This window comes from Chenopodium quinoa, unplaced genomic scaffold, assembly GCF_001683475.1.
Source record: "Chenopodium quinoa cultivar QQ74 unplaced genomic scaffold, ASM168347v1, whole genome shotgun sequence".
In the NCBI taxonomy this organism is placed as follows: Eukaryota; Viridiplantae; Streptophyta; class Magnoliopsida; order Caryophyllales; family Amaranthaceae; genus Chenopodium; species Chenopodium quinoa.
In genome coordinates, this window is record NW_018742244.1 from 1938449 (window position 1) to 2009199 (window position 70751).

Genomic DNA, 70751 nt, shown 5'->3' on the forward strand with positions numbered 1-70751 from the left:
ATGTTCGTGGTAGGCTTGAATTAATGAAATTGGTGCAAGTTGTAAACCGGTAAATTGGTCGTTTAAAGGCAAATTGGATGGTTCCGCCCACCCAATTAGACTACCGGAGGGTATTAGGGATCATGGTAAACATTTCAGCGATTTTTATTTCCCGGCGAAAAAAAATCAAAAAATTTCAAAATTGAAGGCTAATAATATCCATGCTTTTTGAGAAATTTTGTAAGTTTCGGGGCCCGGTGTAGAAAAGTATTAATATTTTAGGGGATACATCTCAGAGTCATATAATGCCGTTTGAGACCATATATGATCATAATATGTTGTCATAAATATTCGTAGTAGGCTTGAAGTAATGAAATCGGTGCAATTTGTAAACCTGTAAATCGGCTGTTTAAAGGCAAATTGGATGGTTCCACCCACCCAATTGGAATCCCGGAGGGTATTAGGGGCCATGGTATACATTTCGGTAATTTTTATTTTCGGGCGAAAAAGAGTAAAAAAAATTCCAATATTGAAGACTAATATCCACGTTTTTTGAGTAATTTTGGAGGTTTCGGGGCCTGGTGTCGAAAAGTATTGAAATTTTAGGGGATACATCTCCGGGTCATATAATGTTGTTTGGAACTATATATGATCATTATTTGTTGTAATAAATATTCGTGGTCAGATTGAGTTAATGAAATCAGTGCAAGTTGTAAACCGGTAAATTGGTCATTTAAAGGCAAACTGGATGGTTTCACCCACCCAATGGGACTCCCGGACGGTATTAGGGAAATGGTAAATATTTCGGCAATTTTTATTTTCTGGCGTAAAAAAAGTCAAAAATTTCAAAATTGTAGGCTAATAACCACACTTTTTGAGAAATTTTTTAGGATTCAAGGCCTGGTGTCGAAAAGTCTTGAAATTTAATGCCGTTTGGAACCATATATGATCATTATTTGTTGTCTTAAATGTTCGTGGTAGAGTTGAGTTAATGAAATCGGTGCAAGTTATAAACCGGTAAATAGGTAATTTAAAGGCAAATTGGATGGTTCCACTCAACCATTTGGACTCCCGGAGAGTATTAGGGACCATGGTAAACATTTTGGCAATTTTTATTTCCGAGCGAAAAAAGTCCGAAAATTCCAGAATTGAAGATTAATATCCACGTTTTTTGAGAAATTTTGGAGGTTTCTGGGCCCATTGTCGAAAAGACTTAACATTTCAGGGGATACATCTCGGGGTCATATTATGTCGTTTGGAACCGTATATCATCATTATATTCTTTCATAAATATTCGTGGTAGACTTGACTTAATGAAATCGGTGCAAGTTGTAAATCAGTAAATTGGTCGTTTAAAGGTAAATTGGATGGTCCCACCTACCCAATTGGACTCCGGGAGGGCATTATGGATCATGGTAAATATTTGGGCAATTTTAATTTATGGGCAAAAAAAAGTCCAAAAGTTAAAAAAATAGAAGGCTAATATCACCGCTTTTTTAGAAATTTAGAGTCTTCGGGGCTTAGTGTCTAAAAGTCTTGGAAGTTTAGGGAATACATCTCGGGGTCATTTATTGTCGTTTGGAACCATATATGATCATTATTTGTTGTCATAAATGTTCGTGGTAGGCTTGAGTTAATGAAATCGGTGCAAGTTTTAAACCGGTAAATTAGTCGCTTAAAGGCAAATTGGATGGTTCCACCCACCCAATTGGACTCCCGAGGGTATTAGGGACCATGGTAAACGTTTCGACAAATTTTATTTCCGTGTGAAAAAAGTCAAAAAATTCCAAAATTAAATACTAATATCCATGCTTTTTTAGAAATTTCGAAGGTTTCGGGACCCGGTGTCGAAAAAGAAATGATATTTAAGGGGATACATCTCGGGGTCATATAATACCGTTTGGAACCATAAATGATCATTATATGTTGTCATAAATGCTCGTGGTAGGCTTGAGTTAATGAAATTGGTGCAAGTTGTAAACCTATAAATTGATCGTTTAAAGGCAAATTAGATGGTTCCACTCAACCAATTTGACTCTCGTAGGGTATTAGGGACCATGGTAAACATTTCGGCATTTTTTTTCCCGGGCGAAAAAAAGTCAAAAATTCTAAAATTGAATCCACGCTTTTTGAGAAATTTTGGTGGTTTCGGCGCCAGGTGTCAAAAAGGATTGAGATTGTAGGAGATACATCTCGGTATCATAAATGTCGTTTGGAACCATACATGATCATTATATGTTCCCATAGATGTTCGTGGTAGGCTTGAATTAATGAAATCGGTTAAGTTGAAAATCGTTAAATTGGCCGTTTAAAGGTAAATTGGATGGTTCCACCAACCCAATTGGACTTCCAGAGGGTGTTAGGGACCATGGTAAAAATTTCGGCAATTTTTATTTCCGGGCTAAAAAAAAGTAAAAAAATTCCAAAATTAAAGGCTAATATCTATGCTTTTTGAGAAATTTTTGAGGTTTCAAGACCCGGTGTCGAAAAGTCTTGAGATTATAGGGGATAAATCTCGGAGTCATATAATTTCGTTTGAACCATATGTGATCATTATATGTGGTCATAAATGTTCGTGGTAGACTTGAATTAATGAAATCGGTGCAAGTTATAAATCGGTAAATTGGTTGTTTAAAGGAAATTTGGATGGTTCCACACTTCCTTCCACCCAACCAATTGGACTCCCAGAAGATATTAAGGACCATGACAAACATTTCGGCAATTTTTATTCCGAACAAAAAAAAGTAAAAAAAAATTCCAAAATTGAGGCTAATATCCACTCCTTTTGAGAAATTTTGGATGTTTCGGGACTCGGTTTCGAAAAGCCTTTAGATTTTAGGGGATAAATATCAGGGTCATATAATGCTGTTTAGAACCATAGATGATCATTATATTTTGTCATAAATGTTTGTGATAGGCTTGAGTTAATGAAATCGGTGTAAGTTGTAAACCGGTAAATTGGTAGTTAAATGCAAATTGGATGGTTTCACCCACCAAATTGGACTTCCGGAGGGTTTTAGAAACCATGGTAAACATTTTGGCAACTTTTATTTACGGGCGAAAAAAAGTCCAAAAATTCTAAAATTGAAGGCTATATCCACGCTTTTTGAGAATTTTTGGAGTCTTCGAGGCCTGTCGTCGAAAAGTCTTGAAATTTTAGTGAATACATCTCGGGGTCATATAATGTCTTTTGGAACCATATATGATCATTCTTTGTCGTCATAAATGTATGTGGTAACCTTGAATTTATGAAATCGGTGTAACTTGTAAACCGGTAAATTGGTCGTTTAAAGGCAAATTGGATGGTTCCACCCACCCAATTTCACTCCGATAGGGTATTTTGTACCGTGGTAAACATTTTGACAATTTTTATTTACGGCCGAAAAAAAGTTAAAAAAAAAATCAAAAATTGAAAGCGAATATCCACATTTTTTGAGTAATTTGGAGTCTTCGTAGGCTCGGTGTCTAAAAGTCTTGAAAGTTTAGGGAATACATATCGGGGTAATATATTATCGTTTGGAACCATATATGATCATTATCTGTTGTCATAAACAATGTTTGTGGTAGGCTTGAGTTAATGAAATCCGTGCAATTTGTAAACCGGTAAATTGGTCGTTTAAAGGCAAAATTTGATGGTTCCACATATCCAATTAGACTCCCGAAGGGTATTAGGGACCATGCATGGTAAACATTTCGGCTATTTTTATTTCCGTGCGGAAAAAAGTCAAAAAATTCCAAAATTAAAGGCTAATTTCCATACTTTTTTTTTGAAATTTCGAAGGTTTCGGGGCCCGGTGTCGAAAAGAAATGAGATTTTAGGGGATATATCTCGAGGTCATATAACGCCGTTTGGAACCGTAAATGATCATTATATGTTGTCATAAATGTTCGTGGTAGGGTTGAGTTAATTAAATCGGTGCAAGTTATAAATCGGTAAATTGGTCGTTTAAAGGAAAATTGGATGGTTCCACCCACCCAATTGGACTCTCGGAGGGTATCAGGGACCATGGTAAACATTTCGGAAATTTTTATTTCCGGGCCAAAAAAAGTCGAAAAATTTCAAAATTGAAGGCTAATATCCACGCTTTTTGAGAATTTTTGGTGGTTTAGGGGTCAGGTGTTGAAAAGGCTTGAGATTTTAGGAGATACATATCGGGGTCATATAATGCCGTTTGGAACCATATATGATCATTGTATGTTTCCATAAATATTCGTGGTAGGCTTGAATTAATGAAATCGGCACAAGTTGTAAATTGGTAAATTGGCCGTTTAAAGGCAAATTGGATGGTTCCACCCACCTAATTGGACTCCCAGAGGGTATTAGGGACCATGGTAAAAATTTCATCAATTTTTATCTCTGGGCCAAAAAAATTAAAAAAATTCCAAAATTGTAAGTTTAATATCCACGCTTTTTGAGAAATTTTGGAGGTTTCGGGACCCGGTGTCGAAAAGGCTTGAGATCTTAGGGGATGCATCTCGGAGTCATATAATGCCGTTTGGAACCATATATGATCATTATGTTGTCGTAAATGTTCGTGGTAGGCTTAAATTAATGAAATCGGTGCATTGTTGAGACGGTATTTTGTAAATACTTAATTATCTCGGTAAATTGGCCGTTTAAAGGCAAATTGTATGATTCCACCCAACCAATAGGACTCCAAGAGGATATTAGGGACCATGGTAAACATTTCGGCAATTTTTATTCCGTGCAAAATAAATTCAAAAAATTCCAAAATTGAAGGCTAATATCCACGTTTTTTGAGAAATTTTGGATGTTTCGGGGCCCGGTGTTGAAAAGCGTTTAAATTTTAGGGGAAAAATATCGAGGGTCATATAATGCCGTTTGAAACCATATATGATCATTATATGTTGTCATAAATGTTTGTGGTAGGCTTGAGTTTTATGAAATCGGCGTAAGTTGTAAACCGGTAAATTGGCCATTTCAAGGCAAATTGGATGGTTCCACCCACCCAATTGGACTCCCGGAAGGTATAAGAGGCCATGGTAAAAATTTCGGCAATGTTTACTTTCGGGCGAAAAAAAGTCCAAAAATTCTAAAATTGAAGGCTATATATCCATGCTTTTTGAGATTTTTTTGAGTCTTTGGGGCCCGATGTCAAAAAGTCTTGAAATTCTACGGAATGCATGTCGGGGTCATATAATGTCTTTTGGAACCATATATGATTGTTATTTGTTGTCCTAAATGTTCGTGGTAGACTTAAATTAATGAAATCGGTGTAAGTTGTAAACCGGTAAATTGGTCGTTTAAAAGCAAGTTGGATTGTTTCACCCACCGAATTGGACTCCTGGGGGGTTTTAGGAACCATGGTAAACATTTCGACAATTTTTATTTCTGTGCGAAAAAAAGTCAAAAAAATTCCAAAATTAAAGGCTAATATTCATGCTTTTTTAGAAATTTCGAAGGTTTCGGGATCCGGTGTCGAAAAGAAATGAGATTTTAGGGGATACATCTCGGGGTCATATAATGCCGTTTGGAACCATAAATGATCATTATATGTTGTCATAAATGCTCGTGGTAGGCTTGAGTTAATGAAATTGGCGCAAGTTGTAAACCGGTAAATTGGCCGTTGAAAGACAAATTTATGGTTCCACCCATCCAATTGGACTCTTAGAGGGTATTAGGGACCATGGTAAACATTTCGGCAATTTTTATTTTCGGGCCAAAAAAGTCAAAAAATTACAAAAATGAAGGATAATATTCACGCTTTTTGATTTGAGGTTTCGAGGCCTGGTGTAGGAAAGACTTGAAATTTTAGGAGATACATTTCGGGGTCATATAATGCCGTTTGGAACCATATATGATCATTATATATTGTCATAAATGTTCGTGGTAGGCTTGAATTAATGAAATCGGTACAAGTTGTAAACTGATAAATTGGTCGTTTAAAGGCAAATTGGATGGTTCCACCCACCCAATTGGACTCTCGGAGGGTATTAGGGACCATGGTAAAAATTTCGGCAATTTTTATTTTTGGGCGAAAAAAGTCCAAAAATTCCAAAATTGAAGGTTACGTTTTTTGAGAAATTTTGGAGGTTTCGGAATAACAACCAGCCTAATCTCCTTTATAATGATTCACCCTAGAAACACAAAATTTTCAATATTTCCCCAATTAAAGAGGGTGAAAGTATATGTGATATTAATTAAAAAATATGTTTCTTTCTTCCCTTTTTTCAAAAAAAATAAAATAAAATTAAGAAATATGTAATGTTTCTAAATTGATGTTTAATTCACTTGTTTTGGCTTCTTAATTGAGTGATTCACCATTTCGTGTTTAGACTTCGGAACAAAAAACAAAAGTGAACCCCACTCGCCGGATTTTGTTGCCGTAAAATCAAAATGGGTTGTGCTAGTCAAATTTTTAAAGTTAATGAGCAGTTTTTTTGATAAAAATTTTAAGCGAGTAGTTGTTGACAAAATAACTTATTAGGCAGGTAGTTTATGACAATTTTTCCTAAAACCAATTTATATATTGAGATGAATCTAAAATAATTTTTTATGATTATAATATATTTTTTTTCTATAAATACTGGTATGAATTATTTGGGCCAAAACAGATTCATATGGCAACGAACACAAAACTGTGTTACAAGTGTGCTTCCATGATAGTGATCTCCTCAAACCTCAACCATTGACTGTCTAGTGCAACTCGTAGACACCAGGCCAATAGCTCATTTATTTGATGGGCTATACACTATGGGCTCAGACCCAAAACTTAAGCTCATCATACAGGCCTAAGTTTTATCGGATTTTTCATATTGGGCCAGGACTCGATATAGAATCCGGATGGCCCGTGGATATGAACTGGCCCAACATTCACTCTTAAAGCTAAGTGTTCAAAATTCACAAATTAAATTGCACGATTATTTCTATAATGATTACTCCCTATCTTCAAATTATAAGAGTACTCAGAATTGTACCCTAATAAGTAATAATTTCAACACCCAAAACTGATATCCGAATTCAGATTAGCTTAAAGGGTGAAACGAATGAAACACCGAAAAAGTAATCTCACAAAAACTTGAACATATGGCATGTTTTTTCTCATAAACATTAACAATCTTTTGAACAAAGTCTGTATAACATGTCGTCATCACTAATTCACCAATGAAGAAAATTATTTAATTAGCAATAACCTTGTTAAGACAAATATGATTTATACTGGATTTAAAGTTGCACATCGATCTTTAGGTAATTTATACAATACTCACCAACATATTTTATTTCATTTTTATAAGGGAGATTGTTAAAACGTCACATTTGCTTACTTTACTAAAGGGAGCCGCCTTACTTGAGTTTGACCAACTTTTCCTTCCCATTGTATCTGTCCTTCCCCATTGTCAACTAACTACCACATGAATTACATGATTCAAACATAAAATAAATCATACATCAATATGTAACCTAACCCTTGTAATTAATGTTCTAAGCATGAAAGACTGTAACATTATACCCAACAATAGCATTATGAAGTGTATTATTATGAAAATAAGTTCGAGCAATAGCATATCCACGAGCCATCCTAAAAACCCCCGTCCCACCAACGACGGGGAGCTCCCTCACCGGATTCGCAATCGGGTTAGAGCCGAAAATGACTAGGGAACTCCCATTATAGATGCCATCAACAAATCCATACGTCAACCCGGTGACAAAATTTACGACTTGTTGTGATGCCGAACCATAGAAACCTTGTGCACGTCCTACCAACTTGGAGTTACGGTCTGGGGTTAGAGTGAGCGGATCATCTACCATATATAGGTTGCCGAAGCCCGAGGTAAAGTTGTTGCTGCCTTGTATGGGTTGCGCTATCAAGGAGGCGGTTGTGGGCTCAACGCTAACCGCGGTTCTGATGTCGTGGAAGTAGAATTGTAGGACCGTTTTGCGCTCGTACCCACGGCCGTATGACTTTGTTTCTGCCCATGTTGATGTTGTGGGATTTTGAGTCGTTGTAGCATAACTCAAATTTACCATACAAGATGTGAATACTAAAAATGTGAAAAAATAGATTGTTACCTTTGTCATGTTTCTCTAATTTGATATTAGATCGCTAATCCAGGTATATATACACGGATTTAGTTTGATATAAAGGATGAAATTAAAGGAGAAGGAGAACTTTATATAAAGGATTGGACTATTGATGTATACATAGTTGACTTTTATTAGAAGGGAAAAATTAATAAAAATATAATATCATTATTAGTCATGGTCATAGTTTAATTAGAACATTTTAACTTTTGAGAACCTTCTACAGCTATTCTTTCAAAAAAGTTAGATTGAAAGGTAAGGGAAATAAAGGCTATGGAGGGAAAGCCGGAAAGCATATGTTAACATGGTGCTATTCAAACGTAAGCCACAATGTGTCAATGTCACATGCATTATGAAGTGTATGGTCAATGTCTTGGGTGTAGCGATACTTAGATTATCCCCTGATAAAATATAAAATATGAGGAAAATTTGTCAGAAAAACCTATTAAGAAAATTCTTACGAAGTATAAAAATTTCTTGGCAATTTGAAACCTGATTGTAATTTTTTTTTTTTTTTAAGACAACCAAAGGTCATTTTTTGGCATTGACTTCTTTCTTTCCGGCATTGAAAAAAAATCCGTCTCTAAATTTAACAACGGAAAATAAATCCGTTGCTAGATTCAGCAACGGAAAAAAAATCTGCTGCTAATTTAGCAACGGAAAAAAATCCGTTTCTAATTTAGAGACGGATTTTCAATTCCGTTGCTAATTTAGCGACGGAATTTTTAATTTCGTCTCTAATTTAGAAACGGATTTTAAAATTCCGTCTCTAAATTAATTTAGAGACGGATTTTTTGATTCCGTCTCTAATTTAGAAACGGAAAAAATTTCGTCGCTAGAATTCCGTTCTATATGGACAATTTTTTTGTAGTGGGTGTTGGAGGAATTCTGATTTTCCTTTGTCTGCTAAGTTGTTCTCTTATTCTTGTAATTGAATTTTATTAATTTACTGAGTATTTGTTTGATTGAGGTTATTTGATTCATTCTTAGGTTTTTAATTGGTGATGTTTATGATTATATTATGCTTATATGCGTGCTTTTCTTGGTATTTGAGTGTTTGAGCTTTTTGAGAATGAGGAAATACCAATGAGAGAATGAGAAAATCCGGGTGCCTGATGTCCCGACTCGAATAATTCGGGTACCCGAAACCCGGGTACCCGAGATGGGTCGCGACATGGGACGCATCACCAACTACCCAAAACTCCGGGTACCTGTATTTTCGGGCACCCGAAACTCCGGGTACCCGGATTTGAACACCCCTAGCAGTGGTGGTGGTCTGATGTGGTTGGTGGTGGTGGTGATGTGGATTGGTTAGGGTTTTGAAGTGGGTTTGGTTGGGGTTGACAGGGGTTTTTTTGGGTAGTTGGAGGTGGTGATACACTGTGCCGGTGGTGGCACGGCGTATTTTTTTAATTTTTCCGAAAATATTTTTCGACGGAATTCCCGTCGGAAATTTCCAACGGAATTTTTGGAAATTTTCGACGGAATTCGCTGGTGCCGGAAATTAACTGTTTTATAAATTTTTTGACGGCTTTTAGCCGTCGCCTTCATATGCAATATGAAATATATAAGGATGGCAACGGGTTGCACTTAGATCGGATTATGCTAAATTCAACTCCGATCCGACTTTAATATTCGGCATCCGACACCAACTTTAATCTGATTCGACTCCAAGTTTTTTTTTCGGTTATTCAATATACTTTGTGTAATTGGATTATTTGAACCTTTAATTTGCAACCCACACTACAATACTACATACAATGATCATTAAAATAGAAAGACTAATTGACTTCACAATTAGAGTATATAATTACACATTATCCAAACAAAATTAAAAGAAAATTAAAAAATTATACTAGTATATAAGATGAAGTTGGAGCCAAATTATGGGTTATATTATCTCGGAGTCGGAGTTGGAGTCGGATTTTTTTCTCGAGTTTTTTGTAGGATTCGACTACAACTCTCCTCCGACTCGGAGTTGGATTATTTTCTCGGTCAAATTTATACTCTTGATACCTTTATATGCTTGTTTACTACATATTTTCCTTTGGTTTAGGTTGTGTCAGCTCTTGTTTGGTTAACCCTTAGCGCATAGCTGCTATTGTTTAGCAAACTTATAGGATGGAAAATTGTACTACTACATGCATAATATGTGACAGGTGGTAAATATTTTGAGGTGGAATATTCTACTTACAAGATGGTAAAAAGTACCACTACATGTAAAATAGTACGCAAAAAATACTATTAAGACAACTTATACTTTAATGGTACGTTATACATGCATAATGTTACATTTAATGTACCACTGTAGAGTTAGTTTTTTTTCAAAAGCTTGTCAAATTTAATTTTTACCCTCCTATATGTTTTGTAAATGTATAGCCGCTATGCGATGAGATGCGCTCATTTTCCTTCACTACTCTTACTTATTCCTTTTGGTCTTCTAATTCCTTTTTGGGATTGCTTTAGTGTTTATGAGTTTTATGTTTTCATAGGTTCCTCAAGCTTTTACTTAATACTTCCTCCATTTTTAAATATACTCCACTTTTCATTTTTAACTGTTTTTAAGTACTTGTTTTTACAATATTTAATTCATTTCTCTCAACTAGTGGACCCAACACAAATCATATTTGATTAATTTCATATTCTCTTTCCTCCAATTCTCTCAACTTCTTTTGCTTTTTATAATTTTTTTACTCTTCCACGTACCACACTACTTCCATTATTTATTACTTTCTCTAATTACTCCTAAAGCTCCACGCATGGAGAAATGAAGCAAGTATTTAAAAACAGAGGTAGTAGTAACTGTTGAGCTGGTGTGTTTGGTGGAGTTCCCTATTTACTTTGGTTGTTGGTTGTTCTTGTTTAGGTATTTCTGCTCTTAGGGCCTGTTCTCATATGATTATTTTCAGTTCAGCTCTAATAACTTCAGTTCCCAATTTCCTTCTCTTATAAAATATTCATTTCAGTTCACTTCAGTTTAGCTCTAATAAGTTCAGTTCAGTCAATGAGATCATGCCCTTAGTTTGTTTTTGGTCTTATTATGGAGTTCTTTCCTACCTTTCCAAGTGATTTTCATGATCAAAGTACTTTCTACCTTCTTTCCTTTATGGATAATCCCGGTAACGTTGCTCATTCCATAGAGTTCAAGGAGCATGAAGAACCATGAGGCTAACAGGTTTTGGTAATGTTGTTCATTCCATAGAGTTCAAGGAGCAAGCATGAAGACTCGTAAGGCTAAGAAGTTGTTTTTTTTTTTATTTTTTATTTTTTTTTAATATATATATATATATATATATATATATATATATATATATATATATATATATATATATATAAGTGTGAGCTGGCTAGTAAATTGTTGTGTGTTTACCATGTCGTATTCTTTGGAAGCTTTTTCTTTCTTTCACGCATTGGCATTTAGGGTCTGTTCTCTTACGTTGAAATTCAGTTCAGTTTAGTTCAGTTCAGCTCAATTCAGTTCAGTTCAACTCCTAATTTCCTTCTCTTAAACTATTCATTTCAGTTCAGCTCACCTGAGTTCAGTCAATGAGAACATACCCTTACTTTGCATCTTAATCTTGCGGCTTGTGCTCTGAACCTTCTTGATTATTCTGATAACGTTGTTAAGATTTGTTCTTTTATGTTACGACTCTTTATAGGAGGCCTTCTGCATTTCAATAAATGGGCAAGCTACGTTCTGCTAGATAGAAAGGATTTGGTTAAGCCTATTAAAGGTGATCATAATAATATAGAGGTGTTAAAAAATTGCATTGTGTTGAGGGTTTGTTACATGATGTGTCTTTGGTTGATAAAAAAACAGAAGGGTAAGATGGTCTAGTTTGTAACCCAAGTTATTATTTGACTTGCCAAGTTCCCAATGCTTGTGTAACTGGTTGTCAGGTCAAAAAAGGGTTGCTGTGGTGTAAAAGTGGTTGCTTCGACAGTTGATTTCATTGTAGTGTGTTAAGCTCAGTTGTTGTTTCGGAACTGGTATCGTTTGGTGGTGAAAAAGATGTAATTTCCAACCACCAATTTCAAAGAGTGTTGATATCAAATGTAATTTCCAATCGGATTCGAATAATAATGACAGGGATTCTAAGTCTTTACCACCTTTTCGTCAGGGAGCTGAAGTTCCTTGTATTCACAAGTCTCAAAATGGTTCGAGTTCATCGCTTCTGACTTTCTTTCTCAAATTTGTAGCAAGTTAAGCAAGGTGATATCATTTATTTCTACCATTCTAAGTCTATGTCGTCAATGTTAATTTGAGTTCATCTGAGTAAACTTATGTAGGTTACAGAACAATGTTGATGATTATTGTTAAGCGAATATAACTTATATTAATTATAAACTAACTTAGTAGATTAACTTGTAAGAAATATGTATCAAAAGCGTTTTTACCAAATAATTTATACAAAATTGGGAGGCACACGCACCCACGGCTAGTTAAAATTTATATTTAAGAGACAAAACAAAATTACAGTACAAACACTAAATAACCTAGAGCAACATCTGGGTCATAGACTAGTTTGCTTTAAAGCATCATTACAGGCCACAACACATTTCTGAACTAGTAGTCATCCATCATGAAACAGCAGTTGGGTATTAGCATGCATCGTTTGTCTAAGCTGCAACACACAATTCTTAGCATGTTTAGCAGCATCTGTTTTTCAATACAATGCATTATCAACTATTAGATCTTCTCCATGCCTTAAAGCACTATGAGCAATAATATCGATCTTCTGAAGAGAAACAGTGTTTTCAGAAAGATAGGAAAGAAACTCCATGGTGTTTTCATCACCCCGAAAACCAAACAATTTGACCTCCTTTAGGTTCTGGTGCGGAGACATAGAAGCCAATTCTAGTGCCGGGTATTCCTGCCATTTAGGAATGCATGGTGGGAGCTACAAGCAACAGAGAGGACATCAATCAGCATTACCCATTTAATCAATTATAATAAGGCAGTAATAAGCCAGTGGACAAAAAAAAAAATAAAAATAAAAAATTCAAGAGAAACTCAAGTCTGTAAGACCTTTGGAAGTAAACTTAATGAAGACAAACTAGCACATATTACCATGTAGCACCCGCATGTTGACTGTGAAACTCACATAAAGACACTAATGCAGACACATATACGTTCAACATCGAGCTCAATGATTTTTGGGGAACTACTAAACTCTGGTTTTCAAAATACAAGAACAGTAGATAAGTTATAGAGCTTAAACTACTAGGGTAATACAAGCTATATAAGGCCAAATTATGTGGATATCATGATTCCTTATCCAATAGAGCTGATATTACTAAGCTAGATTTAACACGATATAGTACAATATTCCCCAGCTAATGGTATTAACATATAGTACACTATTTTTACACTTTCCAGAACCTCACATGGATAATCAGGTCATTTAAATTCCAATGCTCTTATGAGATGGTAGCCTAACAATCATGTTAGAGGTCTATTATGTCCGACTGATTTAAAGTATTAGACAAGCTTGTTTGCAGATGGATCATGGATGGTCATATATTGAAAAGAGCAATCAGATAGTTCTCTATTTTATTCAAGCTAAATGCTTGATTGAATACCATGACAACATTCAAACGCGGCAAGGGAGTTAATCTGAGATTCTGAGTAGGTTATGTTTTACCTGGAGATCACATTTGCAAGCCTAAAAAGCATTGTGGGTTAGAGACTGCATCTTATGAAATGCAGCGGCTATAGGCAAGTATTTGGTAAATATGCCAAAAGGAGATGTCCTTTAGGTGAATTGGGTCCACAGTGTATATCAAAGATTAAAGCTGGTGGGAATGTAGATTGTAGACCACTATGGATGCAAGCTCGAGTTGGAAGGCTGGATTTGAGCAAAAGGGGTGGAAACTGGTAGAAAAAGGTATGCCATTGCCAATGGTTGTTCTTGGTTACAGGGTAATCAAAACAAACTGAACTGGCGACTGGAGCAGATCTAACATTCCTAAAAATAGTGTAGAAGTCAAATCTGAGCAGAATCAGATTGTCAGATGTGTAGTCGAGACAGGAAATCAGTTCAGCATATGGTCTTGTTAACTACTCCGTACTTCATCAGTGCTGGTGAAGATGATTATATTAGAAATTTGCATAAGGATTAATGTAGTAAAGCCTAGCAAGTGGAAAACTCTGACTGTATTTGGTAAGAACAAGACCATATGTTTTAGTAGCTTAGGGTGCCTACCCTTTGTTGCTTTGTTTATCTGTGGTTGTGTAATAAACTGAAATTACTCGATGTAATAACAGTACAACGAAAGAGAAAATTCAGAAATTTGATTAAACAAATTAATGGTTTTACAACGATAGTAGTAGGTTTAGCCTACAAAGCTCCAATAGTGACTTTAGGTCACAACTCTCCTAAGAAACCACTCCAAATTTCTGCCTGCCTATTTCCTTCTCTTCCCTCTCTATTTATACTAAGGAACCCTAATATACTAATAAAACTAGAATACCTATACTACCCCTCCAATACCTATACTACCCCTCCAAGTTAGTCTATTACAGGTTGTAAGCTATGCTTCCCCAAGTTCCCCCCAACCCCCCAAGTACAAAAAAGCATAGAAGTGTAAACAAATGATGTTGACCACCTATCCCATCTCTCTTATGATTTCATTACTCCACCCTAGGAAACATAGTCACTTAGATTCATACCCATGTCCAAGTAGCATAGGCTCTAGCCTTTAGTAAACAAATTACTGTCCCTTTTTTTTTAAAAAAATATGGTTAAGAAAATATTTCATGCAAGTGCTGGCCAGGAAATGGGAGTTCAGAAGTACTTACAACTATCTCAAGTTGCTCCAATAAAGGGGCTCCCCTGATTATGGAAGCAACCACTCTGTAGCACAGGCAGGTCGACCAAGTAAATTTAACATCAACCACCAGCTGTTTTAGATTACTAAAAACACAGAGTTGCGTAAGATCGCTTATGTCCTGCACAAGGCACAATACCAATGCATCAGTAAGTGGCCAAAACCAGAAAAAATAAATAAATTAATTGGCAACTCAATATGCTTCGCTTCAGTGCTAACCTCGAAGAGATGAGCTGAAACAACCAAAGATTTAAGGTTTGAAAAATGAGAGGAGAAGTGACTGAAAACGAAGTTTTTCGCTCCTAGCAAGATATAGTCTGGAGAAGATAGCCTCAAAGAAGCAAGTTGCTTAGCATCCTTAATAGAGAGAGTTGTTTGTTTTCCGTCATACTTGAACGATATAAGATTTGGGGCAAAAACTTGCAAATATTCTAGGTCATGACAGCGGTACAACTCGAGTAATTTCAGCTTTAAGTGAGGAGCTGTATTTTTTGCATTCACTAGCCCATAACTAAACTCCCAAAAGAAATCTTTCAAGAGAAAAACAGCTAGATAAAATCAAGTTAAAAACATCGTCTGTGAGGTTTACAGATCTTAGGCAGAGATCTGTTAGAGACTCAAAGTGTTTCCTAACATGGGAGAGGCAGTATGCAATGAACCAAAAACATGAGCAGGAAAATAATAATTTTTGGAATTACCAGGAGTAAAACCTAAGTTTAAATTTTGAGCATTATATTGTCGTAAAATATCATCAATGCATCGCACGTATGTTTGTTGGTCCATTTTTTATGGTTCCAAACATCCAAAGTTGAGATAAGGGCAGGAAGCCCATAAGTTTTTCCATCTCTTAGAAAGGATGCCAGTAGCTATTGCTTCCTTGAGTGTCAACCGTGTCAAAATATGACAGAGGATCTCATCTGGCATATCACTAATCCGGTCCTCCGTTCCAATTCTTTTACATCTCTGATTAATCAATTCTATTCTATTCCCACTGAGCTGATTAATTTTGAATAAAATACTTAACCTAACCTCACTTTCAACTAAACATAAAATTTAATTACAGAAACAATTCAAGCAAAGAACAAGTTATCAGTCAATTCAGAATACAAAAAATCATATCTTTATACTGGTAAATCTTCACAGCTAAAAATTCCACAAATATTATAAAATTCTACATCTTCGCATAATAAAATAACATAATATTAAGCAACAATATTCACTAAATCAAACAATAAAAAACAAAGACCCAGAAGAAATATAACAAAAAGTACACAAAATCTTAACTTTAAATTTCTATTAAGTATTTCAGCTACATATCCCGAAATTTACATCTCTGGTAATTCATAATACATTCAAATCCCAAGATATCATCCCAATTGTATGTCAAATCAAGAGGAGATCATAGAATCAAAAATTACAGAAAATTGTATGTGTATTGGGAATTTGAGCTAGACATCAACATCAGGTTTGTATATCATTTGGGGTTTCAAGAAATCAAAATTAAGACTATACGAAGTATATATCTCCAAAATAACTTAAGCTCTCAAATCTGAAAATTATTTCAACACTCAAATTAAAAAAAAAAAAAATGATATTTTGTTCAATATTTATTTTAATTGATATTTTGTAAACCCGCCCATCATCAACCCGCTATTGACCCTATAAAATGTGACCCTCTTTAACCCAACCTGCACCGACCCTGACTCGACCCGCCCAATAGCCAGGGTTACGTGCAATTATTTAACAGCCCACCTCGTCTAAAACTAAACTATTTTATAACCCTAGATTAATACTTTGTTTGGCAGTAGTTTTTGAGGTCGAAAAAAAAATTGAGTGTTTGGCAAAGTAGCAGTTCGAGTAACTGTTTAGTGGTAGAGTGAGGTAAGTCTTCTCAAACGTTAAAAAAATAGTAGGGTTTAAAAGTAACACGTAACGTTTGTCAAATTTAGTTACTTTTTATGTATATGAATTTTGACCTTTTTTTTTTTGTGTTTAGAGAGCCACAAGGGCGGGGAATGAGAATCGATCCCAAGATCTCTTGGAATCGGGAGGGGAGCTCTAACCACTTGAGATATCATTCACTCTCAATTTTGCATATTTTAGTAGTGCAACTGCCTTTTTTATCAAACACTCATACAATCAACAATTACTTTGACAGCTAGCCACAACTAGTTGACAGCTACTCACTACCCTAACAATTATCCGCTAAGCGATCGCTAAAAATTGCCCACTATTTCTAATTTTACCAAACAAGACCTAAAATAAAGGGTTTTTTGTTCGGATCCACATGGTACCACTTTAGTTTTAATTTATTTTCTAATGTATCATTCCATTTAGAATTTGTTACTACGTATATACACCCGATTGTAGTGTACACCCGGGGTTATGTGCTCATTTAATCAATCAATGTGTAAAAATTATTTGCTCATTTGTTGATTAAATGAGCAAATGACCCCGGGTGTATATAATAGGCTCTCCATTTTTAAATTGTTTTTGTATTTTTCGATTTGACTGTCATAAAAATTATTCGGAATCTTTAAAGGTCGAAATTAGCAAAAAATGACTGAATAATGTCTTAGTTTAGGTTAAACAAAAATCTCTCAATTTGCATATTTTCATTTGTTTTGCGAAAAAAAAAAATACTACCTCCGTTATAGGTTATGTGCAACGATTTGACATAAATGTAGAGAGAAAAAATGTCTAATCGTTGCACATAACCTGTAACGGAGGTAGTATATATATTCGGTTAAAGTTTTAGGTGTCATTATACCTAAGGATCAAATTTTGAAGTCCTAAGAAAAGAAAAACCTGTCACAAATGTCCTAACTAATGTTTAATTTTGACGTTTTTTAGTGTAATCAAACTATTGTTTTACTTTGAAGTCTCGAGTTACTTAAGCACGAAATTATTCACGAGGGTCACTACTATAGAAAATCAAAAATTCAATATATAATTTTTGTTCACTTAAGAATGTTACAAACTTACAAAACATGAGGTTGTTATACAAGTACCGAAGTACTCCGTATATATAGACAATTTCCTAAATTAACTACTGTATTGAATACTCTATATTGAATTATTGTAATGCAACACTAACCAAGTAATCAGCTTATTACTTTCTCCGTTTCTATTTAGCTGACGCATTCAATTTAAGCACACATACATACATATTAAGGAGAAAAGAGGAATGAGATATAATGATATGTGGGGTACAATAGTAAATACAAGGTTTACCCATTCAAAAAGGAAATATGTATGTCAACTAAAATAAATTTCTAAAAAAGAAATACGTATCAACTAAAAAAACGGAGATAAATATTAAATAATGATCAAACTAGGAGCTAAGTAACAAACATAATACTGAAATGTTACAACGAACATAAGTATACACAATCAGATCAAACCTTTTTATTTTTAGTCCACGACATGCATAAAAGATTAAAAGATAACCAAAGTCAAAGTTGAAAGTGTACAAAATATATGCATGATGAAATAATTCTTAAAGGTGAAAAATTGTAACATTATATCCAACAATTGCATTCAAAGAAGTAAGGTTAAAGAAGTAGGTTTGAGCCACAGCATAACCACGAGCCATACGAAAAACCCCAGTCCCACCAACAACCGGGAACTCCCTAACCGGATTCATGATTGAGTTCCGGCCAAAAATAACCACAGAGCTCCCATTATAGATACCATCAACAAAGCCATAATTCAACCCCATGATCAAGTTCACACCTTCTTGTGAGGCTGCACCATATAGACCTTGTGCGCGGCCAACAAGCTTGGAGGTCGGGTCAGGGCTTATGGTGAGTGGATCATCGGCCATAAACAAGCTGCCAAAGCCCAAGGCCGAGTTGTTGCCTCCTATAGGTTGCGCGATTAAGGCCACAGTTGGGGAGTCCCCGTTCATTATGTCGTGGAAGTAGAATTGTAGGACAGTCTTACGCTCGTGGCCATAAGGCTCAGTTTTTGCCCATGTCTTAGCAAAACTTGCATTTACAATATAGGATGATAATATCACAAATAATGTGATAATAGCGAGTTCTATTGATTTTGTCATGGTTTTTCCTATTTGAATTGGTTTATTTGTAATTGCAATTATATTATGTGGTTTATCCGTTATATAATGTAAAGCTTTAATTTGGTAGTGGCTTATTATATATTGTGAGTAGCAACTTATGAAAGACAAGTACTTCACAACTTCTCAGGGTTGAATTGCCTTAATTTTTATTATAATCATCAATCATAGGTAAATTATTTAATATGGTTTAATATTTTTTCCTTATCTTCTCTGTCGTCTCTCAACTAGCAACTGATCGATTGAATTTTTATTTCTAGGAGCTAGGACAGATTGTCTCTACGGTTATTTTTGAAAATTAAGTTTGAAAGTTGATTAATATGTGTATGGTGCCTTATCTTGCCTACGGAGTATTAAAGATAATTGGTTTTTTTTTTTTTTTAATAGAATTGAAATAGTTAGTTTTTTTTTTAAGTAATTAAACTTTATAATTAATAATTAAATTTTTTTTACTCCGTAGTTAAAAATTGAGTTAAGGTTACCTTTTTTTCCTTGACCTTATTTTAATCTCTGAAGAATGTGTAATTTTCAACTTATAAAAATAGGTTTCAAGATTTATAAGTTCATATCAGTTCAAATAAGTTTCAATAAGGTCCAATAGATTTGATAAGGTCTAATAAGTTAAATAAGGTCCAATAGATTTGATAAGGTCTAATAAGTTAAAAAAAAGTCAACCATTAATTTAATTTAATACTACTTGTAGTTGGTGTACACTCCATTTCTTGCTTTGTGTAGAAAAAGATTATACAACATACAACTCTACAAGTAACATTGTACATGTTGTGCATGTTTTTTTTTAATGAATGTGCAAAAATGAAAAATCCATCTTATTGGTGAACAACAGTAACATTATACCCTACAATAACAATCCCAGAAGTAACATTAAAATAGTATGTTTGGGCTATTGCATATCCACGGGCCATCCTAAAAAGCCCAGTACCACCAACAATCAGCATTTCTCTAACCGGGTTCAAGATCGAGTTCCGGCCCAAAATGTTGATGGAGCTCCCATTATAAATCCCATCAACAAAGCTATAACTTAAGCCCATAAGAGAGTTCACACCTTGTTGGGAGGCTGAGCCAGAGAAGCCCTGGGCCCGGCCTATTGACTTGGACTTTGGGTCTGGACCCACATTGAGTAGCTCGTCGACCATATACAAGTTACCGAAGGCGAACGAGTTGTTCGGGTCAACGGGTTGGGCTTGGGCGATCAATGCAACGGTGGAGGAGTTGCCAATTGCAATTTCATGGAAGTAGAATTGTAGGACAGTTTTGTGCTCATGGTGGCTATATGGTTCTGTTTTGGCCCATGTTGATGTTTCGGGCCAATCAGCCCTACCAAGGCCCAACTTTGCCACATAAGATGTGAATATCAAATATTTCAAAATAACGAATATTAACTTCATGTATTTCTAAATTTGGTTGCTTAAAGTTGTTGATAAATTTTCCCTAAAAAAATGAGTTGTTGATAAATTTGTTTGTTTGGAAAAGAGATAAAAGGGTATGTTTATATAGGGAATGTCTATCTACACAAGAATGGAGAAAGGGTTTCATTAATGCTACTATTTGTAAAAATGATGGATTCCAACTCTTCCAAGCAACAAACACACAAGACACAACTACTTAATTTGACTTAAAAGGTTGGCATTGACTTTTTTTATGAGCAAGGTTAACATTGACTTTTTTTTTAAATAATTAAATACAACCCTATGTAGTTATGTGTTACATAAGGTTATTATGAAGTATAATGATGGGATACTAGGATTGAGCCTTAAGAACAAGTCATTGATGTGTGTTGATGGCTTTGACAGGCAAGAAACATGCATGTCTTATCAACAAGTGATCTAATTTCACCATTTTCTCAATTCATTGACAAATATAAATAGAATGTAATCAACATTACTTATAATCAACCAAAGGGGATGTAGCTCAGATGGTAGAGCGCTCGCTTAGCATGCGAGAGGTACGGGGATCGATACCCCGCATCTCCACAAATACGACTCCATGGCCCAATGGATACGCCCCGGGGCAATCGTTCTTATATTAGCTATTATTGATATTTTGTTTCAAACGAACAACAGGACTCCGTGGCCCAATGGATAAGGCGCTGGTCTACGAAACCAGAGATTCTGGGTTCGATCCCCAGCGGAGTCGTTTTGTATATTTTTCAAGTTATTTTTTTCTCTTTCTGCTAAGAGTATGTTGGCATGAAGAAGTGTACTACCTCCGGAAAACAACTGGTTTAATCGCAGTTGACCATTGAGGAACAAAGATGAGTTTATCAAGTGTTAACTGAAAAGCCGGTGAGATTATAAGGTTTTGCACTTTGTTGAATATGGGATCTCATCAGCTGCAATACTTGCAAACATGCTAAAGATCAGACCAATAGCGCGTGCTTTAGCCAAGTAAAGCAACACCAAAATGAATGTTGACCATTGAGGATATGTACAAGACTAACTGAAAAGGGATAATATTACACATGTGGCAACGGACCTATAATTTCATTCCGATGTACAATAATGGTCTATTACAAATCATTTTTTTCGTTACCCTGAACTTCTACACTTTATGGTAATTTTAAATCACCATCAAATAAGAAGAAAAAGGTTAAAAGCCCTTCAATCATTGGGGCTTAGCAATCCAGACAGCAAATGTGAATCAAATCAGACAGCATGGCCTTTGGTACATAGGATGCTGATAAATTCTCTGTATCATGTGGAAGAATCTACTCACATCTGCATAGAAACACAACTTTTTGGAATCAGAAGCAATATTAGTAATAGTTGTCCAAGCAGTCATTCATATCCCCTCTGTCAATATAAAGCACAACCATATATAATGATTAGTTCGAAGAACTGTTATCTACCGACTTCTTTGTATCCTACGATAAGTTGTGGAACAAGTTGATGTCGTGAAAAACCAAGAGGTAACAAGTTAATATAATAAGTGAATCATCCCATAACATAATAGGTTCAAATGAACCATTTCATCCCATACTCGATCTATATGACCAAAGAAAAATCTAAGTCGTTTAAAAAAAAATCATGTGTATTGACAGTTGGCACTTTTAATCATAGACTATCAGCAGCCTATCGCCCATTCCTGATTGCCGCTGTCTGCCCGCTCCACATAATAATTTTAGGTTCAAGTTACATTGATATTGAGATAAAGCATTAAATGTTGTATTGATTCTACAAAATATGATGCGACGTTATATTGATGATATAATTTTGGGTTGTAATAAGAGTTGGCGTTTTGGAGCTTAATTTTGGGTGTTGTAATAATAAAGCTGAACTTTACTTAAATTTGGATTATATTTTTTTAAGACAAGAAAAGAAATCCAAGCTCATGACCCATGCTGCATTTTGGTATATCTGAGATTCTGAGATGACACGGCAGTACAGCACACATTAAATTGCAGATTTCACAACTTTTAATATGAAAATGCAAGAAAGCAGAAATACCTATTGTGTTTGACCTAGCAGCATAATCACGTTTCAGTTTGAGTGAACCAAATAGGGCACTGCAGAAAATCAGACAGAAAACATTTAGATCTTCAATTCAAAGGTAAAATAAGAATATTACACAGAAAATGAAGCAACAGCATATTTCAAGTTCAGACACACAGGATATTACTGAGGAAAAAAGTGATATGTTTCCATGTCCTTCAGCCAGATATGGAGGTTTATCATACATGCATTACTAACAACATAGGCCACATACCCATGCCATGGGTGATTAGCAACAATTTAACTTCACCAAATGAATTAAATTACTCTTGAAGCCAAAACCCTACCACATGTACTAGAAAACATTCTTGCCCAACAAATTTAATGCTCCCATTCCTCAATGCACATGAAGGTTCAACTTTTGAGTAAATCTTCATATGAAGACAATTTGACAAACATTGTACATAAAACCTTGTTCATACATCAATAAAAGCGGAAGGATAATGAAGGCTCAATGGTAGAATAAATCAACATCATCTACTAGCAAATTTGCATACTTGCATGCTTCGGATAATGAAGCTCAGTCAAAAAGGACCTATTGACATTTCTTGGCTTACAAGTGAAAGGGAGACATTTCTATTCAAAACTAAGTATTCAAATTAGTCAGCACTCAGAAATATAAATATATACGAGTAAGGCACTCAATTCCCTACATATCTTCCTAGCATCAAGCATCCTTCACTCTTCAGAGAAAATGCATTCTCATTCGTTTCGTAAAGTTAAAATGCTTTCCAGCTTTACTCGAGACGATAGTAAAACTTTCCAAAAGATGTATTTTTATTCAACTATAAGGTATAAACCACAAAATCATTATTTATTTTCAATGAAGCCAAAGATTTACTACGAAGTATTTTTTTTTTGGATTACAATGAACTGGACTCAGTGAAATTTCTGTGCTAAATTGTTGAGTTTCTGTAAAAGCAGTCAGTGATGAAAAATTGGATCAAAGGAAGAATCGACTCTTCACTATATATAAGGTTGGGTACAATCAAATCCCTCAATACTGTACAGGAGCTTATTCAGAAACATTTGGGTGATATAATAGTGTGACGTATAAACATACTATATATCTCATTATTCAAGAGAGGAACAAATGCATACAAGAAGGTAGATTATAAAATATACAGGTTTTAATGTCTGCAAACTTTGCAGTGGATTAATTTTTGACTTCTTAAGGAATGTACTTACCCAGCAGGAAAATTGATAGCATCAAAATGAGTATGAGTCGCATGGAAGAGCTCAACTGTAAGCGTCTTGAGCCTTGCATCCTATTATTTAAACCACCGGAGCATGTAAAAAGCTGCAAAAAGTAATTGTTAGTGGTAGTTTGTAGGTATCATGATCAATGAAAAATTAATCAAAATAAACAAGAGAAAAAGGGGTGATCCACAAGGATTTTATAATCTAACATAGTGCAATAACTTCAATCAACAAGAGGAGGGGACAGGGGTAGAGTGGTATCATGTAATTCAATGCTTTCCAGAACTTCAATAGTATTAATAAATCTACAATTTTGGCTTGGAGATTGTAAAAGCTTTTGAATGATCAAACAAAACAGAGCAGAAAGATGAATAAATCAAGGGGGAGGAAAGGCCATCAATTGGGAACTAAAAATTTATAGAATTCCTTTTCCAAGTGCAAGAGTTGATGGGGAAAATGGGTGATTTGTAATGACTGAAATATTTAAATCACAATTCTGCAGGAATTGGGCATTAATTTGTGGAGACAAGTTCAACTAACCTTATTAATGCAACTAATTCCTCTGAATTGAAGTAAATTTGACGTTTTGAAGCCCTTCACCTTTGGTGTGGCCTCGATGGTTGACATAGTACTCATATTATCATCTCCGTTAGGAATCACAATCTTTAAAGAACCAGAATTTGGTGATATATGAGTCCTTTTTGCACTGCGTGTTCTATCAGCGTCACAATTCATATCCCCCCGTGTCCCAAGTGCTTCCCTTGCACTTAGTTCTATGAGAGAAATAGGTTGCTCCATGTTAATCACAATATCATCTTTTAATGCAGGTGAACCTTTTCCCTGCATGTTGGATGCTGCACTGGTACTAGTGCTACAAGCAGCAAAGTCCAAATCTTTTTTCTTACATAAATTCTCTTCTGTTAGACTGTTGGAAGATTTCGCAATTTTATTTCTTGCACTCTTAGTGAACGTTTCAGAACCAGAGAGGAACATAGCCAGGTCATCTCGTTCATCTTCATCCAAATTCACCCATCGAAATGGTTGCTTTCCTTCCTCATTCAACGTATCCCTCAATGTATCTTCAACACGGGTTATCAAGCTTTCAATGGCAACAAGAAATTGCTGGTGCCTTGCCATTCTACTATGATCGCGGCAATTTCCATAACTTAACCTCACAGCCTTCTCAAACTCTTCCAACTAATACCAAAAAACAATTATTACTAAATAACTTAAACGAACATCAAAATCAGACAATACACTACAGTTTGTACATACAGTTAGAACAGCTAAACAGAAATAATATTGGCAAGTACCTGCCATTTCGCAGTGCCAAGAGCTGTTTGAACTTCACGACGAAGCTCATCTAAATCATTCGAAGATAACCCATCTTTCTTCTGTCTAATCCATAATCGATAAGCTGATTCCAAGCTGAAGGAAACACCATTGAATTAATTACAAAACACCCCTTATAAAATTTTAATTGTTACCTAAGATTCTGGACTCAAAGATTCATTTCCAACCATAGATACATTTCAATTTCACTCTTTACCTCAATAAAGATGCTCATAATTTCATCCTAAAACTAACATAGTTTGAAAATAATGTATATAAAACAATAGAATAATCCAAAAACACTAAATAAAGAATACAGGAAAACATCTACAGACAAAATCCATTCACACTGACTAAAATTTGTACAGCATCATGATCATACCCCAAAAAAAATTATACGAACAGCAATAATTATGCAATATTATAAACTTTATTAATATAATTAAACTAAAAACTAAAACCCATAAAATACTGGCAACAATAAACCCTCTTTTACCAACCACCCAAAAAAATATAAAATTGAAAAAAAAAAAAAACCAAAAATCCATGAAAAAAATAAAGGAAACCCAGATCGGAAAAAACCTAGAATAAGTAAACATACATGTCGGCAGATTCTTGAACTTCTTCAGCAGCAGAGAAAAACGCATCCCTTTGCCATAAATCAAAAGAATTAGAGACCAACATTCTTAAAATTCAAAAAAATAGTTCAAATCAATTATAAATTGTTGAAATAGTCGAAATTAATCCGCCCAAAGTAAGAAATTAGGGGGAAAAATAAGTTTAAGGGGTAAAGATTCTGGAGAAATTATTATTGTTGTTGTTGGGGTAGGATGGATAAGGGTTTTGGGGATTTTGCTTTCTTCTTCTTTATTCCTCTTTTGATTGAAGAGAAAGAAGAAGAAACTGAAAGCAAAATAAAGAAAGAGGAGAGAGAAAGAAGGGTGGTTTTGCAGGCAATAAATCCAAGGAGGAGGAGGATGGTGGGAATCCTTTTTTGCTTTCTTTTTTATTATTGTGTTGTGTTTTTGGTAGAATTATTAAATAATTTTCCATGTTTTTTGTTAAGTAGGACAAGATGATGAAGGGAAAAGGTAAACTAATTCTATTAGGATTTTTTAATGAGAATTGAGAAATCTAATTTGTGGAAGAGAGCTAATGTTGGTATGTGGTTATTGGTCTTTCTTTTCTTTTTAATACAAATTATAATCTTACAATAAAGGTTAATTATGTCATCTCAAATCATATACTTGTACTAGACTCCGTATATAAAATAAAATAAAATTTTTAAAAAAAAATTGTATAGTTTATGTTATTGAAATAGAATATAAATTCATATATTGTCATATACTCCATATATATGTGTACACTGTACAGGTAAATGTAAATTGTGTCCTAAAAAAAAGGTGTATGTGTATTACATTAAATATCACATGCGGAATTAATCATATTAATAGCTTATTAATTAATGGTGAGTCGTTCGAACATTGAAAGTCAATTAGATGTGTCATTTATGATGACAAGATTGAGGAAAGAATACAATACTCACAATTTTCTTAAGAGAAATTAACATCAATGATCAACGATAGTATCAGATCGAGTAATACATAAAAGAGCTTGAAAGATAATCTATAGGGAATCACTGAGAAAGAATGACCTTGATGCACCTTATAGGCCTTGTTTGGCGATAAACTATTAGTTTTAAGGGGGTAGTTGTTAATTATGGAATAATTATATACTAGCTATAAAACACTAGTTGGTTGTATTTGCAAGTTAGACCAACCAATAGTATTAATCTTTGTTTGTGTATAAAATACTTGATAGATAATTGTCAATTCTTGTAATACATACAAACTATTTATTATATTTATATAAGTTAAATGATAGCAATTCAATATATAATTTTGCTTGGTGGAGTTGCCGGAAACTTACCTCGTGATTTTGAGGTCACAAGAGTATCGACCTGCAATTCAATATATAAGAACGTATGTTGTATATGATTAAAACTCATCAAATAAATTGAGAGCTAATTGTACATGGTTGTATATTTTCCTCGATTATTTACAAGAATCACTTTACCCAAAATCAGAAAATCCACCACTTTTTATTGACCTTAGGAAAAAAAATGACCATTAAAAAAAAACATAAGATTCATGAATAATAAATAAGAAAGTATGAAACAATAATTATAATCTATACTTAGTATTTAAAAATTATAACCAAGAAAGACACATGTCACTCATCCATTCTATTATACTTCTCTAACCACAGTACCACATGTCATCTTACACTATTAATTTTTTATTACACCATTTTTTTTTAATTCTTTCATTAAACTTATACTTTATCTTTCATACACACTTCATCTCTTCATCTATCCCCTTTAATTAAACCTCTTTCTATTCTCTCTTTAATTTTAGCCCTTCCACCTTCTATTAAGCCTCTTTTTCGATTAAAGTTCCAAAATTTAAATTTCTTTAATCATGTTTCCGATTACATATTATACCCTTGGCTTATTGATATTTCCTCACTTGTCTCTCAATACAATTTTATATGAATAATCCGTGCATTGCACGGGCCGAAACTCCGAAAGGCTAGTTTGAATAATTTATCGTCCTCTAGCCTATATGTTGACAATTGTATAAACGGAAAAAACAGAATTCGTTTGAAGCATAAGTGACTAGTCTTTGGAGACTTAATAGTGTTTACTTATTCCTCAGTACTCACAAATTACAGATCATAAGTTGTTATAGTATACTTCTTTATAAGTTTATTAGTTGTCTCTTCTAACGTTCCCCAATTGCAAGCTGGGATTATTATTATTTTTTCTTCAAAAATAATTATTAAAAGCACTTGTGACTTTATTTTTTTAACAATATGTTTCGCCGACATTTGTAAGCAATTTGGTCAACAACAATACATGCAAATTAAAGAAAATAACTAATTATATAAAGTTATAATTAAGGAGAAAAGTGGGGAAAATACTACTCTATATCACCAAGTTGTTATTCTCTTTATTTGAAATCAATAATCACTTGTTTCAAAAAAAAAAAAAAAAAGAAAAAACAATAATCATGTTGATAATGTAATGTAGACAATAAGTACTCCGTGAGTCCAAGAATATTTTAATTGATAACGTAATTAAGGTAAAATAAGGAAGGAAGGAAGGGAGAAAGAAAAAAAATAAAAGAAGGAAGCAGGGGTGGTTGGTTCATATTGTCGTTGGCCCGCCAACTAATACTGATTTTATCAAAGCTGGCAAATCCTGCACCGTAATATACTACGAACACGGAGTATTACTATTCCCCTCTCCTTTTCCTTTTTTTAGGGAGACTAAGCATATACCAAGTACGGAGAATTTCTCTAGGTACGTTAGTACATAGTATCTTTATACTAATGGGGGATATTATGAATACTAATCTAGAGTTTTTTCAGTGCCACAGAGGTTACTTGTATTCTGGGCTATATAATCAATGAAATATATAATTATTGCACGTACTCTATATATGAAGTATTAATTTTGACACTGCTGGCTTCTCCTTGCAAGTTGCAACTTACTTGCAAGTGTTTTTCATACAAGACTATTTTCACATAACATAAGACCATTTTCCACGTTGAAAATTATGTTAACATCATTTTTAAAGAGGAAAAGAAAATTCATTTTGATTATTATATGTTAGGACTTTAAAAGTTACAATAAGTTTAATTTAGTCTAAAACGTACAAATTAAAGTAATCGACAGAAACATTATAAATACCATAAAACAAGGCACTATACTATACAATTATTGGTAGCAACATACTTTGATTTTTCCTAAATTATACTTGTATAAAATTTTAACTAGATTTATAGATTCGTATGGTAGTGACTGGAGACAGTTTGGCATAATAATGACGTCCAAGTTGTATGAACATCATCAAATGGATACCTAACAAGTGTTGCCTGGCATAGTGCCTTGTCAACCTCATTCAAACAACCGTCGCAATACTTGGAACTTGATTATGGAGCTACCGTAACCGTTTTGATGTATTCTTATTACTTATATGTTTTTATATTGAATCATTTACTTAATTAGCCTTAAAATAATCTTACTGAATAGTTAGTTTTGTATTGATATTATTATATACCCGTTGTTATTATACTTCTATCATTAAGTACGATTAAATGAAGCTTGACTAACTTAGTAAGACTTTATATTTCAATTCGATCAAGAGGTCATCTAGGTTTCAAATATTGCCAGCTGAGGGTGTTTGGGGCCTTGGAGGTGAGGATTTCTTTATTACTCTTTTTCCGTACTTTTAAGTGTCTATATATCCTGTAAATATTACACTAAAAACGTTATATAGGTTAAAATCTAGTTGGGGCCTTTACTACCCCGGCCCCCAACTATCAAAATGTTTATCCCGCTAACCCAAACAGGATTGTGTGAGAAATTTTGAACTAATTTGTAGATAAGTCAAGAATTGATAAAAGGTTATAAATTTCTCCGGCCTCCAAAGATTTAGTAACCTCTGTCGGTAGTGACAAAATCAGTTGATTGATAACAACATTCTAACAGGCACAGTATTTATGTGCAAAAAGCAGACTATTAAGAGAACAGCAATAAATAAACATTTCCTTTCACCAAATTATAAATGTCTTAAATTTTCAACTCAAAGTGCATGATTGACCCCTTTGTGAATTGTGGCTGCGCTTCATAATAATAATAAGTCACTCAAAACAAATGAAAAAACTTCAAGTCAAATTTGACATCCACCATGCCACCTCACGTTTTATTGCATGTTTGCACGCCCTTTAGTTGATTAATACTCCGATTATGAGGGGATAAATTTTTTCTTTTACACGGTTGTACAATTGGTTTTAAGAAGGATCACTTTAGGTTTTTTTAGTCGGCTGTGTGTTTCTCTCTCCTATCTTAACTAGGATATTTTCTATATATGTAGTATAACTAATACGAACTACGTAGTATTTTCATATTTTCACAAAGTGACATGACTTTAATTTTGGGTATGAAGGTATGACTCCGATCGAAGTGTATATACAAAACCAAAAAATATTTTATATGATTGATGTTTATTAATGTGTTAAGAGTCCGTGTTCAGTGCCACAGTGATAAAATCTATATAAGTGATCACAGAGAACAAACGCAATGCATGCTTACCTATGTATGTTTGTTACTTTAACTAGCAGCCACCTATATTGTTTATCTTTTAATGATATGGTTTTCTTCTTTAGAAAGCACTACTGATGGTATTTAGATAGAGAGAGTCAGCAAGCATGATATAATATAATATTAATATAATTAGGTCCTATATTCCCTTCAACTCCTTTGGTGGGAAAATGTTCCATCAGCGATTAGTTGGAACGAACTTGGAATGGAAATCAGCAACTTTTATTTATTTTGGATATTTCTCACCTTACAATTAAATTATACACCTTTTTGCCACCAGAATAGGATCTTCATTGAGGCTCACAAGGACCAAACTCCTACTTCGTACTCAATCCGTCCCATAATATACTTCTTTATGGAGTATAAGGTATGTGCAAAATTCAAGATATAACTTAAGATATACAATGAATAAAGTTAAAAAAAAAGGTGAGAGTAAAATAATCTTTACATACTATCCAAAAATAGAAACGAGAACAATATTTTGGATCTCTAAAATAGGAAAACGGAAAATATATTATGGGATGGAAGGAGTATAATTTTATTTGAATTTTATAGAAATTTTATTGCTTTGAAAATATACATAATAAGTTGATAAATCAATAAATCATACAGAAAGAACATATAAGTAGTACTCCGCTATTATTTGAAGATTTTAACCAATAAGGTTGTATCTTGTCTAAAACATAGGAATGTGAATCTTTAGATATGATATTTAATACCTTTTGTTCTAAATCATCTTGGTTATGTACATTGTAGTGACTTTATTTGGTACATTACATGAGATCTTCATAGTAGGAGTTTGTCAGCCCATTGCTTAGTTGGTAGGCCGCAGACCTGTGTGTTATATTATACGGGCCTTCAGCCCTTCACCTGTTAAAATAAAAGTTTGGGCTTATTTGTACATTAAAATCATTGATGTTGGACCATTTTTGTAATTCTACGTGATTGAAATATGACTATATGGGCCTTGGTGATTTTCTACAGTCAGAAATTCACAATGACTACTAAAATTGTACTTGTAGTTTTAGGTATGGTAAATAAAAACAGAGGAAGTATAACTATATATGACTCACGTGAAGTTCGAGTGCTCAAGGATCAAGCCATTACAATACAAATAACGCCATACATACGATAGATAATATACCACGGAGTAATATTATGGAATGCTCTTTATTATATAGCCCAATGTATAGAAATTAAAAGAGCAATTATCATAGTGTGGCTTTGTTACTACTCCATAGTCCATAGTACTTACAGCCTGATTACAACATATTTCAGCGCAAATATAGGCTTCCACCCAAAGCCTATCGGATCTCCCCTTCCTTATATTCACTCTCAATGGTGAATTTTATCCAAACCCTTATCCTACTTCTCTCTATCTCTCTTTCTCTCTCCTTTGACCTTGAATTGACATACATGGCAAATAACGGTCAAGATTTCCCAATCGAAGAAGCTACAATCACAGCCATCCATCAAGCCTTCTCACAAAACAAACTAACCTGTAGACAACTCGTTGACTATTACCTTAATCGCATCGAAACATTAAACCCTATCCTACGCGCAGTTGTTGAGGTTAACCCGGACGCGCAGGCTCTCGCTGACGTTGCCGATCAGGAGAGAGCAAATGGGCGTCAGTTGGGCGCGTTGCACGGTATACCGGTGTTAGTGAAGGATACAATTGGGACTAAAGATAAAATGGGGACCACAGCCGGGTCGTACGCGCTGGTGGGGTCGGTGGTGGCGCGTGAGTCGACGGCTGTAGAAAGATTGAGAAAAGGCGGAGCAGTGATATTGGGGAAGGCTAGTTTGTCTGAGTGGTATAAACTTCGGTCTATTGATCATCTCCCCAATGGCTGGTCTGCTAGAGCTGGCCAAGGAGTGGTTAGTTCTCTTACTTTTGAATTTGAACATTTTTGTATTATAGTACCAGTATTAAAAGTTACTTTACGACTTGTTTGATATATTGTACTAAATGATGGTCAGTTTGTTAGAGTGCTAAACATGTCATTTCTTGGTCTAATCCAACAAATTTATGTAGTACTCCTTATGAAGAAAGCTTGTACGTATCTTGATCTTGATTAGTGACATGTTGGTTTTTCTAGGGCCGAACTTTGAATTTCTTTATTGACCATAGAATTTACTCATACAAATCATGTTTTAATTTTCTCATACAAACGATGTTTCTAGATTTGTAGTTAAAAGTAATTTTTGAATTTATACTCCGTATTATAATGGATTTGATTAAGCATTGATATACGAAAAACTAATGTTGTATATATTAGGAATGTAGGATATACTAGATCCATGCTCAATTTCAGTTGTTCATGAAAATTATTTGGACATTTGTGTAAAAAACACTAATTCAAGGCGTAAATTAATGAAAGCTTGCATTAGAAATTGGATCTTAGTTGTTTACAGATCAATGAGACCCTTATTTACGTCTCCAATGGGGTACTGTTCAGTTGTTCAGGAGAGAAACTTGTATTGTACTTGAAGCTTAAGTTCTATGACTACCAATTTAGTGCATTTAGCTACTTAGCTTTGTTTATAAGATTTTGATTCACCAACCTTAACTTATTGATCTTGATCAAACCATGTAGAACCCATATGTAAAATCTGCTGATCCATGTGGCTCAAGCAGTGGTTCAGCTATATCTGTAGCGGCGAATCTGGTGGCTGTATCACTTGGTACTGATACTCACAGCTCCATCATCTGCCCTTCTGATCATAACTCTGCTGTGGGTCTTAGGCCTACCGTAGGACTTGTAAGCCGGGCCGTTGTAATTCCAATTTCATCCCGCCAAGACACCGTTGGGTAAGCAAGAGATAATCTAAACTAATCCATGTATCTTGTTATAACATCACTACATCAGAGTATACAGAGTATCAATTAAATCTTTGGTAACAATGTGATCAACTTGCAGGCCTATATGTAGGACTGTTTCTGATTGTGTGTATGTTCTAGACGAGATTGCTGGTTTCGACCCTAGGGATGAGGAAGCCACGAAAAGATCATCGAAATTTATACCTCAAGGAGGATACAAGCAATTCCTTAAGGAGGATGGACTTAAAGGAAAGCGGTTAGGCATTGTCAGACACCCCTTTGTTAGCTCCCTACATGAATCTACTGTGGCTCAAGCTTTCGAACGCCATCTCAAAACATTAAGGTATAGCTAAGCTAAATACCTACAGTTGGTTTCCATAAATGAATTTGATTATTCAAGTTAGTGGGTTGAATTGTAAAAATGCAGGGAGAAAGGAGCAATATTAGTGGATGACCTTGAGATTTCGAACATTGATGAGATCCTTAACCCTCATCATAGTGGTGAAATAACAGCAATGCTTGCTGATTTCAAGCACGCGATTCCTGAATACCTCGAGGGACTTGAGTCTTCACCCGTGAGGTCCCTAGCAGACATTATCGCCTTCAATGACAACAATCCTGAGCTGGTATGTAGTTAACCATTTAATTTCCTCTTATAAAACAATTACAATGAGCAAATTAGTCTATAATCTTGCTGTTACAGGAGAGGACTAATGAGTATGGGCAAGATGGATTTATCGAGGCAGAAAATATGCAAGGAAACGAGGAGGAAATAGAGCAGATAGTCGAGCATCTTGACAAGCTGAACAAAGAAGGGTTCGAGAAAATGATGGAAGATAACAAATTAGACGCGATGGTGAGTCCCGGAACAATGGCTATCCCTGTGATGGCTATTGGAGGGTACCCTGGGATTACAGTTCCAGCTGGTTATGATGAACATGGTATTCCCTTTGGCATGTTATTCTCGGGGTTGAAGGGAACGGAACCAAAGCTAATCGAGAGTGCTTATGGGTTCGAACAAGCTACTCTGGCTAGGAAGCCTCCCCTGTTTGATTCACCTGAATGGCTTCAAGGGTGAAAATCTGTCCATACTATGATTCTTAATGTGATTGACTTGGATCAACTTATGACTTGTGACATGTTGGCCTTGATGATTTATTTTCATACTTTCAAAAGAAATGATTCTTATTGAATTGATGTGGTTGTTAAATGTTAATGAAGTCTGCTAGCTACCACAAATTGCATACTAATACAAAATCTTCAAATATCAAGATGTAAAATCTTGCAAAAATTTGCCTCCATTTCCAAATTGACCCAAAGTATCACAATTAATTAACAAAAATAAAACCAATGTTTCACAAATGAAATCGAAGTAAGAAACAAAATAATATTACAACTTAAGTTTGTTAAAGAAAAAAATGTTACAGACATGTATTGAGTATGCCTTGCCCTAGCTAGCCATCTCGTTCGAGAAAATGATAATGGTGATCACCTACAAAGTATACCTGTGATTTAGCTCTTGGTCTTATGGGCTCTATGGGAGCATTGCCTAAGAGCTTTCTTATGCCATCAAAAAAAAAAAAAAGGGTAAAAAAAAAAAGAAAAATGCCCTGAATCTCTTTTCTCTGGGCAATAAGTATATATGAACCCCACCAAACTGTGTGGATAACAAAAATAATCCACCTTTTTCTTTTTTTTTTGGGTTGTTTTTATGATTAGTAAAATTGAATTTTTAAGTTAGAGATATAATCTTATGGGTATTATATCATATGATATACTAGTATGTAGTATAGTAGTTGTAAGTTTGAAGCTTCTTTGATCAATCTTCTAGAGGTAGATTTATGGAAGTTCCTTGAGTTGAGCAAAGATCAAATATGTCTTCAAACATAATTGCTCCTTTCATGTAATCCTTGAATTTGTCACACCCCAAGTTGCTCATTTCTTGATGATGGTCTATTGGCTTCAATGACATTGTTGTCTCTGATATATTCATTTGAGGGAAATCATCTATCGCCAATGGTGGTAAATTGAAGTAATTATTTGCCATTTGCATATCCTGTTGCAAAAGTACATTACATTAGTATAAATCACTAGAAAAGTGCATTTTAATTAAGTTAACATATCACGTTCCATTACATTACAGGTCGAATGTCCTTACTTATTAGATAATAATTCTAATATTGTATGGAATAATTAAGTTGACACGTTACTAGCTAGCTCAGATAATACTGTCAAGATGAGTACGTGACTAGTTGTTCCAGAAAGGTGGGCCCGGGTATAATGAAGGGGACACAAACAAGCTTATTTGGCTACTAAAAATGATGATAGGAAGTGAGGAAAATGAGGGAAAAGTAGAAAAAAGATGTTTTAGAGTCAGTCAAAAGAAGCCATAGAAGTTGGTGAAGAAAGCTAGCTAGCTAAGCTCACTAGATAGATGATTCTCTCCAGCCATAACACAGTCAGTGAGTGAGTGAGTCAGTCCAAGCTAATTTCAAGAGAGATGAATTGAATTAGAAGCAAATCTAATAAGCTTTATGAAAAGGAGGTAAATATATCACTTGGGAATTAGCCCTTTCTTACTTTAATTTTAGGATCAAAAGAGATACTCAAAGGTCTTATCTTTGTTGGACCATTTCCAGACTATGAGAAAACTCTTCTATCTACTTTACTCTTTTTTTCTTTGTGAACTAATCATTACTAGTTTTCTAACATCACAATCCTTTTTAATTTTTTTTAAAAGAAATTTTATAATCTTTCTAAAATTATTTATGAGAGTTATATTAGAATTTTAAGCAATAGACCAACAATTATTTTTTCAATGAAAACAATTAATTTTTTCAATGAAGTATCATCATTTTCTTATTACAGACTGAGTGTTATTTATTCTAAATAATGCGCTCAAAAACCGAACAATTAAAGGGAAAAAAAGACCTTTCTCTTTATAAATCGAAGCACTGAAGAAGGGATTCATAAAATTACTATCATTTTATTTAATGTAAAGAGAGTTACAAAAGACATGATTAAATAGGATTCGATCTCAAGTTTTAGGTTGTGGATACCAGGCCATCCCAATAATTTCACCAATTAAGCTAGATAGGACCCAAGCCACACAATTTTTTGAATGTGTTTGTTCAATAACTTTCTTTTAAAAATTTAAGTGTTTGAGCAAATATCTTCTCATAACTTAAATCAACGGTTATGACTAATGAGTTTGAAAGGCAAGAAAAATGATTTGATAAGAAAAAACTTTCCCCTCAAAGAAGAACATTAAAGCAACAAGTATGACATAGGGCCGCAAAACAAAAGAAGATACATGCTTAAAGAGTTAAAGCTTGATCAAAGACTCTTGACTTAGCTTGAAATGTAATTTGACCTCATGATTAACTGATTATTAAAGCTAAACAGTAAAATTCATGATAACTCAAATTTGATACTTTATTATATAATCTTTCTAACTTTTATCATTCAAAAAAAAAAAAAAAAAAAAAAAAATTTAAAGAAATTACCTGGCAAAGATTTGATGAGTAATCAAAGCCAAACGGGTATAAATGTGCGGAACTATTAGCTTCATCTGCGGCAAATAATGGGGCTTGTACATCTTGGTCCGTACTTAGGGCACTTCCTGTTGGTGTACCTTCTTGATTAGTAAGCTCTGAAGATGCCTCTGAAGGAAACTTATTAAATCCATCATTGTTATTATGTCTTGACAAATGATCTTGGTTTTGATTTGCTTCCCTTATTCGTCGAGAAATCTCAATGCCTCTTGTATGATCATCCCCTTGTACATCTTCGTCTATGCTTTCGTTATCTGGGATAAAAACGTCTCCTACTTCTTTCGTCCTTGGATTGTTTTGAATTGTCTTTTTGAAAACACGGCATAATGCATATGATTCCTATTTTTTAAGTTGAAAATAATTAGATAGAGCATTAATTAACATAATATATGTAAATATTCGACATTATATGTGTAAACAAAAGTATTGAGTATTTACTTCAGGACTCAAAATCGACATTGAATTACTTAATCCAAATCCGAATTTGATTAACACCAGTCAACAACTAATCTTATGTTAGTTAGACGATTGTCTAGTAAGACGGCATATATAAGATATTGTTGGACTATTATAATTAGCTTGCAAAATAAGGTTACTTAAGTTTGCTTAATGATTGACATGATTAAGTTTCACTAGTCAAATGAAATTGATATGATTTTTGAAATCATTATGATAATTATATACATTGTGATTAACAACATCATTTCATAAATTATGGTGAAATTATTGAAACCCATCACGTCAAATCGCAATTTACGAAGCCGACAATCTTTTATAGAAGGGGTGAAATTATAATGTATGTCATGATGATTTAGTGTTAAAATGTCTTTAAAATATAGTGAAGAAATGAATAAATTAAAGGGGTTAGTTTTGAAATGATTCAAATCAATGAAATGTACGTATGTTTGCTACATGAAAAGAAGGGTTAAGGAAGATAAAGTAAAGAAGAATAATTAATGAATGATAAAAATGAAGGTTGGATCTAGGTTATGACGCGGTAATAGTAGAAAAAGTCGATCAAGATGATGATTGCATGATTACTGTCGTCTACGTTTGCTGGATCTCATGCACATAATCATCATTTTTTATAGAATCTTGTCATGCAACGTTCCTTTCTTTTCTTTTTCAATGTTTTATTCCCCTTTTTTTTTTTTTTTTTTTTTTTTTTTTGTTTATTTATTAGTAATCTTTCTTATTTTGCAAAATGCTCCTCGTGCTTTCAAATACTACAAACCCTAGATCACCACATTATTCTCAATACTTCTGTTTTTCACCCATACTTTTTATCTTTTTCATTTTGTAGATATATATAAATTCACTAATTACTCGAACTTTGAAAAAATTTATAACTTGTACTTAGTCTATTATATATGAATTTCATATTTTCTCTCTCTTCCGATCCAGGCCCCAGCCCTTTATTGTTTTTTAAACCTTTTAAATAGTTTTGCAAGATTTCATTCTAAGAAAATCGTAAAGGAATATTACACGGTGTATCTGAGAGTACCCAAAACAATTCTTCTAGCTGTACGTGTTATGTACGCGCTATCAGCTGGTGCATCGCCATATAAATGTTGGAGAAAATTACAGTCTTTTAACTTGACATTTATATGAAGTATACTATTTCTAGATTACATGTTACATAACTACTCAAAAAATAAAATAAAACCCCTACATACATATAGAGATATATCTAGACTAGTACTAATAGTAATAACTAAGAAGCAAAGGAGGAAAAAGAATAATACTAGCTAAAGGTATATGTACGTACCTTAAGAGAGGGAGTAGAGCCAGAAAGAGACTCAAGAAGGCGATATTCATGCATAACCCAATTAGTCCTAAGACCGTGGGGAGCTCTCCCTTTGTAATACACCAACGTCTTCTTCATCCCTACCGCCGTCTTCTGCGAGTGCACCGGTCTATCCTTCCCCGTTGCCTTCCAATAGCCTGCCCTCGTTGCTCGGTTTGTCCTTGATCCGTTTGGATACTTCCTGTCCCTTGGGCTGAAGAAGTACCACTCCAAGTCCTTTCCCGGCAAAAATGACTTATCTGTATATTTTCATTCACAGTACCCTTTTTTAGTACATTAGTACTTAATCAAATAATTCATTCCATCTAATGAATGGTATAAGAAAAATTAAGAACTTAATTTTTTTAAACTTAATTTATTATGGAGTTTTTTTTCTTCCTATACTTAAGTGTACACTTACATGTTAGCTTAGCTTGATTAAGCTACCCTTAATATTCAAAAACTTCATAAAAATTTATATGATTACATCTTATGTGAATATGTCAGTAACATAGATATATAGACTAATCTATAATTCTATATTATCTTTGTCTCTAGATTTATTTGTCACGTTATTAGTAATTCAAATTACAGTATCAATAATATTGGATTAATATTGAGAGCATATATGAAAAAAAAATGGTTTATTAGAGTAGGGAATTGAATTAAATTACCAGGTAAATCCCAAGGCTCGCACTTGTAAAGATCAATTTCAGGAATAATCTCTAGGTCAATCTTACGACCAGTGATCTTCCTATCAAGATAATAAGCAACCAACTCTTCATCAGTAGGGTGAAATCGAAAACCCGGTGGTAGACTCACTGGCGCCATAGGAGAAGCAACAGTGTATGAGTTCGAAAGAGAGGGTACTAAACGAGCTGAAGTTGATGAAGAAGAAGAAAAAAAGTAGTGACGAAGAAGCTAAGCTAATATTATGTGATAAATCCTTTTAAAGAGAAAGAAAAGTGGGGGCCAAAAGTATAGTAGAAGAGAGAATGAAGAAGAGAGAACAAAGAGAAGACAAGCTTGTACCTTATTGGAACTGAAATATATAGAACCTACTGTTGGGATCGTAAACTAAAGTTGATGTGATATATTTTTGAGATTATAAATTACATACTTTGTTACTATAGTTTATATTTGTAACGTTTATTATATTTGCTTTTGTGGCCTTTGCCCTTTGCTTTATTTTTATTTTATTTCCCTTTTCCCATCTAATGTAAATACTAAAATGTTTTGGTTCCAAAGTGAAAAGAATGGTATGACAACCACTTGATATGAATTAAGAAAGAGAGAGGTGTACAAGCCAAGACAAAACTCTAAGTGAGATATAATCTAAAAGGGGTGTGATCAATAAAGATAGTATGGATAAAACATGATCAATCCAACAAGATTGTAGGCTCCAATTTTGGTGTACTTTTTATATGTTATGGCCCCCTTCTTAGTGAAAATATCAGGAGTAAGATGCTTTAGTTTCTTAATTAGGACATACAATAGTATTATTTGTGATAGTATGGGATATTGTAAATTGAAAGTTATTATGTAAAATATATGTATGTAGTGAACAATCCATTAAAATTAATAACACTATTTTTTTACTAGGGTTATTTTTTAAATTTATTTTTATTTTAGGGAAGGAGAAAGCCCTATTGTACCTGGTCAAAATCTCTCACTAGTTAATTAGGCTCCGGTTAATGACTAGAAGAGTAAGAAATTTAAACCCGGGTATATGTACATCCAAATTTTCTATTCTCGATCCACTAATAAGACTCGAAGCTAGGCTAGAATCAATTAATGAATATAAACTCCATCATTAATTGTGCACAACAATAGTCAGCACAGAGCTAGAATGTCTACTAGTTTAAATACAACAATGGAGAGGATAGTTATTAGCCTTTGTTTTAACCCAAAAAAAATATTAGCATTTACATTATCCGAAGCATTTCACAAGTACTACTATATCACAAGTTCACAACAAGTATCGATCATTTTTTATGGCGCGTGTTATTTGTACATGTATGTAGATGGGTAAGGTGCATGAACCTTACACGTAGTTACATTGCATGCATCATACATATATATATAATAATTAAATTATAGTAAAGCTCCTTATATCGAGTGAGATATTTGGCCTGGTATTAATCAGACGTACTCAATTATGATTTCAACATTTAAAACCCGGCCTAGCTAGCTCAAACACAATACGTACAATAAAGATCAAATTTGACAATGTTGAAATATAGCCTACAAATCCAATTTCCACCCTATCTTATAATTTTTTCTCATTATTACTAATTTTTCTAAATTCTTTAGCATCTATTCAATTGTTTTTGTTTTTGGATAATCAACTACTTGTACCATTTGCCACATTCTACTCCGTAAAATGGACTAACGCGTACCATTTGCCACATATATATATATATAGTCCATATATATCAACAATTCAACATATATTTGCACTTTGGGAAAGGACAAGTCGTGCTATTGTCAAGTACGTACTGTAGATATATGATGTGGGGCAATTCAATTCTTGTATTAGGCTATAATTATATTGGAATAATAAAGCAATCAACGACTATTACGTGTAAATTCAAAATGATTAGTAAGCTCTATGTCCCACAAGCAGTCAATCTCCCGTTCAAGCACCACATTTGGAAAACTACTTTTTGAACGAATAGTTTTACTTTCATTATACTCGTTCTAGAATTCATTAAAATATTATTTCATGCATTTTATGAGTTCATAAAATAAGAAAATACAAAACTTGTTAACTTCATTCCTTCTCTATTTAATAATTTTCGTAACAATTACTTTAATTTTACACTAATTATGAGCTATTGCCTAACTAAATATAAACATAAGTTTGCTACAAAGTATTATGTGAAATATAATTGGATTAGTGTAGATTTATATATTAATTTGGAAATATAAATTTATAATTTCATTAATTTTATCAACGGAAAATTAATTATAAAAATTGATATTGTACATTAACAAATATAAATCTTTAATCGTTATAAATGTTAAAAATTATAGACAAAATAAAAATGAAGCTAAATAATAAATAGTGTCTTGCAAATTTATATATGGAGTATATCATAAAATCTACTTATAAAAAATATAATCGTTTTCAATTCATTTCCATACCCTCATGTTAATAACTAATTTGTGATGATGAGGACAACTATTACATTGGGAATGTTAAGAACACTCTTTTAAGATGAGTAATAATAATAAAATATTTAAAAAAAAAAAATTAAAAGGAGTTATATAGGCCTTATTAGATCTCTTAAACAATTTAATAATCTTCATTAAAGGATAAAGTTAATTCTTTCATGTTGTGGGGTTAGGGGAGCATGGCATGGCAAAAATTAATAATATTACCAAATGATAAATGTGAATATAATTGTGTAAGGATTAAGATTAACTAGCTAAGGTTGAGTAATATTTAATTAAGTAAATAATACATACTTTTAAGGCCAAAATTAGAGTTAAGCTAAGCTAAATAACTAGCATGATATGCCAGCCCAAGTTTATTACTTTGGCTTTTTTAGATTCTAATTTTAGAGAGAGAAAGAAATAGAGAGGGGTAGTATTGGGTGTGAAAACCCACAGGAAGGATAAAAGAAGGTTCCCTGCTTTTGTCTGCTCTAATACTAACATCAATCATGTGGGCCCCTTTAAAAGTCATTTTGTGTGCCCCACTCAACCGTCCTATTCTCTACAGTATTTCACGCAATTCTAGGATAATCTTTATTAATTAATTTAATTAACTATATTCTAATATGATGATCAGATTGATCACCTTATAGTAAATCACAAACATATGGTACGTACATTTTATAATAATATCAAAGTTTAATGAACTATGTTATGTTATGATAGAGTGGCAAAGAAGTTGATAAAAATGTTTATTTTATTTGGTGATCACATTATCTTTGATATTAATTAAAATATTTGTTGATAAATCTAGGGTTGTGGTATGTTGTCTTGTTTGAGAAGTGCAGCTTTCTTTAGAGAAGATTTGATCTCAATCTCTCTGCCCTAGGTTTGTTGTTCTTAGCTAAAGTGTTCTCTTTATATATTTTTTTTTCATGGTAGAAATGAAAGTGCTTGAACGCTTGATCTTGTTACTTGTTGCTATGGCGGTTGTGGTGGCACCTATAAGTGTACTAGGTTATAGACTTGTATAGTGATTTATAAGCTGGTTTGATTTATTGGTGGCAATTAGCATGCAACATGACATGAACATAATTGGTAGAGGCGCAACATGGCAAGCAAGAGGCTTCCCTATTACGGAATAATGAGTTTTAGGTTTTGTTATGTTAAAAGACGACAATAAGATTATATTCAAATGTCGTCACCTAACCTATAAATTAATATATAGAGTAAAATAAAAGGAGGGAAAACTATATCACAAGACTTATACATATTCTTAATCTAAGAGAGAATAACTTTTGATTAAGGGTGTAAATAGTATGCTTATATGTAATTTTAATAAATCCACAAAATCATTTTTATTTTATTTTTTTGAGAAAAATAAAAATTATAGAAAAACAAATTGATTTTTGAAGAGATGAGCTCATCAGGTAAAGAGTGCTAATAATGACTTTTACATGCCTTGAAATAAGCAAAGGAGTCACTCATATCAACAAAAGATTGCTTTGAAATAAACATATACCAAATCATTGAATCAATCAGGCTTTTAGTAAGTTTTACTATCCCGTTGAGATTATTGGTTGACCAGCTTGGTAAAGATTAAAGATTTATTTACAACATATTTTCTGTCAATAAAAAGAAGAGTAACTGGCTATCAACATCATTGCCTTGAGCTCAATTGTAACTTTTTCTGTCTTTCTCTATCAACAAATAAAAAAAAAAAAAAAAAGGTTTGAATGATAGTTATTTAAATTTGAAATTTGTAATAAGGATGTATGGATGCAAACACAGTAATAAGCATGATCATTCTCCCTATAATATTAGAAAATTAATTGTATAATAGTATGAAACTAAGCATTTAATAAATTGCAAGAGGTTGATGATTTACTATTGATTATGTTTCAACAAATGCAACCTTTAAGACTAATGATAAACACCACATTGTATACAATAATTATTGTGTTTCAGTAACAAGTGTTTAATCAAGGTAGGGTAGCATATATATACATATGCTTGGCCACGTATAATAAAACCAAGATTCTAGATTTTTTTTTAATTTATTTATTTATTTACTTTTTTGACGGGAAAAATTCTAAATTATATGCTAGCAGTGTTTTCAATTACATAATAATATAGTAAAGAGCTATCACAAACTTAACATTTTGAGACAGAGAGAGTATGATATAATGACACGGCGTAAGAGCTCTCGATGTTTATGACTCATTCTTCAGTCCATGATATTAATTATCTAGCTTCATCACATCATCGGTGCTGTTGAAGATGGAAATGAGAAGCGTGTAAATAACAAATGCGTGGGAATAAAGAGGGTGTACATACTATACAGGTATATTAGTTTATAACAAAAAAATGTAACACAATATTCTTCATTCGGCTGATACGAGTCATAAGATTCATACATACGATATATAATGAGTATGTACGACCGACAATAATTATACCAGCTACGTATGTAAGCCTTATTAAAGTACAAGTACAACCTTCCTATTCAAACACGTAGGGTATGTATCTTCTTCCTTTTTCTTTCCTCTCTAATCTGTAATCATGTCTAACTCATCTCAACTATGCTACGCTCTATTCAAAGATTCTATTATTTTATTATACTTGTATCTTTGATTTTATACCTCGTGTTCAAATTGGCTTCATTATGTAATAATTCTTATTATCTGGAACTGGCCCACATTTAATTTACTGGTTAGTATATTGTTAAACTGGGTCCATATACCTTAATTATCCATATTAATCTATAGCTATATTCTGGAATACAAATGTAAATTATCAGCTAGATTATTATGTAAATATTTCGGTACGTATTTCTTTTTATATTAAGTGAGGTTGAGGTGGTAAATTAGTAGCATCGCTTCCCACCTTGTATCCCTAAGCTAAACTAAGGTCTAGGATCAAAGTTTATGGAACTCACTTGAGAGATTCCCTTATCTTCCATCTCAAGTGAGCCATCTTCTTCGATCTTACCTTAAAATATATTATACATTTATCTATAATACTTGATCTTGATATACAATATAATGTAAACTTGATTTATTTTAATTTGGGAGTTGGAGGTGCTGACTAAACTTACAATCGTAGGCAATTCATCAACTTTTTTTCAAGTCTTTGAACATTAAATTAATTTGAAAATAATGATGACTAACATGTGTTACACTTTGAAGGGCACGAGTAATGGAGTAGCTAGCCAGCCAATGTGTTGTGTTATATACTTGTATTGTATATATATCTTGATAGAAATTTGCTGTTTGGGGAGTAACAATATGATTCACAACATTGTTGAGAAGAAGTAAAACAATAAATTACGTCAATTCAAAACAAAGCATACTATATATCTTAAATTAGTATCAGCTCCGTACCATATAATCATGCACATACAAGTATACAACCAACTAACAACTGATTGTATACGTACCTTCCAAAATAAATCTCTACATGATATATAATCTATTATATAAATTCGTAATATATTAAAACTTATACATAAATACGGATTAATAGCTAGGCTAGTAAATTATTTGCAAGCTTGAAATTTGCAAGGAACACGACCATAACCAGAATTAGCCCTCTTGAACCTCAAGGCAGTGAGAAGAACACTACGAGTAGAGCCAGTCATCGCGGTGTTGAAGTTATGGAGCACTTGAATCGCGTTGTAAGGGAAATGGAAGCTGTTGTAGGAGTTGAGAAGTGCAGTGACAGTTTCCCTTAAGAGGGTCTTGTAAGGGTCACCTTTGCCTTTAAGTCCTGACCACAATGTTAAGTCATTTCCATATTTTTGGGCTGCTAAGGGTCCGAATACTAGAGCCACTGGCATTTCAGGGTTCACTAATTTCCAGTAGCATTTGTATTCTGGCTTCATCCAATATCTGCTCCATTCATCACATTTGATTAGTTTTTATTTCACGTACGAATTTTAACTTAGTACCATAAAATACTGTGAACTTTCTCTTTTTGCAAGTAATTGTTACGTTTTATTTAGTTGTCAAATATGAAATAACATTTTTTTTCTTCTTATAGTTGTATCCTTTGTACTTTATTTTGCTTATGCTAAATTATATTTTATACTTGTATAATTTATATGTTACTCATACTACAAAAAAATGTTGTAGGTACTTTTTTTTTTTTTTTTTTAATGGATGAATGAAGTAGTTTACATGAAAGTACGAAAAGGGTTTAAGATTTTATGGTACTAAGTTGTGATATGTACTCCCATATTTATTCGGCCTTAATAATCTATTTAGTGGGTTTAAAACAAGTCGTGGTCCAACGTCTAGTATTTCCTAAATAGCAAAAAGCTTTTACGGGAGTTAATGTCAAAGGAAACTATCAAAATAATTACTACTTACAAAATGTGACAATGAATTGAACATGCTACAAAATTTTCATAATAGTCCCATGAATTTTGTTTTAAAAAATCTCATAGGCATTCTAATTTTTACATTCCCTTAAAATAAAGTTACCTAGCTTTTAATTATTCCATCACCTAATTGTTCCAAAATAGTTGACATTTTCATGCACTAGACTATAAGAATTTAAGATATGAAAGTGAAATTCCATTGAGAGAGTGACACAAATAGTACTTTAAAAGAGCATGTGATTAGATAAGCCTTTTTAAGGAAACGGTATGAAGTTAGATGACCTATAAGTGAGGTGATTTAATGAGTTAATCTACCTTAAAAAATAATTTAACACCAAAAAAACACAACTTTACTTACTCATTGGAGCACGCCGAATTTTGTGTGAAAGGCGATGATGGCATGTGAAACATAGGAGGGAGCTTAAAGCCGGGAGTCGTAGGAGCTTTAGGAGGGACCGAGGGAGTGACCGGGGTGATGGGTGGAGGAATCGAAGTCGTAGGTGGTGGTAAAGAGATAGGAGTAGTATTAGGAGGTGATGATGAGGGTGAAGAAGTAGAACAATAAGACAGAGGTTGAGCAGGTTGAGAAATCAAGGGATCAACAGAATACATTTTCATATCAAACATGCTAAACATTAGCCTTAAAGATTTGGGTGGGCCTATAGAAGCCCCACATCTATTATTTGGGTCAGGCCCATTTTTAGGAGTGATCTGAACAAAACAGCTGCTTAAATCAGGTGAACCCCCAAAACTTATGGTATAGCTGCCCATCATGTTTGTGGTCTCTTGTCCAACTACTGTCTGCCCATTACTCCCTGTACATACCATTGCCACATTCGTATCTGCAAATACATTCAAATTTTTCACTGAATTAGATCCCTCAATTTAAATCAAGTATTTATTAAATGTAAATATAATACTACATCCGTTAATTATTATGTGCAACAAAGGAATATTTTATGTCTCACAAATAATACCCCTTTTTTGCACATAATAGTTAACGGTGGTAGTAGGTTCATACATTAATACGGAATACTTCGTATTTATCTACCTAATAAAAATTGCTTTTAAGTTTTGTACTTGTACTAGGTTGTGCTTATACGGAGTAACATTTTTTTTTTGTTGGCTCAAGAGTCAAGACAGTCCTACAAAGTTCTATTTTTGTCGTACGTAGTCACTAATTTTTACCGATTAAGACTAGTTTTATTGTTATAAACTTTCTTCATTTGGAAATTTAAAATTGATTTTTTGATGAACAAACCTTTTTTTTTTTTTTTTTTTTTAATAATAGAATTTTACCGATTTTATGTTGATTATCAAAAGTGATTTTTTGCCTTCTTTGAACAACTGATTTAATAGTTAAATAAAGCAAGGACAAAGTTATTTGACATTGATCAAAACAATGACTACACGAATAAAGAACAAGGATGAAAATGGTTTTCTTTTTCAACAATAACAAAAAAGTCATTTATTATAAGTATTTCCTTTGGAATGGGAATACAGAAAACATCTATTTTAATGCTTTGAAACTGCATACCTCCAAGACATTTTGGAAAAAAAAAAATGTAATTTTTGGAAAGTAGATAATGAATATTTTTTTAGGGTCCAAATGAGCAACAATGGCTTTATTGGTTAGCAAACACTTGAAAAAGGATGCAGCACCCACATCAATTTCCATGTAACCAATACTAGTAAAATATTGTTGGCCTATTAAGAACCACAATATTAATCTACTAAACAATGTTAAAGTAATATTCTTAGCTACTTTATAAAATTTCTTCGTTTGTTCACATTTAGTTGTCACGTTATAATAACCAGATAGTTCAAAGTACACTATCAACGTAATTCTTAATCTGGGAAAAATTAAACTAACATATTGAAGAGTTGAAGAAACATACCGGATAGAGGATAATCAAATATGGACACATGGCCATCTTTACATTGGTCACAGAAAACAGTACCAGTTATTATTGCTCCACCTTCAACTCCATGAATATCTACTACAGCAAAAAAGACAGAAAAAACCAACAAAAAGTATAACTTGTTCATTGATGAATCAATAAAATTCAACCTGAAAATTGAATATAATTTGATGGAACCTTAAAATGAATTTAAAAGGGAAAAAAAGTTAGGAGGAAATTTAGTGTGAAGTTGGAATGAGATCAAGTGATGATTTTATATGAGTAAAATCACATGAAGTAATAAATAACACTAGTAATAAGTTGCATCACCAACCTTCAACTGTCTACATTTATGATCTGTTTGAAATTAATGGTTACTACAAACGTTTATATTTTACAGTTTAGTCTATGCTAGCTATCATTTATACAACGGTGCTAAGCTAGCTGCTTTCACATTTGGATTTGGCTAGCTTATGGTAAAAGTCTACATTTGTACGTAGTATGTTGTTTTTTTGGCAAATGTTTCTTTTACTGTCAATTAAATCAATCACAGCTAATTTTGGATGCTATAAGTTATAAGTATATACCCTAAGTTTGGTCATATATATAGACATGTACACATACAGTACACACATATGAAGTACTTCGTATTTATATATTTTCAAGAGTACGCCTAACTCCTAAGGATATGAAGGTTGGATTTGTTCGTTCATAAGCATATAAAGGTTGGATAGTATCAAAAGTTATTGTATATTGTACTTGCATAAAGTTGTACAAAGTACGTAGTTATCTTAAGCCAATTGGATTCAAGCTAAGTTACCATTGTGTAATTCTTAATATTATGTTTAGGGTTTTCCTAATTGATTAATAATGGTACTCCATATATATCAAGTTGAGGACACCCATCAAATGAAGTGTAAGAACTCTATTAAATATTTTACTGTACATGATTTTCTAAGTCGTCATGCTTCAAAGTATAGCAACAATATCCATCTTTGTAGTTGAAAGAAATATGCATTAAATTTTAATGGGGATCGAACTACTTGTCATCACCGACGTAATAATAATGCTTATCAAATATCATCAATGCATCAAATTTATGAAACTCAAATATCTTGACTCGGTTTACTTAATAAAATTGAACGTAGCACCAACTTTTCTAGAATTCAAAGTATAAAGAAACAAAAGCTGATCATAGAATAATTTTGCTTGGGAAATATGAATTAATAGTAATGTTTAAAGAAATGCATGTTAGGATTGTTAGATACTTACTTCCTCCGTTTTCTTTTAGATGCAACAACCCTTTAGTGTGGTAATTAAGAAAAGCGAGGTTTACATGATATAATAAACTTTAAAATAGGATGAGTGGTTGTTAGGAGTGTAATTTAGTGGGTCATGTGCTTTAAATAAGGGATATGGTATAGTTTTCCCTAAAGTAACTTTCCTTTTTAGGAAAGTGTTGCAAATAAATGAAAACGGAGAAAGTATATACCTAAGCTAGTCATTAATAAATAGGAAAACTACGTCATAACAAAATGGTCACTAATAAATACTCCGTACTTGGTAAATAAAATAAAAAGAGCGGAAATAGCTGAACGACAGTTTAGAGAAGTGTGGACAGTTGAGAGCTGCATAAATGGGCGACTGTGAAAGCAGGAAGGAGTCTGATTAAATGTGTTCCACAAAAAAGAGAGGACTTTATGGGTACAGAGTAACAGTTCTCATATGCTGATAATCTTTACACAACCATCTGGACTAATCATCTATTTTGTGCGCGTATTGGTTAGCCGTTACAGGTTGTCCGTTGTTGGATGCATTCATGAATGAGTTTCAGTTTTTTTAAAAAAAAATCAGATCATGCTTTATACCAATATGAATGGAAGACAAACCAGAACAAAGAATTGGAACTTTCACATTGGTCTAAAATCAATACTAGCTCATTATATCTCGTGATTTCATGAATTGGCCAACTCAGACTAATGGAAAGTTCAGAGTTGGCAGCTGCAAGTTTTTTCAAGTTCATGTCACTAATGCGTTGTTGAAGGGTGTTTTCCCTTTTTTAGAATGCTTATATTCATGAACAATTATGGATATGGCATCATATATTATTTAGTCTTGATAGTCAATTACGGAGTACCTTTCCATAGTCCATAAGAAGAGACGACGTGACTAATGATGCTTTATAAGACAACAGTTTAAGTTAATCTGGCTGCAAAAATATATATATATATATTACCTCCGATTTTTTTTAGTTGCAACTTTAAAATATTTTCTCTCTCAAATAATATGCTAAAGTTACAATTAAAAAAAATTGAAGGTAGTAGTACTAATTGTGGTGTTGTGTTGGATCAAAGTTCGGTATTTTCAGGAGCAACCCACTAATTTAGCCGAGTAAAACGTCCTGCACAAAAGCCCACTAAACTCCTTCAAGTTTTACTTTGGGTATCTACTGAGACACTGAGTAAGTGAGTAGCTTGCTAGATTCATTTTCAATCATGCATTGCTTAGGCACAAACTAGGAACCAAAAACTCAATATTTGAAGTAGCAAGAATGAGAAAAAACTATAGCTTAACGATCATAGATTAAGTACAGAATTCCAAAGCATTTGCATAATTTTTATACCGGACTCCAAGTTTCTAATGCCACGACAGAAACACAGTTAAACAGTCACAAGATTTCAAAGGATTACAGCTAAATAAACACGACAACAGCAGCTGAGGCTGCTGTTATTGGATCCCTTTTATATCAATAGCTCACTATTACACAAAAATCTTTTTGCAAAGCCAGATACTCCAAAGCATAAGCAACGAAAGTGTAGTTATAAGTTAAAAACAAACATTAACACTTAATGTTCAGGTGACCACCCTGCTACCCAAAAAACAGCACAAACACTATGACCTTTCAGGTTTTCCAGGCCCTAAAGAATGTACCTATCTAAGACGACTATCAAAAATTGATTCTCAAGCGATCAAAAACCCACACTCCACTCTGCTATTCCATCATTGACTGTCTTCAGTTCTCTTCTGAAACTTTCTCAACACTCTCAGAAGCGTTCTCAGTAGTACTCTCGGCTGTGGTGGCATTATTCTCTGTTGTATCAACACTGTATAATATCCAACAAGAAGAAAAACAAGAGCAATTAGAACTGTTACAAGAGAAATACCTTGAACTTTATATAAAAATTACGCATATACATATTCTGATTAACATAAATAAACTGCATTGATTCATCAAAAATCCAAGTTTAGGGAGTTCAAATACAATGCCAACACACAGACAGACTATCCAGATGTAGACAGACCAATAAACTAAAGAGTAAATAGATCACTTTCTGTGGATTCAAACTACAGAGAAAAACCACCACAAAATTTCTAAGATAGATCTTAAGATCTAGTGCACTATCACATCTGTTGCAAACTGCCAAACAGTATCCCATACTTGCAACCCCCACCTCTTTTAAACAAAAAGAAACAAAAAACGAGTACTAGACTTGAATGAAAATAACTAGTTCTAAATTGAATAATCTGTGAATGCACTTATATTTTGAAATGAGAAGCTATGATATTAGGACTCATAATTACAGCACAAGCATTCATGTCAAGTTCTCAACAGCCAATACTTCAGAAAGGATCTAGTGCACTTCAGTTTTGTCCATGAAAAGGAATATTAAATTAATAGATTTACTAATACTTCCCAACTCACAGACATAAAAATGGATAGCATCAACATCCTCATCCTCATCCTCATGTCCACATAGTAACTTTTGACAACTTATAATCGTCTTTCCATAACTTCAAATCATGAAACTTTCATGTCATAGTCGTGAAATTCTGATCCCTAACATTATCCAACACCAAGAATTAAAGTTATGAGGACCAAAAATAGCAGCCTAAGCAAAATCCAATGCCACATGAAGCCTATCCATAACTATTACAATTTACAAACGATCCATCCAAATTGAAGTCCTAGTTTTTGATTGCCCAAAGTCCCAAACAATAGATATTGCAACAGTATCCAATGATTTCTACACTCATAACCCATGTCAAATTATCAAATCAGCAACTAAAGTGGCTTATACAATGTCAAGCTAAGGATATTGCAACCCCATAAACTTATTGATTCAAAATTGCCCTAACATATATCTCATCAGCTTAATCCCAATCCCCCAAATGATCATATTGGTTGCAATTTTCAAGCATTATGCAACAATGTACTACCATAATGCAATCTTCCAAAGATTTTTTTTTCATAATTAAATACTGTAAGCATTAACAACCAAGAAAAAATAAAAACAATGAGCGTTTATACATTCACAAATAGAAAAGAACAGGATCAAACCTTGATCCCGGAGGAGAAGTAACAGCATCAGCTGATTCTGGCTTCCTCCAACTCTTAACATCATCCCCAGAATCAGACCTGCCAAGCCCAAAACCCCTTCTCCCAAATCCTTCACTCTTCTCACCATTAATCTTAACAGATTCCAATTTCTCATCAATTTCCTTCCAATCCTTCCCTTTCTCCGCCAACACCTCCTCCCTAGGCCTGGCCTCCCCGAATGGATTCGCCCCTTTCGCCTTCACCTCGGTAGGAGTAAAACTCAGCCCTGAATTCACCCCTTTCGCCGCCTCCGTCGGAGTCACATTGTCATTGATCACAACAGGTAATGTCCTAGGCTGCAAATTCAATCTAGGCCTTCCACTCCCACCACCTCCAGCCCCAATACTCTCCCTCCTTCCCCAAGTATCCGCCTCAACACCACCACCACCAACACTCCCACCTCTCTCCTCCTTCGATTTCGACCAATTACCCGAATCCGACCCATTTGAATACGACTCGAACCCCATCCGTCTCTCTCTCCTAGGCCCATCAACAGGGGCAGCAACAAAACTCTTATTAGAGGCCCAATTATCAACCTCATCAGCCCGACTTGAATTGAAGAACCCAACTTTCTCTCTCCTATCAGACCTCTCCGGCGCACCACCACCGAAAGAACTAAACTTCTTCGTCTTGGACCAATCATCCGCTTCGTCGGCCCGAGAAGGGCCCATATCCCTATCTCTACTAGAACTCCTGTCAGAAACCCTAACCCTAGAATTATCATTCGCGCCGCCGCCGCCATAGTTTCGGAACCCACCACCAAGGCGAGGTCTTTCGAGCTCCTCGGCGGTTCGCTCACGTGGTCCGGTGGGAAGAACGAGCATCTCATCTTGGGTTAGCCGTTGGGGGACGGCGAAGGCTTTGGGCTTGGGCTTTGGGGCCGCGGACCCATAAGTGGAAAACTCAGCCAAAGAAAGGGTTTGGGCCTTGTTCTTCTTCTTGGGCTTGGCGGCAGCTGCGGCGGCTAAAGATGGGAAATCGGCGGCGGGTGGTTCAGGCTTAGTGGGCTGAGGCATGATCTGTTGTGTGAGCTCATCTTCGTGTTCTTCGGAGTCTAAGGCCCAAGCTCCGGGCTTGGCCCAAACTGATGAAACAGTTGCCGCCATTGTTTCTCTCTCTAGAAGGGTGACTGTTTGTTTACCTTTCTCTCTCTTCGAAGTTTGTGTGTGTTTGTTTGGAGATGTGAAATGAGAAGAAGGATGAGGATATGTTACAGAGGGGTATAAAAGGGATTCAAGTTGCGTGTGTTGGCAGCTAATTAAGGAAATTTTGGGGTATTATTAGGAATTTGGGAAAAGTATGAATACAATTGGATTTTATTTTGGTTTTTTTTTTTTTTTTTTTTTTTTGACAAAGAGTACTATTAATGAAAAGCATGATTATAACCTAAACTAAGTAAAGAAAGCAGAATTACACGATAGAACATTGGTGGTCGGACCATAAAACATCTTACGTCTAGGAAACCAAGTGCACTCGATGGGCCATGAAGCTATTCTTTTAGAGCCGCTTAACCTGCAAAACAAAGAGTTAATAAAACATGCTGGACCTACTTTGCAGAGTGACATATTTCCTTCTAAACCTGGAACGGGAAGACGAGACAAAACCCAACAATAATTCAGAGGAGGAAGTTCTTGGATGAACGGGAGTCTGCAAAGGGGAAGAAACGGGCGAAACTGGTTGGAGTATTGACGCAGCTTCACACGATGACTCGAGACCTGCCATACCTATGGATGGATCTTCTTGCATCAAATCTGGAGTTGATTCACACCTATCGTGCCCTTCCACAGGGGGGTGGCTAAACTCCATTGGTGGAGAAACTTCTTGAGATTCACCATTGTCCATCTTTTTTAAAGGATTGGCTACTCGGATGGTAATGAAATTCTTTTGGCGAGAACACAAGTATTGTACTGTACGCCCTTTGGAAATCACTCCATACATTGTTGGAGTGAGCCGCAAATAGGAATCATTTCGCTTCCGGCTTAAGAACCGAAACTTGACCCTGTCAGATTTGGGTTTTTTGTTTTTGAAGTGCCCTTCAAAACACAATTGGTATCAATAACGTTAGGCCTAGGATCTTTGTTAGTAGGGTTAACTTTACCCTCCAAATCCAAAGAATAGCCACAAACGTCCTTTTCCATTTTGGTGTCGTCTTTCACACCTGTGCGCCTACGAACATGACCATCTACACGACCATCTCCTTCCTTCCTTTTCCCTTTTTTTCCTAACTTCCTACCATTATCCTCCTTCCCACAAGTAACATAATCTCTAAACTTCTCATATTTCCTTATTACCGCTTGTGCCTCATCAGCAAAATCCGGAGACTAACCCAATAAGGATATCACCTCCTTTAGTTTTTGTTGGGACTCACTATTATCGGGATCTATTTTAAGGGCTTGTGCAAGGTCCATGAAAGCTAAGGTTGGTTTATTCAGCCCTAACGCGACAATCGCCCTTCTATAGTAAGCTTTCACATTAGTAGTATCAAAACACAAAACCGCTGAACATAATTGACCCACTCTATCATAATCTTTTACCTTGATGAAGCAAGCACCCAAATTCAGATTAAGGGACACAGCAGTGCCCGAAAACAACAATTTATCCTCTTCACTAGAGACTGAAGCAAAGGACAACAATTTAAGAGCAAGAGAGTATTTTGCAATAGCAGACCCCAATTGATTATGCTTGTAGAAGATGTTTCCCTCATCTTTTAAACTCTTAACAAAATTGAAAATCCCAAAAGGATTCTCCAATTGCCCAACTGAATATTCTAACTCATAAGAAGAGATATCATTCTCTTCAACATGTGAAATACACAACATACCCCTTAGTTCCTCAAAACTAGCTATAAAGATAGAAACAAAACAGATTAAAACACCAAAGGAAAGCAGAAAACTAAACCACTATAGGCTTCCCTTTAATTACACATAGGTAAAAACCATACCGGCAAGAAGAGAAATCCGGCAACCAGAAGAAACCCCAATCTTATTGCCACTAATTGAAGGGCTCCAGATAACGATGAAGAGTAAATAACGGCAGGGCTGAACCACCAAAAGGGGAACCCCAAAATCGTCACCAACTGACCAAAAAAACAAAAATTAAAAAGCAAAAAGGAAGATAGACGGAAGGATTGAGCTCGCCGGCGACAGCTAGGCGAGCCGCGCCTGTCACCGGCGAGCTGTGGCTGGGAAAAGGGGGAACGGTGGAAGCGGTGAAAGGGATAGGGACGAGGGTTAGAGAGAGAAAGCTTAGTTTCAGAGAAGCTTCGTAAGAGAAAAAATTGTTTTTTATTTTGGTTTTGTTTCCTGATTTTGAGTCGATTAGTGTTATGTAGTATTTTGAATTTTTGATTGTGGTAATACAAAGTTTGATTAGGATTAATTTTTTTTTTTTAACCAAATTTTAATCATAATATTATAGGACTTCAACTTTGTATTACGGATTATGACGGAAAATTATTTAATAAAATAGGTACAAAGTTAATGAATATTAATAAATTCGGATAATTTTAGATAACTAGATAAGACATGTATTGTACTACTGCGTAGTTTTTTTTTTTCTTAAATTGATGGGCGGTGCAACATACAATTATTGCATTGCTTTGATTAAACTTGTAGAGTGGTAGAAAAACATGAATGACACTTCACATGTGATTAGTTATTGCTTAGACAACTTGTTTTTCTAATTACCCAAAAAAGATGTCAATGTACGTATGGTTCCTTCTAAGCTATAAGAACAAGTTTTAGAATATTCACCCATTTTAAAGGTTTTTTCTTGAATATATTCTTCCACATACTTCCAATATTATCTCCTAAAGTTTAAAAGTCAATTGAAGATAAATTCCACACCCAGGGCTTGTTTGGTTGCACAAAGAAAACGAGGGAAGTGAGAAATCATGAGAATTTGCAAATGAGTGAGTTGTTTGGTTGACAATAAAAAGTGTAAATGGGGGGATTGTAAATTCATGGGAATTATGACTTACCACAAACACTTCCCACAAAACATGAGAAGTTAATTGCCTAACCCCCCTTAGGTAACTCAAAATTCCCATGATTTACAACTTCCTTTATCCTAACTAAATAAGTTTAGACAATTCTTAAGGATCAGATATAGATATTTAATTTCCATAAAATACAAAATTCTCATGTCAAACAAACAACACCTAAGGTTAGTTTCCTTGTTGTACAAAATATTCTAACAATATGAGGTTCATCATGTAATGACCCTAGAGCAAGTGGTCCAACCTGGATATTTCTCAGAAATTTGGAGTATTTGCACAATTGCACGTTCAACTTCATCATGTACTGTATTTGTCTAGACTGCATTCTCAAAATTCCAACATGTGTTTTTCCAAAATTGTGTAAGCTTCATACAATTGAAAATTACATAACTGTACACCACAAGTTCTACAATGTATACCACTAGACCTGTCAATTTCGATAAACGGGTTGGATTTGGGTCGGGTCAACTCAGGTCGAGTCAATTCAGATTAATTTCATAACCTATGTGGGGTTGGGCTTGAGTTGGGTCATGCTTGAGTCTGGACATATCGGCGCATACTTTTTATCGGGTTTGGGTCGAGTTTAGGTCGGTTAATAACAGGTCGGGTTTAATTCGGGATTTCACGAGTTAAAACGGGTTAGGGTAATTCTCGGGTTCGATAAGGGTTCGGTCCAAGTCAATAATTTGCAGGTTCGAATCAGGTCGGGTCATGGGTTTGAGTCAGGTTCGGTTTAAGTCAATAATTTGTGGATTATAATCAGGTTAGGTCATTCTCGAGTTTAAGTCGGGTTCGGTTTAAGTCAATAATTTGCGGGTTATAATCAGGTTGGGCCATTTCCAAGTTGGGTCATTCTCGGATTCAAGTCGGGTTATGTTCAAGTCAATAATTTGCAGGTTGCAATCAGGTCGGGTCATTTCAAAGACAGGCCATATTCGAGTTCAACTAACTATAAATATATAATTATCATTTTTATCAAGATAATTATTTCTTTTGATTATAATATATATGGCAATATATTAGGGAACTATAGTCTATAATTTAGGAAGATAATTATCTCCTCTGACCATACAACAAATATATACTATATTTAACTCTTAAATTTGAGGATGATGCTCCTTTCTTTTGCTGGCCTGGACCGACTTGGTCTCCCAAGACAAAATGCTTTGATCAACAATAATAAGGTGGTCTAAATTGCATTTAAGGTGATTTGAAATCGGGTCAGGAACAATTTGGGTTAAATTTAGGTCGGGTCAATAACAAGCCGTGCTAATTTCGAGTCGGGTTAGTAACAGATCGAGTTGAATTTTTGGGTTGGATAAGTTATAGGTATGGTAAAATTCGGGTCAAGTCATTAACAAGTCGGGTAGGATTTGGGTCAGGTCAATAACAAGTCGGGTTGATTTCGGGTCGGGTTTGTTTAGGGTGAAAATACCTAAGACACGTGGCCCAATAAATGCTTGACACGTGTCAATCTTTCAGCAGTCTGCAAAGGCCCATTTCCTTTGCAGACACGTGTCTCTTATACCCTTATTGAGGTACAGTTCTCCCTTACTATAAATAGTAAGGGTAGACCTCATTTATGAGGGACGGACATTAATTGCAACCACAACAAACCAAACAAAGCCTAAACCTACTGAAACGCTCTCGAACCGAGAAGCTTTTACAGTTCTTATTCCACTTCGAAAAGATACTAACTTAATCTTCGGAGGCGGAACTCCCACCCCCCATCCGGAGTCTCCGTTACTTGTGCAGGTACAGGTGCAAGAAAGAAGTCGGCTAGGTGCAGGTACAGGCGTAAGAAGGAAGTCTGCTAGGAAATTGTAACTCTCCCGAAGGACACAGAAAACCCCCAAACAGGGTTTATAACAGTTTGGGTTAAATTCGGGTCGGGTTAGGAACGAGTTAGGTTGAATTCAGGTTAGGTTAGTAACAAGTCGGGTTATGATGGGTTAAAACTAGGGATGGAAATGGGTCCTGGACCGACCCAGACCCGGTTGGACCCGACCATATTTTAGGGTCTAGGTCCTTAAATTTTAGACCCGATGGGTCTGGGTCGCCCATCTAGGTCTAAGCTTAATAGGTCGGTTCTGGGTCTAGGTCCAAATATTGTAGACCCAGACCAAAACCATATGGACCCGTTTTTTATTTTTTATTTTTTGTAAATTATAAATATGTATATCAATTATAATATTATTAAAAATCACTTAATATACTACATCAATAGAGGTTTAGAAGATAAACTTTAGTGAAAGTGAGCAAATAAAACAACAAGCAACCAAGAAATTAAGTTTTTGCGGAGTACGATTTTTTTTCTCTTACATTAACTTTACTTTTTAATGAACAAATTATTTGTGTAAAAAATATGAACAAGTTTTTTTTAATGCATCTTTTATTATTTTAAAGTAGTACCACAGTTATAAATTTATAATATATATACAAAATTATAAAACATTAATAAAATTAAGTTAGACCCGTTTAAAACCCGCTAGGCCCGATGGATCTTGGTGTGGGTCTGAAATTTTTAGACCCGGTGGGTCAGGGTCGGATCTGGGTCCATCTCTAAAATTTTGGGTCTAGGTCTGATTCTTAGTGAACCCGACCAAGACACGACCCATTTCCATCCCTAGTAAAAATGGGTTTGGGTCAATTTCGGTTCAAGTCGGGTTCGGTGCAAGTTAATTAAATTGGACGTTGTAAACCGGTAAATCAGTACAAGTTATAAACCGGTAAATTAGTCGTTTAAAAGCAAATTGAATGGTTCCACACACCCAACTGGACTCCCGAAGGGTATTAGGGACTATGGTAATCGTTTCGGCAATTTATATTTTCGGGCGAAAAAAAGTCAAAAAATTCCAAAATTGAAGGATAATATCCACGCTTTTTGAAAATTTTTTAAGGTTTCGGGGCCCGGTGTCGAAAAGTCTTGAAATTCAATGGGACACATCTCGGAGTCATATAATTCCGTTTGGAACCATATAAGATCATTATTTGTTGTCATAAATGTTCGTACTAGGCTTGAGTTTATGAAATCCGTGCAAGTTGTAAACCGGTAAATTGATTGTTTAAAGGGAAATTGGATGGTAATGGAACTCCCGGATGGTATTAGGGACCATGGTAAACATTTCGGCAATTTTTATTTCCGGGCGAAAAAAAGTCAAAAAATTCCAAAATTGAATGCTAATATCCACGCTTTTTGAGAAATTTATGAGATATCGGGGCCCGGTGTCGAAAAAGTCTTGAAATTATATGGGATACATATCGGGGTCATATAATGCCGTTTGAAACCATATAAGATCATTATTTGTTGTCATAAATGTTCGTGGTAGGCTTCAATTAATGAAATCGGTGCCAGATGTAAACCGGTAAATTGGTCGTTTAAAGGCAAATTGGATGGTTGCACCCACTCTTGGACTCCCGGAAGGTATTAGGGACCATGGTAAACATTTCGACAATTTTTATTTCCGGGCGAAAAAAATAAAAAAAAATTCAAAAATTGAAAGCAAATATTCAAGTTTTTAAAGAAATTTTAAAGGTTTCGGGGCCCGGTGTAGAAAAGTATCAATATTTTAGTGGATACATATCGGGGTCATATAATGTCGTTTGTAACTATACATGATCATTATATGTTGTCATAAAGTTCGTAGAAGGCTTGAGTTTATGAAATTCGTGCAAGTTGTAAACCGGTAATTAAATTGGTCGTTTAAAGGCAAATTAGATGGTTCCACCAACCTAATTGGAGTCCCGGAGGGTATTAGGGACCATGGAAAACATTTCGAAAATTTTATTTCCGGGCCAATAAAATTCTAAAAATTCCAAAATTGAAGACTAATATCCACATTTTTAAGAAATTTTGGAGGTTTCGGGGACCGGTGTCGAAAAGTCCTGAAATTTTTGGGAATACATCTCGGGGTCATATAATGTTGTCTGGAACCAAACATGATCATTATTTGTTGTCATAAACGTTCGTGGTAGGCTTGAGTTAATGAAATCGGTGCAAGTTATAAACCGGTAAATTGGTCGTTTAAAGGCAAATTGGATGGTTCCACCCACCCAATGGGACTCCCGGACGGTTTTAGGGACCATGGTAAACATTTCGACAATTTTTATTTCTAGGTGAAAAAAGCCAAAAAAAATCCAAAATTGAAGAAATTGAAGGCTAATATCCACGCTTTTTGAGAAATTTTAGAGGTTTCAGGGCCCGGTGTAGAAAAGTCTTGAAATTCTATGGAATATATCTCGGGGTCATATAATGTCGTTTGGAACCATATATGATCATTTTTTGTTGTCATAAATATTCGTGGTAGGCTTGAATTAATGAAATCGGTGCAGGTTGTAAACCGGTAAATTGGTCGTTTAAACACAAATTGGATGGTTCCACCCACCCAATTGGACTCCCGGAGGGTATTAGGGACCATGGTAAACATTTCGGAAATTTTTAATTCCGGGCGAAAAAAAGTCAAAAAATTCCAAAATTGAAGGCTAATATCCACGTTTTTTGAGAAATTTTGGAGGTTTTGGGACCGATGTCGAAAAGTCTTGAAATTCAATGGAATACATCTCGAGGTCATATAATTCCGTTTGGAACCATGTATGATCATTATTTGTTGTCATAAATGTTTGTGGTAGGTTTGAATTAATGAAATCGGTGCAAATCGTAAACCGTTAAATTGGTCGTTTAAAGGCAAATTGGATGGTTCCACCCGCCTAATTGGAATCCCGGAGGGTATGAGGGACCATGATAAAAATTTCTGCAATTTTTATTTCCGGGCTAAAATAAATCAAAAAATTTAAAAATTGAAAGTAACTCACGTTTATCGAGATATTTTGCGGGTTTCGGGGCCTGTTGTAGAAAAATATTAATATTTTAGTGGATACATATATATCGGGGTCATATAATGTCGTTTGAACCATATAGGATCATTATATGTTGTAATAAATGTTCGTTGTAGGCTTGAGTTTATGAAATCCGTTCAAGTTGTAATTAAACCGGTAATTAAATTGCCCGTTTAAAGTCAAATTGATTGGTTTTCACCAACCCAGTTGGACTCCCGGAGGGTATTAGGGACCATGGTGAACATTTCAAAAAACTTTATTTCCGAGCGAAAAAAAGTCAAAAAATTCCAAAATTGAAGACTAATATCCACGCTTTTTAAGAAATTTTGGAGGTTTCGGGGACCAGTGTCGAAAAGTCTTGAAATTTTAGGGGATACATCTCGGGATCATATAATGCTGTTAGGAACCAAACATGATCATTTTTTGTTGTAATAAACGTTCGTGGTAAGCTTGAGTTAATGAAATCGGTGAAAGTTATAAACCGGTAAATTGGCAGTTTAAAGGCAAATTGGATGGTTCCACCCACCCAATGGAACTCCCGGACGGTATAAGGGACCATGGTAAACATTTCGGCAATTTTTATTTCCAGGCAAAAAAAGCCAAAAAATTCCAAAATTGAAGGCTAATATCCATACTTTATGCGAAATTTTGGAGGTTTTAGGGCCCGGTGATTAGGGGATTTTGCTCCCACCAATTGGAATGCGCCACGTGGGCCAATCAGGTCCTGCCAAGTGTCCCCCAGTTGGAACTATCAGGGCTTGCCACGTGGCACACGCTTATTCGTCCACCCTGGACCTATTATGTCATGACACGTGGCATACTCCATGTCTAATGGAGAAACCGGCCACCTAGGCCCAGCTTCCGAGGGAAGCCCAATCAGCCCAAGGTTAACCTAAACCTAGGATTGGCACGTTTCTCGAGGTTATAAATACCTCCCTTAATCCTCATTAAGGGGGATTACGCACATTAAACAATCTCACCTAGAGAGACCCAATCACTTTACTTTCCGCATTAATTGCTCCTTAATCAAGTACTAACTTGACCGTCGGAGGCGGATCTCCAATCACCCGGAGCGTCCGTTTGTTTTGCAGGTACAGGCGTCCGGTTCCAGTCTCGGAATTGTAACTCTCCCGCAGGACATCAGAAAACCCCGAAACATTTTGGCGCTGTCTGTGGGGAGAGTACTTCTGAGATGGCATCCACGTCTGTACCGACTCCTGAATAAAGGTGTCCCCTGGATGACCCTCAAGTTCAGTCGGACCATGATACTGAGGAAGAATTTGAAATTGAAGCTCACACAGCTTCAGACGGGACCCTAAGGGCCCGACGCACCCATCATACCGAAAGGAGGGAACGGGAACATCTTCAAACTGGAAGTGATCCAGCAGGCGCACCGCCTGTTCAGCAGCAGCCGACTGATGGGTTTGCTCCCATCACAAGGAACGAACTCATGACCTTCATGAGGGGCTTCAAGGGAGAGATTCAAGAGTTGCTCAACAAGAAGCCTGCTCTGGCCAAGGAACAGTCGGCTAAGAAACCTTCCACTTCAGGGAAGAGGAAGCCAGTTCAAGGGCGAGAGGCGACCCCTCATCCTAACTCTAGGAAGTGGGAGCCGCCTGCCCTTGATTTCACAAAATACCGCTTTCCTACTCCAGGAAAGAGAAAACCTGTTCGTCATATTCAGGCGGACGGGTCGAAGAAAACATACACAGATGCTCGGCTATTGCTAGAACAGAAGAAGAATGACCGATTGTCAGAGTCGGCCTCTACTTCAAACTTCCAAGACAGTCTACGCAATACCTCGATGAAGTATACTCAGTCGTATCATGAGAGTCAGTCAGGCGGCACCTCCCGTCAGTCCGGCTTTCATAGCGACCAGGCGGTACCAAACTTACCATTTGTACCGCAACAACAATATATTTTGCAGCCACCTCTGTTTGGTGGGCATGCAGCAAAAAATGTCCAACCTATGGACTGGCAGCTACGGTTGCTTAGACTAGGGGAACAGCCGTCGGCCTTCTCCAAGGAAATTGCTGAAGCCGCTCAGCCGGCCAAAGTGAAAAATGTATTAGTAGGCGCCTATGACGGCACTACTAACCCAGAAGACCATTTGATGGCATTCACCAACCTGATGTACCTTCAAGGGTTGGATGATCCCACTTGGTGCAAGTGTTTCCCAGCGACTCTCAAAGGAATCGCACAACAATGGTTCGGCAACCTGCCGACTGGTTGTGTGAAAAACTTCAGGACGCTTGCTTACTTATTCACCTCCAACTTTTCCATGAACATCCCTGCGAAGAAAACGACCCTTGATTTAGGAACAATTCAGCAGGGCGAGAAGGAGGGGCTTCGTTCTTACATCAGGCGGTTTAACCTGATGAGAATACAGATTCAAGGGTTACCGGATGAGGTAGCCTATACTGACTAATTCCAAGGCTGTAATGAGAATACAAATTCTGGGACGACCAACCCTGAATAATTCCAAGGCTGTAATAATCCCATCTCTTATGTTGCACAAGTTTGAGAGGGATAATGGAACAGTCGGGTCCCTAAGGGGAGATCAGAGGATGGCCCGAGAGTGCTATCTCTCAGATATCAAGCCCACTGTTATGACCGCTGGATCAAGTGGTGGAAAAACAGACCCTGACAATGTCAAGGAGAGTGCGCCTGTTCAAGAAGCAGGCGGCAAGAAGAGAAAGGCAGCCCAGACGGGGGCCGCAAGAAAAGGCAGAAAATAGCAATCATTGGCAGAGGAGCAGTCGGACGAATTCCGCCCTCAGCTGGTTGGTGAGCATACGGACTTGATCTTGGACGACTCACGTCCTGACCGAACAGTCAAAGTTGGGACGACTGCTCTGAGAGTCCTGGGTGACGATTTGCACAAACTATTGAAAGAATACAAGGACATCTTTGCATTCGAATTCCACGAAATGCCAGGCATTAGTCATGACCTGGCGGTACATAAACTGGTTGTGGATCCGAAAAAGAAGCCGGTAAGGCAGAAAAAGCGGAACCATGGCGAAGAAAGAAGTCAGGCGGCAGCCGCCGAAGTAAAAAAACTACTTGATGCAGGGTTCATTCGGCAATGTTACTTCCCAGAATGGGTTGCAAATGTGGTGCTTGTTAAAAAGCCGAATGACACCTGGCGAATGTGTGTAGACTACACAGACTTAAACAAGGCGTGCCCCAAAGACAGTTACCCTCTGTCTAAAATTGATAACCTGGTCGACTCAATAGCCGACCATGCTTTGATGAGCTTTATGGACGCCTACTCTGGTTTCCATCAAATTCCTTTATGGAAGAAAGATCAGGAGAAGACGACCTTCGTCACTGATCAAGGGTTGTACTGTTACACGGTTTTTCCGTTCGGACTTAAGAATGCCCCGGCCACCTTCCAGCGAATGATAAACACTGTGTTCTTTGATCAGATTGGGAGAAATGTCGAGGCATACATTGATGATATGATTGTCAAATCTAAGCTTCAGATAGATCATTTGTCGGACCTCCGAGAAACTTTCGCCACACTCAGGCGGCACCATGTCATGTTCAATCCCAAGAAACGTGTATTTGGAGTTGAGTCTGGGAAATTTCTCGGATTCCTTATCAATCAGAGAGGAATAGAGGCAAACCCTGAGAAGGTGCAGGCGGTCATCGACATGTAGTCGCCTCGTACCGTCCGGGAGGTTCAGAAGTTAACAGGTTGTCTGGCGCCCTTGGGAAGATTTCTAAGCCGATCAGGCGACAAATGCTTATACTTCTTCCAGGCCATTAAGAAGAAGGCAAGGTTTGAATGGGGGCCGGATGCTGAGGCGGCCTTCCAGAAATTGAAAGTTCACTTGCATTCCTTGCCAAGGCTGGTCAGCCCTTTGCCCAAAGAAGTACTCTACATGTACCTGGCCGTCTCTGATCATGCGTTAAGCGATGTTCTTCTTGCTGAAAGAGACGGCTGTCAGCTCCCAGTCTACTTTGTCAGTCATGTATTGAAAAATGCCGAGTTGAGGTATCCCTTAGTGGAGAAATTTGGTCTTGCACTCTTCATGGCTGTTAAAAAAATTGAAGCCCTACTTTTTGGCACATGCAGTCGTCGTGTATACAGATCAACCTATCAAGCGGCCACTGACCACCATGGAGTCGTCAGGCCAGATGATCAAATGGGTGATAAGCCTTCTTATCATGGGTTGAGAGAAGCATTTTAGGGTGTGTTTTGATGCTTTATATGTACTTTTGTTAGCTTTTGTGAGTTTTGGGCTGTGATCTCACTTATGTGCAAAAGGCGGGATTTATGAGTATAAGTGAGTGAGTGAGCTCGGGAACCAATGAAGAGTTATGTAAGAAGGATGGACCTTGGCTCGTGATTTGAGAGTTGTGATGGAGCATGGAAGAGCAAGGAAGAAAGCTTGAGGAAAAGGTGAAGCAAAGCAAGAAGAAGAAGCAAGGAAAGAAGGCGAAAACAGCAGGAACCGCTGCCAGGGCCGCTGGCAGCTGGCCAGAGCCGCTGGCAGCGGGTATACCAGAGTGAGGGGCTGCCAGAGCAGCTGCCAGCGGGTCCAGAGCAGGTGGCAGCGGCTCTGGCAGAAATTCGGGCTGTTTTGGTTAATTTTCAGCAATTTGGCTTTGTTTTGGCTCGTGTTTTGGATATTATTTTATTATTATTATTTTGTTATGTTATTAAAATATAGAAACATATAAATAGCTTAGTTTTAATTAAGTTTGAAGGGAGAAAAGGAGAATTAAGTCTTGAGAAAAAAAAAGCTTTCTAGGGTTTTCTTGGAATTTTCAGAATTCTTTGTTTTGGAATTAGAATCCATGGAAGCTTAATCTTCCGGATTCTTGGTTAAAGATTGAAGCTTTTAGCTACGAATTGTGAGATCTTTCTTCTCTTAATATCTATTGAATATATATTGTTCCTTGAATTAATTTCATGATTTGCTTTAATCAATTGCTAGGTTAGAATTATTGGATTCGCTTGCATCTAATTAATCTTTCCAAAGTAGCAACTTTAGGTTATTGATGCATGCTTTTGGTTGATAACTTGAAGAGGGAATAATATTATTGAAGAAATTAGACCGCTTGTGTTAATTTATTCAATCCTTGTTGATTTCTCCGTTTATTTTCTTCTTGTGGATAATTTAGAGCGCTTGTCTTGAATTGTGCATTGGAAAGGGTTAGAAAGGAGCGCTTTGCTATTTCTAACTATTTATGAGAATTTAGAATCTAGGAATTCTACAACAAGGTGTTCAATAGAGCTTGATTGAGGAGACTTCTATGATCAATTTGTATGTTCATTAGTGGATTTCGCATAACCAAGACCGTTCTTCTCATTGATTACCTATTCATTACGTTCGTTGTTCTTACTTAGTTCATTTATCATCATTGCTCGTGAAAACCCCCTCGTTACTTAGGTTACTACCGTCCTAGAGTATTTCCACTTAGGTTTCCAGTTATTAGTCCCTTTTTCCCTGTGGATTCGAACTCGACTTCCCTAACTACGTTTATTTGCAGTTAGCTTAGTTGTGATATTTTTGGTTGCATACGACTGAGGCACACCAAATTTTGGCGCCGTTGCCGGGGACTTAGGCGTTACCGTTTAATTGTTTATCTTAGTAGAATTTATTTTAGGATTGTTCTTAGCTATTTTTTCTTTGTTTGTTCGCTAGGGTATGATAAGTACCCGTTCTGCTAACAAAGAAGTTTTGCAGTTTGATCCAGAAATTGAAAGAAATATTTCCAGGTTGCGAAGAGAGGCAAGAACAAACCCCAGTGAATCAACATACATCTTCAACATTCAAGAAGAGGAAGTGATGGCAGAAAATCGAACACTGAGAGAGCTAACAGCTCCTAACTTGAACCAACAGCCGTTGTGCATCGCATATCAGCAGTTGGAGGAAGGTGCTAATGTTGAGATCAAATCTGGTCTAATTCATCTATTGCCGGCATTCCATGGCATGAAGGGTGAAGATCCAAATAAACATCTGGCAGAATTTCATGTGGTATGTACTAGCATGAAACCGATTGGGATGACTGATGAGCAAATTCAGTTGAGAGCATTTCCTTTTTCTCTCAAAGATGCAGCGAAGGATTGGTTTTATTATCTTCCCCCAGGGAGCATAACAAATTGGGCAGGTTTGAAGAAGTGTTTCTTAGAGAAGTATTACCCAGCCACTATTTCTGCAAGCCTTAAGAAAGCTATCAGCAATGTGGATCAGAAGGAAGATGAGTCCTTGTATGAGTATTGGGAGAGATTCAAGAGATTGTGTGCTAGTTGTCCGTACCATGGGTATTCCGATCAAGACCTCATCCTATACTTCTATGGAGGTCTAACAGATGATGATTTGAGGATGGTGAATGCAGCAAGTGGTGGAGGGCTAGTGAATAAGACTCCAGGAGATGCAACTAGGCTGATTGCAGAGCTAGCAGAGAATTCTAGGCAGTTCAGTCAGAGAACTCCCACGCGCCGGGTGAATGCAGCAAATTCAAATACAACTGAGTTAGAGAGTCAAGTAGCTGATTTGACTTCTATGATGCGTGAGTTCATGGTGAACTCAAGGAATCCACAGCAACTGAATGCTTGTGGTTTATGCACCTCCACAGGACATCCCACTGATGCATGTCCTCAATTACAAGAGGAACAGAATGAGCAGGCCAATGCAATGGGTTTCCAAGGGCAAGGTCCTCAGAGAAGATATGATCCATATTCGAATACATACAATCCAGGATGGAGGGATCATCCAAATTTGAGATATGGGAATTCCCAGGGGAACCAACAACAACAGCAAAATGCTCAAGGCCAGCAGCAATATCAGCAATATAGGGCACCATTGGCCAAACCTCAAGGCCAAAGCTCAAATTCGAATGATATGTCAACTGATGAAATGATTAGATCACTAACTTCTAATGTTTCTACTATGCAGCAAAACATGGTGCAATTCCAGCAAGAGACCAAATCCAGTATTCAGAATTTGGAAAGTCAAGTGAGTCAAATTTCAAGTGCAGTGAGCAGACTTGAAGCTAAGGATTCGGGAAAACTTCCATCTCAAACGGAGTTGAATCCTAAGCAACAAGCCAACGCTATTACATTGAGAAATGGCAAGGAGCTGAAAGAGACTGAAATTGCAACTAAGAGGGCTGAAGAGTTGATTGGAGCTGAGGAGAAGGAAGTGGAACATGAAGCTGTAGCAAATCCTCCCACTTTTGCATCTTATGAACCCACACCACCTTTTCCCGAAGCTTTGAAAGAAACAAAGAGGTATGAGAAAGACAAAGACATCTATGAAACATTCAGCAAGTGTGAGGTAAACATTCCCCTTTTGAATTTAATAAAAAGTGTTCCTCGATTTGCTAAATTTTTGAAAGAACTGTGTACTATAAAGAGGAAGCACAGGTTAGGAGGGAAGGAAAAAGTGAAAGTGAGTGCTCATGTTTCTGCAGTTTTCCAAAAGAAACTTCCTGAAAAATGTAGTGATCCTGGTATGTTTACTGTTCCAGTTACAATAGGGGACACCACTTTTCATAGAGCTATGTTGGATTTGGGTGCATCAATTAATGTTATTCCATATTCCCTGTTTAAATCTTTAAAACTTGGACCTTTACATGGAACTGGGGTAGTGATTCAGTTAGCGGATAGGTCTAATGTGTATCCTAAGGGGGTGGTGGAAGATGTGTTGGTTAAGGTTGATGGTTTGATTTTTCCTGCTGACTTTTATGTGCTTGACATGGAACATGACAAACAAGCAGTCCCCATCTTGTTAGGAAGACCTTTCTTGAAGACTGCTAAAACAAAAATCGATGTGTCTACCGGTTCCTTGACTATGGAGGTTGATGGGAAAGCAATTGGGTATAACATTTATGATTCCATAAAGTATCCTGTCAACACTCATTCTTTATGTTCTCTTAATGTTGTCGATCCAATGGTGCATGATGTTCCTAACAATCATCGTGGGGATGAGTTCCTCACACCTATAACTAATGTTGTATCTGGTGATTTCTTGGATTTCTCTATGCCTACTAATGTGCAGGTGAAGGTGGGGGAATTGAATGAACATTCCAAGCTTCCACCTATACCACCAGGTTCAACAATCGGCCCGTCTGCAATTCCGGGCAAGAAATTGTCCCATTTATACCACAAAGCAAAGAATAGGTTGTGGCATGACAAGATGATTGCTAGGAAGAAGGTTAAAGTCGGTGAAAAAGTACTCCTATATCAATCCCGACTTAGATTATTTCCGGGAAAACTTCGGTCCCGTTGGGAGGGCCCTTTTCAAGTGGTGAATGTATATCCGCATGGAGCAGTTGAAATTCAAAGCCTCGAGACCGATAAGATTTTCAAAGTCAATGGCCAAAGGCTCAAACCCTACTTCGAGGGTTTCAAAACCGAGAACGTGGAGTGCATCGATCTCTACGAGCCATCAATGGAGTAGCGAAGTGGGATGAGCCGCGTCGAGCCAACGACGTAAAACAAAGGCGCTAATCGGGAGGCAACCCGATCGAAAACTCTTCCCCATTACTTTTCGTAGTTTAGTTTTTATTTTTTTCGTGTGATGTGAAGAGTGTTTTTATTGTTTTTGTGTAGGTGGAGGCCTTGGGAGCAATTTTTATGCGCGAAACGCAGCAAAAACAGAGCAAAACAGAGACAAGGGGGGCCTTCCCTGCAGAAGCCGCTGGCAGCTGCTCTGCAGCCGCTACCAGCGGGTCTTCTTGCAGCCCAAACCCCTTTGTTTCTGTCCCAGCCGCTGGTAGCTGCTCCTGAGCCGCTGCCAGCGGGCCCCCCCTCTACGTTTTGTGAATTAAAAAAAAAAAAAAAAAAAATTCACCAAAATCTGCCAGAGCCGCTGGCAGCGGGCCTCAAGCCGCTACCAGCGGCTCCTACAGCTCTCCCCGATTTTTTTTTCCCCTTATTTCCCCTTTTCCAACTCCAACTTCATTATCCCCCAATTCACATAAACCCTTACTCCTTTTCTTCTCCTTCTCTCTACTCATTCATTCCCCTACTCCAATTATACCAAATTCCTACCAATTTCCCTTTCCCAAATCTTCATCTTTCATCAAATTCTCAATTCCCATCACAATTTCACCTAAGGTTTACCATTTTTCTTGATTTCAATTGTGAAATTGAGTTGGTTGTGTGGAATTGCAAGCTTAATTTATTTTCATTGAAGGTGAAGGTGAAGGTGCAAGTGAACATATTCCTTTTTATAGCCATGGGTAGAGACAACAAGAGGTCTAAAGAATCATCTCCATCAAGACCCCCAAGGGGCAAGAAGCAAGGTGCTTCTTCTAGTCATGGTGAGGCACCTCCATTGCCTCGAGGGGATGGATTCATGGGTATGCGGTTGAATTCCAAGGAGAAGGGGATATGGACTAAGCTTCAACAACCACGACGAACGGTGCAATGCACCAAGTTTTTTGACTTAGAAGCTTTGCAAGAGCTAGGCATGGAGGAAGTAGTGCGGCTCTTGCTACGGAAAGTGGGTCTGGAGAATTTCATGACCAAATGCGCCCCCACCTATGTCAGGTATACCTATGAATTCCTTTCAACTCTTACTAAAGGACGTGATCAAATATCCTTTAATTTGAATAATAGGAATTATGTTGTGTCTTATGATGATATGCGAATGGCATTTGGTTGGGATGCACCCCCATTGGTGAACCATTGGGGTGATTATAGCACGTACTCGTCCCGAACATTTTGGAGGGCTATAACTGGTTGTGAAGTTGACCCTCATGGTGATCATAGCTTCAAGATCACTCACCCATGCCTTAGACTCGTTCATAGGTTTATTTCGTCCACCATACTAT

The 70751-nt window shown here is 35.7% G+C and overlaps 9 protein-coding genes and 2 non-coding genes across 11 annotated transcripts; 3 read left to right on the forward strand and 8 right to left on the reverse strand.

Annotated features, from left to right (window-relative positions):
• Positions 1 to 7018: 7018 nt before the first annotated feature.
• On the reverse strand, positions 7019 to 8107 carry LOC110739597 (dirigent protein 22-like). The gene has a single exon (XM_021920054.1). The coding sequence runs from the start codon at positions 8018 to 8020 to the stop codon at positions 7424 to 7426; it is 597 nt and encodes a 198-aa protein (XP_021775746.1). The 5' UTR covers positions 8021 to 8107; the 3' UTR covers positions 7019 to 7423.
• A 4583-nt stretch (positions 8108 to 12690) lies between these two features.
• On the reverse strand, positions 12691 to 15637 carry LOC110737137. Its single transcript, XM_021917512.1, has 4 exons — positions 15553 to 15637; positions 15074 to 15384; positions 14826 to 14975; positions 12691 to 12924 (listed from the first exon to the last, which is right to left on the reverse strand). Exons 1-4 carry the CDS (start codon positions 15635 to 15637, stop codon positions 12691 to 12693), a joined length of 780 nt encoding a protein of 259 aa, XP_021773204.1.
• Positions 15638 to 18116: 2479 nt separating this feature from the next.
• LOC110737824 (dirigent protein 23-like) lies at positions 18117 to 18958 on the reverse strand. The gene has a single exon (XM_021918173.1). The coding sequence runs from the start codon at positions 18912 to 18914 to the stop codon at positions 18354 to 18356; it is 561 nt and encodes a 186-aa protein (XP_021773865.1). The 5' UTR covers positions 18915 to 18958; the 3' UTR covers positions 18117 to 18353.
• A 659-nt stretch (positions 18959 to 19617) lies between these two features.
• On the reverse strand, positions 19618 to 20410 carry LOC110737835 (dirigent protein 22-like). The gene has a single exon (XM_021918182.1). The coding sequence runs from the start codon at positions 20336 to 20338 to the stop codon at positions 19760 to 19762; it is 579 nt and encodes a 192-aa protein (XP_021773874.1). The 5' UTR covers positions 20339 to 20410; the 3' UTR covers positions 19618 to 19759.
• Positions 20411 to 20850: 440 nt separating this feature from the next.
• TRNAA-AGC lies at positions 20851 to 20923 on the forward strand. The gene has a single exon. It is a non-coding gene; the product is annotated as a tRNA-Ala (tRNA).
• A 90-nt stretch (positions 20924 to 21013) lies between these two features.
• Positions 21014 to 21086, forward strand: TRNAR-ACG. Its single transcript has one exon. It is a non-coding gene; the product is annotated as a tRNA-Arg (tRNA).
• Positions 21087 to 21309: 223 nt separating this feature from the next.
• Positions 21310 to 26155, reverse strand: LOC110739608. Its single transcript, XM_021920062.1, has 6 exons — positions 25575 to 26155; positions 24955 to 25069; positions 24182 to 24838; positions 23630 to 23741; positions 22397 to 22455; positions 21310 to 21667 (listed from the first exon to the last, which is right to left on the reverse strand). Exons 1-5 carry the CDS (start codon positions 25655 to 25657, stop codon positions 22430 to 22432), a joined length of 993 nt encoding a protein of 330 aa, XP_021775754.1. The 5' UTR covers positions 25658 to 26155; the 3' UTR covers positions 21310 to 21667; positions 22397 to 22429.
• Positions 26156 to 31386: 5231 nt separating this feature from the next.
• Positions 31387 to 34220, forward strand: LOC110739617 (putative amidase C869.01). Its single transcript, XM_021920068.1, has 5 exons — positions 31387 to 32021; positions 32741 to 32955; positions 33065 to 33307; positions 33392 to 33590; positions 33668 to 34220. The coding sequence occupies exons 1-5, from the start codon at positions 31479 to 31481 to the stop codon at positions 34040 to 34042; spliced, it is 1575 nt and encodes a 524-aa protein (XP_021775760.1). The 5' UTR covers positions 31387 to 31478; the 3' UTR covers positions 34043 to 34220.
• On the reverse strand, positions 34218 to 39721 carry LOC110739624 (NAC domain-containing protein 86-like). The gene is made up of 4 exons (XM_021920077.1): positions 38979 to 39721; positions 38287 to 38564; positions 36471 to 36857; positions 34218 to 35020 (listed from the first exon to the last, which is right to left on the reverse strand). The coding sequence occupies exons 1-4, from the start codon at positions 39133 to 39135 to the stop codon at positions 34784 to 34786; spliced, it is 1059 nt and encodes a 352-aa protein (XP_021775769.1). The 5' UTR covers positions 39136 to 39721; the 3' UTR covers positions 34218 to 34783.
• A 5075-nt stretch (positions 39722 to 44796) lies between these two features.
• LOC110739633 lies at positions 44797 to 48003 on the reverse strand. The gene is made up of 3 exons (XM_021920083.1): positions 47743 to 48003; positions 46203 to 46686; positions 44797 to 45353 (listed from the first exon to the last, which is right to left on the reverse strand). The coding sequence occupies exons 1-3, from the start codon at positions 47891 to 47893 to the stop codon at positions 45002 to 45004; spliced, it is 987 nt and encodes a 328-aa protein (XP_021775775.1). The 5' UTR covers positions 47894 to 48003; the 3' UTR covers positions 44797 to 45001.
• A 2337-nt stretch (positions 48004 to 50340) lies between these two features.
• Positions 50341 to 53394, reverse strand: LOC110739639 (eukaryotic translation initiation factor 4B3). The gene is made up of 2 exons (XM_021920090.1): positions 52085 to 53394; positions 50341 to 50849 (listed from the first exon to the last, which is right to left on the reverse strand). The coding sequence occupies exons 1-2, from the start codon at positions 53227 to 53229 to the stop codon at positions 50759 to 50761; spliced, it is 1236 nt and encodes a 411-aa protein (XP_021775782.1). The 5' UTR covers positions 53230 to 53394; the 3' UTR covers positions 50341 to 50758.
• Positions 53395 to 70751: the final 17357 nt, after the last annotated feature.

Coding starts and splice junctions, on each gene's coding strand:
- LOC110739597 (XM_021920054.1), bottom strand. CDS start 8,020: ATGACAAAGGTAACAATCTATTTTTTCACATTTTTAGTATTCACATCT.
- LOC110737137 (XM_021917512.1), bottom strand. CDS start 15,637: ATGGACCAACAAACATACGTGCGATGCATTGATGATATTTTACGACAA. Junction 15,385..15,552: donor AAACTTAGGTTTTACTCCTG/GTAATTCCAAAA, acceptor TTCTCTTGAAAG/ATTTCTTTTGGGAGTTTAGT. Junction 14,976..15,073: donor TTTCAGCTCATCTCTTCGAG/GTTAGCACTGAA, acceptor TGCCTTGTGCAG/GACATAAGCGATCTTACGCA.
- LOC110737824 (XM_021918173.1), bottom strand. CDS start 18,914: ATGACAAAATCAATAGAACTCGCTATTATCACATTATTTGTGATATTA.
- LOC110737835 (XM_021918182.1), bottom strand. CDS start 20,338: ATGAAGTTAATATTCGTTATTTTGAAATATTTGATATTCACATCTTAT.
- LOC110739608 (XM_021920062.1), bottom strand. CDS start 25,657: ATGTTGGTCTCTAATTCTTTTGATTTATGGCAAAGGGATGCGTTTTTC. Junction 24,839..24,954: donor TTGGCACTGCGAAATGGCAG/GTACTTGCCAAT, acceptor TTTTGGTATTAG/TTGGAAGAGTTTGAGAAGGC. Junction 22,456..23,629: donor GCTATCAATTTTCCTGCTGG/GTAAGTACATTC, acceptor GATTTTCTGCAG/TGCCCTATTTGGTTCACTCA.
- LOC110739617 (XM_021920068.1), top strand. CDS start 31,479: ATGGTGAATTTTATCCAAACCCTTATCCTACTTCTCTCTATCTCTCTT. Junction 32,022..32,740: donor CTAGAGCTGGCCAAGGAGTG/GTTAGTTCTCTT, acceptor CAAACCATGTAG/AACCCATATGTAAAATCTGC. Junction 33,591..33,667: donor ATGACAACAATCCTGAGCTG/GTATGTAGTTAA, acceptor TTGCTGTTACAG/GAGAGGACTAATGAGTATGG.
- LOC110739624 (XM_021920077.1), bottom strand. CDS start 39,135: ATGGCGCCAGTGAGTCTACCACCGGGTTTTCGATTTCACCCTACTGAT. Junction 38,565..38,978: donor CGAGCCTTGGGATTTACCTG/GTAATTTAATTC, acceptor GAAAATATACAG/ATAAGTCATTTTTGCCGGGA. Junction 35,021..36,470: donor ACTCATCAAATCTTTGCCAG/GTAATTTCTTTA, acceptor CTTTTGCAACAG/GATATGCAAATGGCAAATAA.
- LOC110739633 (XM_021920083.1), bottom strand. CDS start 47,893: ATGAACAAGTTATACTTTTTGTTGGTTTTTTCTGTCTTTTTTGCTGTA. Junction 46,687..47,742: donor ATTTGATTATCCTCTATCCG/GTATGTTTCTTC, acceptor ATGTATTTGCAG/ATACGAATGTGGCAATGGTA. Junction 45,354..46,202: donor AATTCGGCGTGCTCCAATGA/GTAAGTAAAGTT, acceptor TGAATGGAGCAG/ATATTGGATGAAGCCAGAAT.
- LOC110739639 (XM_021920090.1), bottom strand. CDS start 53,229: ATGGCGGCAACTGTTTCATCAGTTTGGGCCAAGCCCGGAGCTTGGGCC. Junction 50,850..52,084: donor ACTTCTCCTCCGGGATCAAG/GTTTGATCCTGT, acceptor GATATTATACAG/TGTTGATACAACAGAGAATA.